Source organism: Gymnodraco acuticeps, unplaced genomic scaffold (genome assembly GCF_902827175.1).
Source record: "Gymnodraco acuticeps unplaced genomic scaffold, fGymAcu1.1, whole genome shotgun sequence".
NCBI classification, from domain to species: Eukaryota; Metazoa; Chordata; class Actinopteri; order Perciformes; family Bathydraconidae; genus Gymnodraco; species Gymnodraco acuticeps.
The window spans coordinates 876,754-948,842 of NW_022990590.1; the positions used below are offsets into that span (position 1 = coordinate 876,754).

The following is a 72,089-nucleotide window of genomic DNA, read 5'->3' on the forward strand; positions in this document are numbered from 1 at the left end:
GAGCACCTGGAGATATTCCTTAAAATGAAATAAACCGGACCTTTTGAGGGGTACTACTTGACTTTATGAACGGGGGGGGGGGGAAGGTGCGCTAGTGAGCACGCTCATGAACTGTTCGCTGGAGCCTCATTGTGCGGAGCGCATAAAGCAGATCCTTCACGCGATAGCTATCTTACTGCAAAAAACAGTGCAGTAAGAAGAGTAGAATAAAATAGTGCAGATTATGTTGCAAGAACAATGTGCAAGTAATGCAGATGAAGCGAAATTATATGTATGTCAGAAAATAAATCAATACAATAACTAAATAAGTGACCAAACAATGCAATAGACAAGAACATAATGTAAAATTGAATATTGTATGTTTATTGTATTGTAGTAATACATATCAAGATAAATCAAAAGATGAATGCTTTAGGTTCAGGAGGCACTAAACAGAGATCAGGTGTTAAGTAGTCTTATGGCCAGGAGGAGCATAATTTTTTCACTTAGTTTCAAGTTGTATCTTATGATCGTTCTTAATTTACAGCTAAACAATACACTATGATGTGTTTTTGAGCCAACATATTTGATCAGCTGTGCTAGTTTAAGGTAGACAGTTTAATCTGCAAGCAGTGATTGAAACATCGCTCATTGTTGAGCCAGAGAGCATCATGGTGGGCAACTATGTTAAACAAAAGACTAATAATGTGTCGGCTAGAGTAATTGCGAGTAAAAAAGGAAGAATAGTTATATTGATTTAAATTGAATACAGTTAAACTCAGAATAGTCTCTCAAACCAGGGCATGACAGGATATTATTAACCCTCCAGTTTGTAAAATGAAACCTCCCAAAATTCAGATTTTTTTGGTTCGAATTTAATATTTGACATCAAAGACAGACAGAAAAATCATAAAAGAAAGGGGCAAACACTCATACAAAGGTCAGAGGGAGGAAGCAGACTGAAAGGCTTTTGAAGTGACAAAAGCAGGACACGCTGCAATATCTGGGGAGCGCCCTGAAATGTTTGTCGACAACTTTAGGGGAAGAAGCCATTTTATCACAACTAAACTGAAAGATTCTCACCTAAACTCTACCTTCAGATCCTGATTTTGATGTTAAAGCTGAATACAAATCGGACATTATGTTAATCCTTTTCAAGTTGCTTTTAGGATTACATAACATGAGGTGCATTAAACAAATTGAATAATTATAACAACAAAGCCCCTGCTAATATTAAATGCTAATCCGTAACTGCAACGTTGGGTTTTTGCCAACCACGCAGTACCTACTAATTGCATGAACAATTATTTCACAATTGAAAACTGTGACAGTTGCTGAGTAGGTTATTTTCACAAATAATAGTCAAAATCTTATTTTTTTATTCAGCAACAGATATTTTACACCCAGAAAAGACAGGCCTCGTTTGCCAGCTGAATATATTCCCATGATATATTTATGTGTGTTTTTCCACATATAAATATCTTTATGGCACTTGTTACACATGGTGGATTCCCATAAAGGTTTACACACAATTTGCGGCCTTAGGCAAGACTGTAGCTGGCGCCCCCCCCCCCCAAATGCAGACACTCATGACTCGCACATGCATGCACGTGCACGGTTGTGGCATGACCACCACAACAGAAAGACATGGACACAAGATGTGTGCAAATGTATTTAGTTTCCTATCCATATGAACGTTATTTAAGTGGGGGGTGGACCTAACCTCCTCTCAGGGGGTCCGGGGGCATGCTCCCCCGGACTCATGTGGTTTCTAAAGCCTTTTTTAAATATTTATTCAAGAGCAAACTATTAAGTGTCTGTTTTATAGGGAGAAAGTAATAAATGAGTAAAGTACACTGCTGGATTAACCTGCTTGGTAGCCTCGAGGCAAGAAAGAGCTCATCGAAGTTATTGGCTAATATTTTTAAGAAAAGCGCACAAACACTATATTTTGCAACTTGTTTTTGTACTGTGCTCATTTGAAACGTTTTCAACACATTACAACTTAACACAATTGTAAAGCAGTGTAGGTCAATTTCATTCAATTTATAACCAATTTTTAAAAACTACTCTGCTCTGGAATCCTTTTTTTTAAATGTGTTGCCAGTTTTTTTTGTTTAGTGTCAGTGTAGTGTTTAGTGCACACCGCGGTTGAGTGCAATCTTCACACTAACTTTACGATGTCCTAATGACATGTCCTGTTGGTCGAAATATTTCAAATCAATTAAATCAGTAGAGCGATACAATGTGAGACTAAATTACATTACATGTTACTTGTTAGTGTTAGGGAACCTTTGCTCCCCTGATCCGAACACCAACGCACTATTCCACTGCGCCACAGCCTCCGACTCCAATACAACAAATCATTAATAAATGTAGCGCATCATTTCTACTGACGTGTTTACCCTAAAATAGGGTTACATCAGAGGTCCTGAAAAGTGTTTTCCGATCGCTGTTGTTTACTTTTCAGGGTCAGTTCGGGTGAATTGATCGCCCGCTGAGATGACACTGCATGGAAGCCACATCAATAAAGGACATCATCATCAACAAAGGATTTAACACAGGGGTCATTTACCCACTGTTGGCTAAACAAGTCCATTTAGAGGTTCTTTGAGTGGGGAAAGACCAGCTGAGATAATGGGATACCACTGCAAGCCGAGGCATGTTTTCGAGAGCATGTCCTCATTTCACTATGATGACACAGTTTAATGACTCCATTGTAAATATGGGAATTGTTCTGGCAGAAGCAGTGAAATGTGAAACACCCCAGAAAAATACCTCTATAAAACATGCAGAGACATATAGTACATAGACTTTTTCCTTACTATTACATTTAATACCGAATACAACTTTTATGTGTTGCTAATATGTAGAAATGTAGAAGAATCCCCATGAAGCGAGGCAATTGGTTAAGTCATCTGCGGAGCGACAGCCAAGAAGAAAAAAGAGGCAGTTGAGGCAAGGACAGGAACATCCATGGTCCATTACATAATAATGGAGAATGGGACATGAACATAAACACAGACTGTTACAGCTGAACAACAATTAAGATGTCAGCTCACTGTAGATGACCTCAATCGTCTAACGGCTACCTTTTGTTTTGCTTTAACCCTGTTGTTGAAAATGACACAATTAAATCTGTATTCTTCTAGCCAGTGTTTGCAGTTATTGCACAGGGAGGGTTAGCGGTTGGTTGGTGGAGGAGCATGGGTCCTACAGTGTGGGCTGGAGCTCAGGGAATCCATAAAGTTCAAACAAGGTGAGTTTTATAACCAGCAGATGCAAGTGAGCTGAGGTCAAACAGCGATACGTAATAAGCACACGTCTCACATCCTCAGAACCAGGACTGTCTGCTCCAATCAACATCACAACAGAGCGAGGGCAGAGGGTGTTGTAATGTCTGTTGCATACCATGATTAATCTGTAGCCTTGTTCCCATGACACCTTTTGCGCACTGCTGGAAAAGATTGATATCTAACTATTTCGCAATTTAATTAAGTTATGCTGTAAGCATGTTCAGTTATTATGTACCAGTGGTGGACTCAGGCTGTCTGAGAGGAAGGGGCAAAAATATTAAAAATGGAACCAGCACGCAGGAAATGTTCTTAGATGTAGGGCCTGTTTGGCACTGCATGGTGTTTTCTTCAGTTTAAAGGCACACCTTAATGGGCGTTTTATTGCAATTAACTAAATGCACTTATGTTTGAGTTGAGTTTGGATTGTTATTTAAGATATTAACTTTTCTTCAGAATCAGAAATCCTTTATTCGTCCGACAGCAGGAAAATGTAGAATGTTACAGCAAATTGACTTTCCATTAAGAAAGTAACATTAAATAGAGAGGCAAGCGCATGTTAACAAAGAAAATCAAATAAGTGCACATCCATGGAACAGAAAATGGTATCAGCATTCTAAAAGGTATGTGAACATAAAGAGTATTGAGGTAGCAGCAGATGTTAACATAGTGTGTAAGGATTAAAAAGTGTATATGTTGGACAAAGTGCAGTCATCTCTTGAGTAGGCTTACAGGTTAATAGCATGACAACCTGAACACAACCTCTCTGCATAACAACTTTGTCTAGCTTTGAAAAATACGCTGTTAGAACAACCATCAGTAAATATGTCCCTACGTAAGTGATTATGTAACATATAGCTCTGTGTGAATGTAAGGATCCCTTTGCATCCAGGGGAGCCTGTATTCCCGTGGCACAGATCCAGGGAAGAACAAGGATATTCACAGGTTAAAATGTAACCTCAGTTCCTGACTTTAATCTAGAAGATATATAAATATATAAATTCTATAAATATACTGGGTGTTATCTACAGTAGTACATACATGTGACCCAGCGGTTTCTGTTTGTATATGTCTGGCATTGTCCTCTCACCTTATCCCCCATCAAGGGACACTGCTTACACAATTTGTATCCATATTATTTCAGACAGTGAGGCTCATAAGAATCCAGGAGGACAGCTGTTCCCGAGATTTTCAGACATCATGACATTCAGCAGTAAATGTTCATGTCTTGGTTGTTTTCATAAGCACATTAATGTGTCAACCATGTGTACTTGTGCCACGTTGTGTATGTAACTTGCTGACCCCATCATATCCCCATACATGAACATGGTATTTGCAGATACAGTGAGTTAGCTAGACATGTACAATAAACATTTCAGTCATTTCCTGACTTAAGCTAACAGAGCCATGGAGGTAATATGTTTTTGTGCCTGCAGAATGTCTCATGTTGATTTAACATCTTGCAGGGCCACCCACGAACAAATAGTCATGACTGTAATTCCACATTTATGAAATACACTTATTTGCTTTCTAGCAGAGAAGGTCAACACGACTGCTCCATCTGTCTGTCCAAAGCCAAGCTTTTAGATACGTAAACGGGTTGGTGGGGACCTGCGTTATGCCCCTTCTGAACAGTCACCCAGTGTCCCGGCTGCTTGGGAGTTGCCGCGGGACGGCTAGTAGGAGCTACCTCTTGCCGGTCCGCACCGACTAACATGGGCTTTACTGTAGCTGAGTTACTTTCTAAAATGCGGAGCCGGGCTTCTATGGCTATGATTCCTGCCTCCAACCTAACAACTATACTACATTTAACACATGTATCGGTATCAGTAAAGGAGGTAGGGAAGTAACCAAACATGAGACAGGTAGAGCAGGAAATAGCACCCGAAGCTAAATAAGCTACCGTTAGCAAACCCGAAAGGAGTGTAAAGCAACTGTGGAGTTACAGTCGCTAAGAGAAGGAGAGTTATGAATGCTTAAGCTGTAGAAACGTGTGATTACAACGTCAGGTAGCTGCCGTGATCAAGAGTTTTAAAACGATCGATTTAAGTTAAGATAATATAAGCTATCAGCAGCAGAACAGACACACAGGATACCCGGAGGTGACAACAACAACCGGAAGTGACAACACGCTTACCGCAATAGTGAGGGTCCATTGTGTGTACTCTATGTTCTGTTTGATAAGACACATTTTACCCAGTGACACGGTAAAGTTAAGGCAGACTAGGATGTGAGCTTCTCGGTGCATCACATAACATGGGTTATGTAAATTGACCATTACTATTTTTGTATTTACTAAATGGATATTATAATTGTCCGTTACACCCTCCTTTGTTCAAATGGTGAATTAATGTATGCTCCCAACAGACATGCATACCAACAACTAACCCTAAACCTAGCCTCTGGCAGACATACCTTGAAGCGAAACATTTGCATACACAATAAACAACTTCTTAGGTGTCTTTTCATCTCTCTGACATTGCCATATGTTTCATTCAAACCGGGTATCCTGGGGACATGTCACTACTTTCTGAAATGGCAACCTTTGTCCCAATCACTTTTTAAACATAATTTGTCGAAAATGTTCTGAAAAATCGCTTGCACCAAAAATGTTAGATCTGATCATATGGAATGATTAGCTCGCTATTTAGCTAGAAACGTTTCACTGCTGTGCAATTTGTGGTGAAAATCCGTAATGCTTTTCCGGTTATTACCCATCCCCTTGTGTGTTATGAAGGTTTTTCTGCATGTAAACGGTCTGCAGAGTCAAAAACACTCGTCAAATCCACGCAGCACCTCACACACCAGGATCCCTTGGCGTCACTATCTCGTCTACTACAGGGAGTCCCATTGACTTGCATAGAGCTCCCTGAACGCTGGTAATAGACGAGTTGGGATCGCGGATAAATGCTCTCCGCAGACCCATTCTCACAGCGTTTATCAACCTTTTTCTTACTCAATATCAAGCCACACTTATTGTTTTTACTTCGGCTGTGAGTGCTTGTGTGTGCTCAGGATGAGTTTCGCTGTGTCTCGCTGTATCGCCGACCCGGAAAACACACCGCCAGCGAGCTCACACTGCAGCAGCGAGCCTCGCAACGTCCCGACCAATCAGAGCACACTGGGCTCACGGGAGAGGGGAGCAGGAGCTCCAACAAGCCATTTAGGACAGAGAGTGAAATTCAGTGAATACACATACTTTACAGAGATGCTGTATGAGAAACCAATGTGAGTTTTGGAAAATTGCACAATTTAAATATATTCTAGTACCTCAGCAATGGAATTATGATCAGTAGAAATGGCCATGACATGGGACCTTTAAATGAGAGTCGAAAAGTTCATTTAAGGTGCTCTTCAAGGCCGGATGAGAGTTAAAGAAAAAAAGAATAATACAAAAATCAGAGGCTAGTGGAATCAAAAACTCCTTGAAAAAAGAAAAATCTTGAATTTATCTTGAAAACATGTGACATCAGATGTCATGTGGTCAAATGTGGCCTCTGTTCCCATAATGTTACCACACACATGACTCAGATGATGTATATAAAACTTAGACTGTAATTGTGAGAGCATTTCCCATCAGCCTTTGGGACACCTTGTTATGGGACAACACCGTAGTTTGGGCAGACACAAGATGCAGATAGAGGAAGATAATTGAGATGACATTGAATTACTGGTTGATAAAGGTTGCGTAAGGCATAGCAACAAAAACAGAATGTACTCGCTGACGTTGATGATGGATGGGGGGTGCTAAGAATTAGGCAATCACAACAGGCAAAAACAGGCACAGACACACACACACGCACAATGACCTCTCAAAACACTTGCATCAGCTGATGGGACAAGCACACACACACACACACACACACACACACACACACACACACACACACACACACACACACACAGTTAGATTCCAGGTATAGTGCCACACTGAGGCCTGACATGTTGGCAGCATTTCAGAAGGGAGATCCAGGGCATTCTGCTTTTACCATGCCCTCAATAGAAAAGATTCACCTCAGATGAACTGTTTGTATAACCTCCTTTGAAATGTCTCAATGTGTTTTGTCCCATTGTGGAACATACAGTATATGTATATGCCTGACAAGCATATGCATATATGTACAACCCAGTCTCATGGCATTTCGTGTTCACCAACACGATTTTTAATCTATTGATTCGTGTTCACCAACACGATTTCCCCCTTTTTTTCGTGTTGCACAGCACGATTTTAAAAGCAATGTATTTCTACAGGTAATGTGTTTCGTGCCTGCAGCACGTCTTTTTCTCCGGTCGGGTCGTGGAAGACCGGAAGCTGTGTGGTTCATAAAAACATGTTCTTACTCAATATCAAGCCACAATTATTGCTTTTATTTTAAATCGTATAATTTCGGTCTTTTGTTGCCGTCTGTGAGGAAAATAAATGGGGCTCAGAGCCTCAGAATACTGAAATCTGTATTTTTAAATCTTTTTTTCGTTCTAATTTGTTATTCTTTTCAAAATAACACACTGTTATTTACTCACCAATAACACACAATTATCCTTGATTTTATTTATTGGTTTAATTCCATAATCTCTGGCTTTTTTGGCGTCCGTCAGGGACTGAATTTCAAAATAAAATAACCGGAAACAGACGTAGGCCTATAAGGGACATTTCGAGCATTATTAGAACGAAAAAAAGATTTAAAAATACAGATTTCAGTATTCTGAGGCTCTGAGCCCCATTTATTTTCCTCACAGACGGCAACAAAAGACCGAAATTATACGATTTAAAATAAAAGCAATAATTGTGGCTTGATATTGAGTAAGAACATGTTTTTATGAACCACACAGCTTCCGGTCTTCCACGACCCGACCGGAGAAAAAGACGTGCTGCAGGCACGAAACACATTACCAGTAGAAATACATTGCTTTTAAAATCGTGCTGTGCAACACGAAAAAAAGGGGAAAATCGTGTTGGTGAACACGAATCAATAGATTAAAAATCGTGTTGGTGAACACGAAATGCCATGAGACTGGGTTGATATGTAGGGGTTGCAATGAACAATATCATCACACATTGGCATCAATGTCATCGTTGTATATAAAAGCATTTTGCATTAAGGTCACTGAGACCTTTTACCAATGACCAAACACAGTCTATTTTTTTATTACCTAATGGTCAACTAAGTAGCCACCAGAGCAGACCAACCTACCTAAACGCCTCTGAGGTTTACAGGCCTACTTGTTGCTACTTGTTCACTACGATGATCAAAGTAAGACAGGCATGGGATTGGGAGATGAAAGAGTTGTGTTGCAGTGTCCATTATTGGTTCCTTGCTGTCATGTTTCCTCTCCCAATTCATTTGAGTTTATAAAGCCACAGTCCTCCTGAGTTGATTGCAGAATTATTCAGATCACCTGCTGTGCAAGGTGGCGGGACTGAATACTAATTAAAAACTGAGAGGGACCTTGTGAAGGGACTTCACTTCAACTCCATGAAAATGTGTTACCAACCAAGGGAAACTCGATTGATTTCACGTGTCAAAGGATTAACAAGCCAGAAAGACCTGAGCGTTTCCTAAAATAATTGATCATCACTCTCTTTGAATAACCTGCAGCTGTAGTTGAGAAATTGCTGTTATAACAAAACAATTAAATTGGCAAAAGACAATCTAATTGGAAAGAAGCCTATTGCTTCCCAATGGTTCATCACAAAGGCCATCACAAACAAGAGTGAGTAATGGAAAGGAAGTAATAGCTTGGGTGTTTTGAATGAGCAATTCAGGTAAATGTAGTCCTAAAATCTTAGTAAATTCTTAATTCATTCAGCAAAAATTGGGACCGCCTCATACATTTCTGTGGGGTTTCTCTCTCTCTCTCACACATTGAAGTTCCCCTCCAGATGAATTATGATAGCTTTAGAGATCCCTTACCATTAAGTTTAGAACCAATAATAATAATAAATCAATAATATGGCCAATAGCCTTGACTATTTCAATTATCATGCTAACAGGCCAAACTAAGGTGGTAAACATTGTAATTGCTTAGCATTAGCATATTAACATTTTAATTGTGAGCAGGTTAGCGTGACTAAAATACATCCAATCCACCAAAAAACAGATCTGTTTCATGCTAGAAAACGTTCCTCCGCTATTGTCGAAGGCTGGTGGACAGGCACACTAAATTGTGACTGCCTCAACATGTCCAAAGGTACATTTCCACCAAAATTAGCATGTGGATGCAATATGCAAGAAATGAGTGAAGAATCAGAGTAAGTAAACTGTGAAAGTGTACCTCTTTCTAAAGCTTTTCCATCACTCTTTTAAAGTTTGACTAATACCTCTGACTAAAAAACAATTGTAGCTTTGCCCACTTCAGACAAAAGGAGATGTTGGTGTGATTCAGTTTGTTTATTTTTCCAGTGAGAAGGGCTTTACCTAGGTTTTTCAGTGAGTGGACTATGTATGGAATGTGTAAGATAAGATAAGAGATGGTACTTTATTGATCCCACTAGGGGTCACACACAATAGAGATTACAGTTACATATGTGCCCGTGGTTTCCTGAGAAGAGACTAGCTCTTGTCCTCTGGCCACCCTGAGATTTGTTCCATGAAAATGGTGACGTGTTGGGATAAGAAGTACATGTGCGCCCCGAAATATCCTTGTCTTAAAATAATGATGTAGGTCACATGATGTCAGGAGGTCAACCCCCTTATAGCATATGTAACTCGGTGGGCAGGTCGCCACTTCATGCAGAAAATGAAATGAGATGTTTTGATCAGTGTCCTAAAGGTGACCAACTGCTAATCCTGGCCGCATTACGTATTTATAGTAGGAGCAGGCAGGATTGTCAGGCCTAATTCTGCCGCCTTGATCAGGCTTATGGTTGCTGACTGTTTTATACTAAACTCCATGGTGTGTTTACCTTACTTAACTGAATTAGTTTAAGTTACCCTAGGCAGGATTTAACACGATAGGAATTCAGTTGATCTTCAGGAGCAGTTGGTTCCCTACTGTGTTGCACAAAATATACTTTGTGGAACAGTTTGCATCGTGCTTGCATCGTGGTTGTCAGTGATTACAATCACTGACAACCTCCCTTCTGATACCTATTTATATTGGCCTAGTTTCAGGTTATACAGTATGTATTTAGCTTCAAACCATCAACCAACAAAACCAAGTTATTATTCCTGCCTTTGTAGAACTTTGTGTCATTGCCTGCTTTATTTGTCTTCTTGTATAGATGTCCCAGTGGTTTCCTGTTTGTGCGTTTTTCTGGGTTACGGTTACATATTAACAGTTAGCAATGTGACTATTCACACAAGAGGGGATAGGTATGTTTTTGCTGATGTGCTCATAATGCATCACATGCCTCACATGACCCTACAGAGAGAGATAAGGATGTACAGATTTTGCAAGCTTCAGCCCAATTTAAGAACAGAAAACATATTGTAAGAGTTACATAACAAATAATGAGTTATTTAGTCATGGGAATACATCTAATTAACACTCATTTCCATCCTGGTCTTGTTGCAAAAAAAGTCATGTGATGATTATTATAAAAAAGCATGAACAATACCTCATTAATCATCATCAAATAACTCAAGTCACATAGTGAAGACGTAATGCAAGAAAATGACACACAATACATACATTATTACACAAAGTAATATTGTATGGGCTTGCTTCCAAATTCCCCAAACGCCATCATTAGTCAACCATTGTGCAGCCATGACGTTAAATGCCCAAGAGCCGGAAAAAAATATCAAAACGTTTTTTTTGGATCCACTCCCTTTATGCTGTCCAACATATTGAATAATCCATTGCCATATGTGAACTGTATACATCATTGTAACCTAAAAGAAAGTCATTCTCTCTTATTGAACAGTAAACAACAAATATATAGATACAGGTTACCAAAAAGAACACAGTGTCCTGGCTTGAGATTCTGTTTTTCTCCAGTGCATGTCTTTTTCATCTTCCCTGTATCATTCGGATAATGCTATATCTACTATCTTATGTCATTGTTCTAAGCTAATGTAACAACACCATCGTTATGCAATCCCATGCAACAAGACGAATACATTAATCCGTGCCCTGACAAGGCTCTCGTGAGGCTAATTTTGTCAATGCTCATTAATAACCACAACTCATCAAGCTGCGTTGTCGTGCTGCCGCATGTTGCTATGCATATGGAGTGTGTGTGCAAGAGTATGTGTGCAGTCATCACGGCCCTGAGCTCAACACGCTACATGCTCCACAGGGGTATGAACTACGTCACTGCAGCTGGCACGAGGAACTTTCCCTCTGATAAGATCCAGGGCAGAAAGTCACAACTCTCTTTCTGCCCGATGGCGTCTATAACAACCTATGCTGTGACTCATATTGTATCGCCTGCTCCGATCCTGAAATCTGATGCCACCCACACCCTGGTCACTTTTATTTGCACGTCACCCATCCCCTCCACACGCCCGCATTGTGCCTTGTACCCTGCCTCAGTTCCTCTGAGACATCCTGGTCTCATGTGACCCTGTTCCTCCTACACGATTACTGCTTCTATTCCTCTTCCCCCCTGCTGCTTCTGCCGAGTATCAGAGCGGGAGCCTGCTGTGAGACTGGAAAACCTTTAAAAAAAATCTTTCTCCTGTTAACTCCACCTCTGTTTAACACAATTCACAGCTTTGTACAGCGTTGTGATGTAAAGGAAACAACCCGGAGTAGGAAAATCTGAAATATTTTTCCCGTTCTTATTTAATTTCCCTGAAAAGAACATGAATAAATATTTTCTTCCCTCATACTGATGCCTTATACTGTGTTAACCCTACAGGAACTGTTGCTTGGTAGCTTTAAGGGACATGTTACTGTGATAATATGATCATGTGTGTCATAGTACAGTACGTGTGAAAGTCTCTTTCAGTCTTTGGTGTACCACAAGGCCCCCTGATTAGCACTTTTTTCAGGCACTAATGTAAAGCATTCAAATCACTTTAGTTTGTCTAGCAGATTTTGATTCAAAAGGACCTCCAAACAAATGTCAAACAAAACATGAGGCGTAGTTTCTAACTTTTAAATTACATTTTTGATGCACATGTACCCTGTGGAGATTTTGAACTCACCTTCATTAGCTGTACAGTAAGAGATTCAGACTGCTCTGTTCTTGAACACTATGTCTGAGTTTCAGAGTGTCATTAGAACTTTACTGGGGGCCGTTGTGGCATTTCATCCCCCCCCAACCCCTCCTTCTCGCTTCTCCCTAAATTCTCCAAAGACTCCTTCGTATAATCTTCAAAACCCTGTAGGCATCAGAGATGCTTGGCTCTGAAATCTTTCTCTCTGGGCGCACTGTCTAGAGAACCTTCACCAACCCCTCCGATAACATAATCCTTTCTTCAGTATGTTCCGAACACGGAAACAGATGACAAATATGTTAGCTTTTGCGCTTTTTCATACAGATCTATTACCATGTGATTTATTGGAAACACATTAGTGTATTTGACTATGGTGTTGAAACACATTACGTTTTCTAAGAATGCCAAACATGAAGATGAACTAAGAAGGATTTTGGTAATGTAACCAGGGTGTCAGGTGTGTGAAAACTGGACCAATATTCCAGGTTCTTAAAGGATGGGTAATAAATGAAGTCGAACATCACAGTGAATGAAGTGAATACTGAGATTTTATAAAGATAAAATCATATATATTGACACAGGAATAAACAACATTCTTCCAAATAATTCCAACTGTTTTAAAGCGCTTGACACTTGGGTGCACCCCAAATAAAAATACAAATAAACCCCCAAAAGAAAATTGTCCTTTGTTCAGTTCCTGTAAGTTCTTCTCAAAATCCTACCACTGGTAGCTCGCCATCCCCCTCGTCAGGGAGAAAATCCAGAGTCCACAATCCAGAATCCAGAAAATCCGGAATCTCTTTATCCAAGGGCATCATAAAAACCCAGCCGAGGAAAACAAAATAGCAATCAAAACTCCTGCTTTCCAAAGCAGCTCCAACCTCCAACGACAGCCCCAGAGATTGGTCCACCGCCGTCCCGGTAAAACTATTAATTTGCGCTGTTTTGTGCATATAATGCTCACAAGTGTCTCTGTTCTTCCAGCTTGACGCTGCTCCCTCACACACACGTCTTCAACGTGCTCTCACTAACCTGAGTGTGGAGGCGGGACTTGGCAGATTTTTGTCCAACAGCAATCAATGAGCTTAGTTCTTAAAAGTTGACCATTGAACTAAAATATACTATAAAATAACTAGATAAATAATAAATAATTATTAACAAACAAAATACAAGAACCTTGTAACCTTGGTTTATCCAGTGGGTTCCACCCTCCCCCCTTACATATATGCACGCCCCTGTGCATGCTTAAAGGGCTGCTGGGTAACTGGTTCTGTAACCGTATTAGGAATGTCTGTAAACCAATCTGTACTGTTACGATCATTAAGAGAGTTAACAATGGCAGTACTCAATCCTTGAAACAAGGAAGTAACAACAGTAACTAGTGGATTTCCAAGCTCCGGATAATGGAACCGACGTGACGGCTCACGTTGTCTGAGTGATCTCCTGACAGGAGTATTTGCTTCTGTCTGTTCCTCTGTCTTTCCTTGACTTGACTCCATTTCCTCATGAACAGTTGCCTCGTCTGGGTTTGTTACATCTTCCACTGAAGGGAAATCCGCAGCTTCCAGTTCAGCAGGAATTACTTCTACAGGTTCTGAACTGGCTCCAGCTGAAGGAACATCAAGTAGGTCTTCAGGTAAGTTTTGAATTTCCATTTCAGGAATGATTTGTGGATCCAAGTTTTCTGTTTCATTGAGTGTTGGTGTCTTTGGGTGCTCATCTGTTCGTATGACAGATGTTTCATCACAGATGTTACCCTCTTCATCCTCCCTTTCTGGTGAGTCATACACACTCAAACAACTTTCTCTTTCAAAGTGATGACCCTCATTTTGTATCAATGCTTCTGGAACTGAACTCGCATCGACACAGAATGGGTGAGAGTTCGCAGGTCTATTCATGTGTTCGCCTGTGACAGGTACTCGGTTGCGTTTTGGTACTTGATACACGTTGACAAACCTCCTGTCAAGGACATCTGGTATAGTGTACCAGCTGTCATCATTGTCGGTGTCTGAAGAAAATGGTTCCTCATCCTGTTGGATGGCATTTTGCTGTCTTGTTCTGGGTTTCTTGGAACTACTTTTGGTCTTTTCTTCCTCTTTTTCAGTTTAAGGAAGAAATTCACAAGGTAGTAGAAGGTCTCGGTGTAATGTCCGGTTTGCTCCTTCCCCCCTTTCAGGTTTCACAGAGTAAACCGGTAAGTCTCCCATCTGTCTGTTAACTACATAAACTGTAGGCTCCCAACGATCTGCCAATTTATGTTTGTTCCGAAGCCGGAGATTACGAACCAGAACTCTATCTCCAACATCCAGTGTAGATTCTCTGACAACTTTATCAAATCGCTTCTTGTTTTTCTCTGCAGCCTTGTGAGAGTTTTCTTTCGCAACTTGATAGCTTTCTTCAAGGTTAGATTTAAGGTTACTCACATATTGAGAGTGTGAGCGGGACTCTTTGTCTTTTACTGGCAATCCAAAAGCTATGTCTATGGGTAGTCTTGGCTGTCTCCCAAACATTAGCTCATATGGGGAAAAACCAGTGACGTCATTTCTAGGGATGCACCGAATATTCGGCCACCGAAAATTATCGGCCGAAAATGGTTAAAAAGGCCCTTTCGGCTTTCGGCCGAAAGGGTTTTAGCACCGAAAAAATATCACCGAATGTCAGAACAGGCTTACGTTGGTAACCTAACGTGTTGTTGTGATGACGTAATAAAGACGCGGCGACCATGTTCGCGGCTGGCTCACAGGGGGGGGAACATTGACCTTTGTCATCGAGATTGCCCTGAGCCTTTAACAAATCGTATTAAATAATCTGATGACAGAACTGTAAACAGAATAGCTGAAATTTTAACAAACTAAATAACTCAGTTTCCTCTAATCATTAACCCATGTTTGTATAATGTAGTTAACTCCGTGTGTTGCTGCTAGCATACATAACACCTGACGTGGAAACGTTACTCGAGATGGAGCTACAGGGCTGCTAGAAAGACGGTCGAACCCGGTACAGTCCTCCGTCTGCATGCGGTGCACTTTTGCTAAATGTTTAGACAAATTGCTCGTGCTTACATGCTAAACTCTTATTGCACTTATGGTAACAAGTATTCTCCACATCGAGACGGGTAAAGTTTAACCACACCTCGGAGCGCGTTCTCTCCGCCATCTCCGCAGTGTGCTCCGCTGCATGTAGCAGCTGCGTGTGTGTAAACTGCCCCGCCCCCTCGCACACAGACGGGGGAGAGATCTCGTCTGATCGAAAATACATCATAGACGCATTTGTTGTCTTTGCATATTAGAAACGAGTTGGCGACACTAAGACTGCGATATAATGTTTTTTAGCAATAATACATGACATATATAAATGTACTGTATGCATTCAAAAGTGCTGAATAAATGTTTTATGGACCCATAATAGTGATTATTATTTAAGTTAAGTTTTGCCATAATCATGTCTATTTCCATAATCAGGTAGCTGAACAACATTGGTAAAAAATGTATACATTATATATATATATTTCTATTAATCATTTTCGGCCTTTCGGCATTCGGTTTTCGGCCAACTGTTTCCTATTTTCGGTATCGGTTTCGGCCAAGAATTTCCCATTCGGTGCACCCCTAGTCATTTCTGGTACAGTTGTAAGCATGAGTGAGAGGTTTGACATGTTCTCTCCACTGTGCTTTCTCTTTGTCCTTCAAAGTACCCAACATGCTGAGTAGTGTTCGATTGTAGCGTTCAACAGGGTTTCCCCTGGGATGGTAAGGACTTGTTCTCACCTTCCGTATGCCTGCTAATGCACATAGCTCTTTAATGGTATGAGACTCAAAGTCTCGACCCTGATCGCTATGTAGGCGTTCAGGAAAACCATAATGGACCAGGAAGTGTTCCCACAAGGTTTTGGCAACGGTGCTGGCTTTCTGGTCTCTGGTAGGAATAGCGACAGCATATTTGGTGAAGTGATCTGTAATGACAAGTATATCTTTTGTATTTCGACTGTCTGGTTCTAATGATAGAAAATCCATACAGACCAACTCCATTGGTCTGGTGGTCTGGATGTTCACTAATGGAGCAGCCTTTTTCGGCTGGGTCTTCCTTCGAAAACATCGCTCACATGTTTTCACTTTTCTCTCAACATCAGCAGCCATCCTCGGCCAGTAGAATCGTGATCGGGTAAGTTCCAGGGTACGTTCGATCCCTAAATGTCCCATGTTGTCATGGAGATTTTTGAGAACTGTAGTTCTTAGAACTTCAGGAAGTACAAGCTGAAATCGTGTTTCTCTCTCAGATTCACGTGTCCGATACAAAAGGCCTGATTTCATTTGAAACCTTTTCCACTCCCTGAGAATCAGACGCATTTCAGGGAATTCTGGAGTGTAATTTGCAGGTAAGATGTTGCTGCATTCCATCAAGCTTAGGACCTTACTGATGACAGGGTCTTCTCTTTGAAGTTTTGTAAGATCAGACTCACTGTATTTTGGCACTGTAAAGACTCCCTCATTTGACTCATTCTCATCAAAGATAGCAAGAATTTCTTCAGCATTAATGGCAAGTGATTCTACATAGCCAAAGGAGGTGGAGTGCTCCTGACTGAGTCCAACAGTGTGCCTTTGGCAAGTAGCTTTAACAATGTCTGGGGTCAAGGGCTCAAATTCTTTCTTAGATGCCAACAGCTGGGAGGTGAACCTGTCAATCCTTTGGCTTTCCTCTTCTGAAATGGCATCATTTTCCAGCGCACCATGGGGTCGTCTAGACAGACCATCCGCATCCATATTCTGCTTACCAGCCCGATATTTGATATCAAAGGTGAATGTGGATAGTGCAGCTAGCCAACGGTAGCTTGCAGCATCAAGCTTGGCTGTGGTAAGTAGGTAAGTCAACGGATTGTTGTCTGTAACAACAGTAAAAGAGTTGCCGTACAGATAGTCGTGAAACTTTACTGTGACTGCCCACTTAAGGGCTAAGAACTCAAGCTTGTGCGCTGGATACCTCGCCTCACTGCGAGAGAGTCCTCTACTAGCATAAGCAATCGCACGCATTTCTCCGTTCTGCTCTTGATACAAGGCAGCTCCCAATCCTGTTGTGCTGGCATCGGTGTGGAGCACATAAGGACGTTTTGGGTCTGCATAGCCAAGGATAGGAGACGATGTTAGTTTGTGTACTATGTCCTCAAAGGCCTGCTGACACTCTTCATTCCAGCGATCACCAAAGGATTCTTTCGGGTTGAGGTATTTACCATCACCAAAGCTGACTTTGACCCCTTTTCGTCGAGGTGGGTAACCTGTAGTGAGGTCGGTTAAGGGTTTGACTATCTTTGAATAATCTTCAACGAACCTTCGGTAATAACCGGTAAATCCAAGGAAAGATTGGAGTTCTTTGAAGTTCTGTGGTCTCGGCCAGGTTTTTAAGGCTTCAGCCTTTTCAGGATCAGTTTTAACTCCATCGCTGGAAACCATATGCCCCAGATAACAGACGGAATTCTGGAAGAACTTACATTTATCAGGGGAAAGCTTCAAACCATACTCCCTGAGACGGTTGACTACATGAGTGAGCCTTCTCTCATGCTCTTCCAATGTGTCTGAAAAGACGATTATGTCATCCAGGAAAACCAGAACTTCCTTAAGGTTGATGTCACTCATGCACTTCTCCATTAGCCGTTGGAACGTGCTTGGAGCATTGGTGATCCCTTGGGGCATCCGGTTAAACTCCCAGAAACCAAAGGGACACACAAAGGCAGTTTTTTGCTTGTCACTTTCGCTCATCTCGATCTGATAATATCCAGCCTTCAAGTCCATTACTGAGAACCACTTGGAACCTGTGAGAGCAGAAAATGACTCCTCAAGGTTTGGCAATGCGTCTTTGATCGTCTGCAGGTTCAGTTTCCTATAGTCAATACATAAACGTATATCACCATTTTTCTTTCTTACCACAACTATTGGTGATGAAAATGGGGATTCAGATTCTCGGATTACACCTGCATCAAGGAGAGTTTTGAGATGTTTTTTTACTGCCTCATAATCATGTGGATGAATTGGGCGGGCTCTGTTTGAATGTTGTCTCATCCTTCAGTTTGATGTGGTGTTGAACTTTGTTTGTATGGCCAAAGTCAAGATCGTGCTGAGCGAAGACATCAGAGAATGTGCTCAGCTTCTGAGTGACTCTTTCTTTCCACTCCTCATGAAGAGAAGGGCCAAAGGAAAATGCCTCTTTTGAGATGTTCTCTTGTGTCTGATGACTAGAGCTGTCAACATGAGTCTTCTGACCATCTTTCTCAAATGATTGCTGACCCTCCAGGACAGAATCTACAACTGTTAATTCTGCAATAACACAGTTGTTGGGTAGAATTATGTCATGTTCAGTGTCATTTCTCAAGAGAACAGGTAACTTCTTTGCTCCATGCTTTGGTAAAGAAATGAAAGCACATTCCACAAAAATGCCACCTGGCAAGATTGAGTTGGAGGGTTTCTCTACCAGTGCATACTTTTCTGTGCTGATTGAATTGACACACATGTGACCATCAAGAATAACTTTTTGCTTTGCAGGAAGGACTACTTGCTTTCCTCCCTTGAGTTTCACAAAACCAAGTTCTCCACTTGTTGCTTGGTTTCTCCTGAGTCGCAGTGTGTGAAGAACCTGTTGGTAGCCATAGCAAGGTGAGGTAAGTGAATGATCTGTGCAATACCTTTCATACAGTGGGTCCAAAATGTTGGTGCCAATTAGCAATGGAACACCTTGGTTTGACCGCCTATCAAGGACAACTAAAGCCAAGGTTGAAATTTCAGGCTCTGATTCAAGAAATGCTTTAGGGAACTTCAAGTTGATTTCTACATAGCCCAAGTAAGGAACTTGTTGTCCATTAGCTCCCTCTACCTCAAGTATGTCACTTATTGGTTTGACGGGATGCTCAGATAAATGAGCTTGATAAAAGGACTCGGTTATGGTGGTGACCTGTGATCCTGTGTCTAGTAAACAACTACAGTCCACCCCACCCACATTAACTTCGCCTGTACATTTGCTTCCTACTAGACGTTTTGGCAATTTACTCTTCTTTGTGACTCCGTGGTTGTGAATCACTATTTTTCCTGTAGATGGGGAACATGTTGTTTTCTTGGCTTCCATTTGCCCTTCAACAGAAGCCTGTTCTAGTTTAAAGGAGTTGTGGCAGGACGGTTTTGGCTGTCCCAGGCACACTGCTTCTCTCGAAGTACTGTTTTCTTGGTTTCTACAAGTGTGGGATTTGGCGAGTTACTGCACACGGATAGTATGTGGCCATCCTCACCACATTTGAAGCAATACCATGGCCTCGGCCTCAACCTTGTAGTAACTTGCTGCATTTGATTTTCTGCTTGTTTGTCTTTATTATTGCATTTCTCTTTTGCACTCACCATTTTTTTCTTCACAGGATTCTCTGAACTGCATGCCCTGAGTGTCGCCATCTGAACCTGAAGTTCTGCAATTTGCTTCTTTAAGTCTTTGGTTATGTCTAAGAATACGTCATCAGTTTCATTCGACACGCTTTCAACATCATCCATCCAGGGCAAGTTTACAGCTTGCATGTTCGAGATGGCTTTAGACTTTGTGAAGCCAAAATGTTGTTTCATTCTACTGGCTTTGTTAGCCTGTTTATCTTCCTCAATACGCAGTATGAGAAGAATCTCTGCAAATGGTGGTGGATTACTCTTGCGCTGTTCAAGCTGAAAACTAGTGATCAGTGTGCTGTCCCAACACCCACGGCAGAACTGCTTGAGAAGCTGCTTGTCAGAATCGTTTGCAGTGATGCCTCCTCTGCTGACCACGTGACTCAATGCTGTATGCAGGCGCTGCAAATAATCCGATGCTTTCTCTCCAGAATTCTGATTGTTGTTCAAGAATTTAGCGAAAAGCTCGTCTCCATCCTCTACAGTTGCATAGGCAGAATCAAGTAAATTCAAGTACTCTTTTGGTGAGGCATGTGGGCCTAAACATTTTACTATGTTTGCAGCTGGAGCTGAAAGGCTTTCCATGATTTTCCTCACCATCTGGGAGTTAGAGATTGATGGATCGTTCAAGTAAAATTGCACATTGCTGCGCCATGTGTCATAGTCGACCTCGAAGTTGGGATGTGGAATTCTCCCAGAGAATGGTTTCAGTCTGTAAGGAGAATAATAATAATAATAATGCATTACATTTTTTATTAGAACGCTTTTACAGGTGCTCAAAGCGCTTTACAATTACACATTACACATATTAGACATGTAAGAGTCATTACTGCGGACATTACCCACAGGAGCAAATGCGGGTAAAGTGTCTTGCCCAAGGAATGGACTTGTGATGCAGCTTCACTCTTGACAATGTGCTCAACTACAACACGCTGCACTTCAGGCGTGCTGAGTTGATCTGAAGGTAAGTGAAAAGAGCTGATTCTACTTCCTCTCAGAGGGGAAAAACCTCTGCCCTTTGCTCCATTAAGGGGCTCAGAAGGGGCTTGATGTGCCTCAATGTGAATAGCGTCAGAGATATGCTCCGAGAGGTTGATATCAGTTTTTGCAATGTGTGGCTCAGGATCTCCATGTTCATTGTTCTCAAGTGGAGTTTCGTGTGCAACAGATTCACTGATCCTGGCCAACTCATCACGTAGGATATCTTCAAACTGTCTGCCGCTCAGCTTAGCTAAGTTTTTCAAACCAGAGAGATAGGTATCTGTTGCAGTGGCACCTGCATCACTTGTGTAAACACTGGAAAGACTGAATGAAGTGAGAGACTTGAGAATCGGCAGAACATGGTCTTCTGTAAGGTAAGAAGTTTTCTTCTAGTGCTTTCACAGCAGCACCAGACATATATTCTACAATTACCTGGGTTACAGGATCTGTGGTTGGTACTTCACTTACTCTAGAGAAAGACCCATACTGCTTGAGAAAAATAAAAACCTCCTCATCTACGTCAGTGTTGGTATAGCCACTGACTAACACAGAATTTAAGATTTTCACATTTTCTTTCACAATAATATCCATTTTTGTGGTGCAAACACTGTAAATCCTCTTCTCACTGAAGGAATGCAATACAAATTATCACTGAAATCTCACATACAAATTATGTCACACTTCAGTCACTCAAGGTGTCCCTTTAACTATGTCTAAAACCCATCCTGGCTAGCTCGCCACTTTGTGTAACCAGGGTGTCAGGTGTGTGTAAACTGGACCAGTATTCCAGGTTCTTAAAGGATGGGGTAATAAATGAAGTCGAACACCAGAGTGAATGAAGTGAATACTGAGATTTTATAAAGATAAAATTATATATATTGGCACAGGAATAAACAACATTCTTCCAAATAATTCCAACTGTTTTAAAGCGCTTGACACTTGGGTGCACCCCAAATAAAAATAAAACCCAAAAGAAAATTGTCCTTTGTTCAGTTCCTGTTAGAGATGTTAAGATTCACCGATTCGCATCGGTGCACCGGCATAAACGTTCAAGATGCGAGTGCACCGGTTGAAAGAGTGCACATCGGCTACAGTTTGGGTTGAACCGGGTTGAACTCGCGATGCATCGATTGCGTAGCGTCTTTGCATCGGTAAAAAACCGATTCATTCATATAAAATCCCCTCATCTTGTCAACGCTCAGCGCTCAGATCTTTGATATTTGCTTCGCCACTACGGAGGCCGAGAGTCAGCTATCAACACACACGGAAGTTGAGGAGAAAGAGAAACACAGCGCACCGAAAAATACCTACAAATCAAACGTTTGCCAACACTTCGGATTGTTTAAGAAAGACGGTGTAATAGTCCTTTATGCTAGGCTATATAGTTGACCGCAGGTCATGGAGAGTAATAAGGTATCCGTAGACCTTTGTATGAGGTATCTTTATTACTTAACAGGTCTACAGCCATGATACATAGATCCGTTCTAGATGCGGGCTTGCATACACACAGTATCACTCCGCAGCCGCACCCCATCAGTAACGTCCTGATGGTATATGTGCGCGGCCCTATATACTAGAGACGGTCAACTTGAAAAATCTCTCGCAAATTGTTAACGATGCCGAGCCGCTTTAAAGTACACAAGTAGTACGAGGAACTTAGCGACGCACATAAAGAGGCGACATGGGGTCTGCGGCTGAAAAGAGAAACCTGAAAGTTAGACATATGAGTTAAATCACTCAGTGAGGTGTTCTGTCAGAGAGAGTGGTGTTTAGTTTACAGCAGCCTGTGACGGCCAATAATAATTTAAATGTCTTCCTTACTGTAAGCAGTTATGAAATACCTGTTTGTGAAAGATTATTTGAATTCTTTATTGTTCATATAGAACCCACTGCTTTCTGCTCACTGGTGAGTTAGCCTATGAATGAGTGTTAAGCACATCAGGCTGGCAGCTGTATGGGCATTGCACTATGGTAGCTGTTATTTGCATATTGTTAATCATGAGCAATGCATCCTTACATTGTTTTGAGGTGTTATACAATTGTACTCTGGAGAGCTTTTAAAGGTAAAAAAATAAACGGCATGATGGGATGTGCAGTACCAAATATGTAAAGCACTTTTTTGTTAATGTATGATTTGCTGCTGCGGAATAAAACAAAAATCCTCTGTCGTACCATATTGAAGTATCATTATTTTTGCATCGTGTTGAATCGCATCGTATCGCACCGAATCGCATAATGTTGAATCAAATCGTATCGAACTGTATCGCAACAGGGGTAAATCGTATCGTATCGCATCGCCTGGTGTTTCAAATGTATCGTTAATGTATTGTATCGTGGCAACGTATCGAGATGCGCATCGCATCGGCCTCAGATGGAGATGCACATCCCTAGTTCCTGTAAGTTCTTCTCAAAATCCTACCACTGGTAGCGGAAAGATGAGGTGTTCAGGTTATCAATGGTAGCTCGCCATCCCCCTCGTCAGGGAGAAAATCCAGAGTCCACAATCCAGAATCCAGAATCTCTTTATCCAAGGGTATCATAAAAACCCAGCCGAGGAAAACAAAATAGCAATCAAAACTCCCGCTTTCCAAAGCAGCTCCAACCTCCAACGACAGCCCCAGAGATTGGTCCACCGCCGTCCCGGTAAAACTATTAATTTGCGCTGTTTTGTGCATATAATGCTCACAAGTGTCTCTGTTCTTCCAGCTTGACGCTGCTCCCTCACACACACGTCTTCAACGTGCTCTCACTAACCTGAGTGAGGAGGCGGGACTTGGCGGATTTTTGTCCAACAGCAATCAATGTGCTTAGTTCTTAAAAGTTGACCATTGAACTAAAATATACTATAAAATAACTAGATAAATAATAAATAATTATTAACAAACAAAATACAAGAACCTTGTAACCTTGGTTTATCCAGTGGGTTACAGTAAGTACTTCATCAAATGACGCATGTGATATATTCCTTCAACTAGAAAAGAACGGGACACTTTTGTTGGTCCTAATTTCCTTGCAGCAACTGAATGTATTACCTTCATTTGTCATTCTTTCTGCAGAACTTTTCACTGTGCTAAGTCAAAGCATAGCTGTGAGTCATTGTTACATCAATGAACTGTAAAACAACAAATTAATTCATAAATTCCTAAGCGAGATGTATGGCGATAATGAACTTCAAAGCAAGTTATAAGAATCCTCAAGGTGGTTTAGATCATAAACAACCTTGATGGTTGCAAGAACAATGTTGTTAACACCCCCTCTAAATCTTCAAGGGGTTAAGGCTCACTCTTCTTTCATCCTCTGAAAAATGAATTTGAAAACTTTATTACATAACAGAGAGTGGAGAGCCATATCTCCATAGTAACAGCGGTATAAACACCTCTGGCTCTATGTTGTAACCGAGGCTGTTTAGCATTCAGACCTCTTCCTCTTCTCATTTAATAAAGGTGCTGATAATCTGAAGAGCTGTCCTGTACCCCCATGAGGGTCAGAAAAATAAGATGAAACATAAGATGATCACACACAGACTGAAGCCAAAGACTTTCTGATGAAAATAAATGAAAACAAAAAGAGATACTGCTTCAAAAGCAAACACAGATGCAACCCTGTCTTTTTTTTTAGTAAAAGATGTACCTATGTTGCTGCAGTGTTCCTTAAAGCACAATTTAGCAAACTGCTGAATAAAGAAAGAAAAATAGGACCATTGAGAGTGTTTTTCGCACTGCATAAATCTATTTCAACTTCAAAAAGAAAAGAAACCCCAGGAAGTGTACTTAAAAAAATAGAAGTGAAACCAATTTCCCTCATAGCTGGAATTGAATACAACAAAGGGAGCGAGGCTAGAGTAAAGAAAAGGAAAGGTCACACTATAACCAACGATTTCATAACTCATGACATATCAACTACGCATGACTCGTCGAGACATTTTAGGCTGTTATGTTGTATTCAAATTGTAATCCTATAATTTCAAGCATCTGGGCAAACTCGTAACTTTGTCACATTCATTATAACAGCATTATTAACCATTATGCCAGTGATTTACTATAGTATAACATGAGCATGTAAAAGTTTCTATATACTGATAATAACACCATTGAAATTGTATCCATAGTTTCTAATTTAGAATATTTTATTGGATACTGCAGACACATCTTTTTTTAGAGAGTATGCCACCTCTGCAATTTACTACACATATTGTGTGAGCATGTGACAAGTGGGACCTATGACTCGTGAATGGTACAGTATGCTATGTTCATATTTTCACAAACCAGAAATAGAAAGTAAGGGCTTCACATGTACTGTATGTGATTTGATGTATATGCCCTTAAGGTTATTCTAAAGCAGAAACATGAACACTGAAGAGAAAAAAAATGGTCTGTTTGTCTTTAAAGAGAAAAATGGTCACGGTGTTGCTAAGACACATACCTTAAAGGGGACCTATCATGCAAAATGCACTTTGTGATGTCTTTTATACATACATATGTGTCCCCGGTGCGTCGGGGAACTCACGCAGCATCAGAAAATAAAACCCTCTCTCTTTTTCTCCGTACCCAAATCTTTTAAAAACGGGTGTACAACGAGCGGATACAGATTTTCTGACGTCAACTCGGCAGCGGACCCACAGAAAGTTGCTATCAGAAACAATGCCTGATGTGTTTTAGACATAATCTCGTCTTTGTTTACATTAGCAAGCCTCGCTAACACTCAGAGCTAACCTGTACTGTGTAGAGCACATGTGTTTAAAAAGCAGGAAATAAAAAAAGAACTCACCTTGGGATAAACCTGCAAGAGAAAAAGCATTTGAGCTCCATACTATTTCAGAAATAATCTTTGATGTGGTTCAGAACAGGATGGCGTTTTATCACAGCAGAATTTAACTTTATCTCCGGTAGAATTCTGATCAGGCATTAGCTCCGCCTCCTCTTCTTTCTTTTTTTCAAGCTAAGGACCCAAGATCCGCGTTTCTCTAACAGGGCTTCAAAAGAGGGGTTTGAGCAGTATGAGGGATGGCTACAATGGGTGAACTGTTAGGTATTTTGAAAAAAATCCTTCACAGACATGTTTTGTATAGGTATGGCCCAACAATATATGTTTCAAATATAGCATGATAGTTCCACTTTAAACTAGGGCTGTCAAGTTAACGCGTTAATAATGCGTTAACGCAAACAAAAATTAACGCCACTAATTATTTTAACGCGATTAACGCATGTGTATTTTTTTTCCTCGGCCGCCCCGTAGTTTCAGAGCGCATCGAGTTTAAAATACCATCTACAAGCTGATAGTGACAGCCCCTCTCCTGCCGCCCGCTTGTGGCAGACCACACTTCCACGCTCACCGGCAGGCACCGACTGGCTGTTGGGAGGACCGGGAGGGTGTGTGTATGTGTGGCCCGAGCGAGCGAGAGAGAGACCTTACGTGCATTGTTGTTGTTAGCATCTGGTGCTAGCTAGGTGCGCTAACGGATATGGAGCTGTTTAAATGAAACAGAGGAGCGACATTTCGCCACAACTGCGCCGAGCACTTGACTTTATGCAGGAAGCCAGACAGTGGGACATTGTACGAAAAGTCAGCACACTCAGCACGGATAGTGCGCAACATGATTGCAGCGTCCAGGCAGCTCCCGTTCGAGCATATGCCTTGAGTTGCACATAGCTCCAACGATCCATCACACACACACACACACACACACACACACACACACGCACACGCACACGCACACACGCACACACACACACTGTATGAGAGAGGTTCCAGGTTGAATTGAGGCGAATATTTGTAATGTTCAGAGGTTGTTGTGTTTAATATTCATGAGAATATTTGTCATTGTTCAAATGATAATAAACATTAGCATAAAGCATATTTGTCCACTCATATGTTGATAAGAGTATTAAAAACTTGAAAAATATTCCTCTAAGGTACATTTAGAACAGATCAAAAATGTGCGATTAATTTGTGATTAATCGCGATTAACTATGGACAATCATGCGATTAATCGCAATTAAATATTTTAATCGACTGACAGCCCTACTTTAAACATGTGAAACTGTCAAAGGAGGGCGTGACCCTGGGGCCCTTGTTAACTTTATGGGGGCCTACTTGGGTATTTTTCTTGGCCTAGACATTTTGGTTAATTGCGCTGTTACTGCTTTGCATCGAATATAACATGAAATAACCAATAAATATGTCACTTACCATTCGTGAAGGGTCGTCTGTTTACTCATTGACATAAAATTGATCCCTTAGGAAAAAAGGTTTGGAACATGTGAAGCATGTCGATCATTCATTGTATAGAAATATTAACCTTGGAGAGACTCGAGTGCTGGTGTTGCATTGAATTCAATGGCTGAGACAAATGACTCCTCCCTGTACTTGTTCCCCTGTGTCCATGGGCCCCTAGTTATACATTCAAGTGGGGGTCCAAGATGAGTGAAAGACAAGTGAAAATATGGCATGGGACTATAAATCATTAAACACCTTAAAGCTGCCATAACCTGGAGAACATTGTGTACATTTTAAAGGCAAATACATAAATCCATTGCACTTTGAGATATCTTGAGTAATTTTTGCTCTCAAAAAACAATGTTGTGCTCTTATTAATAATGTATGAATAGTATACTGGTATAGATATGAGGCCATTGCTTGGAGGCTCAATTCCTTCATGGTTATGGCAGCCTTGGACCCGCATCGTTCAAAAAATTGTTTTAGAATGTTTGTAGTGTCATCCTGAATTTCCGCAGCCTTCGGAAGAGATAAAGGCACTGCTTTGCCTTTTTGATCAGGATGTTTGTGTGAACAGATGCAGCTGATAAATTACGATATCTTTCTCTTTTCTGTTTTCCCTTTAAAGGGCTGTCAACACGACTTGGACTTGCATTTGTTCAATAGCGCAAATTCACCAGTCAAAGTTCACCGAGGTCAAACACTAGGTGAAACACAAGCAAAACAACTGATCAATGATCTCTTCAATTCATTTGGCCATTCATTTTGCTGATTTTAAAGCTGTCCATTGTTCCAGGTGGCCTGCAAATGTCTCTTTGCTTTGCCCCAGACTTTTCTCTTATGTATGTTGTTTTCTGTACACAGGATTAGTGAGAGCTCGACCCATAAAGTATCGTCAAGAAGACCAAGACCAACGGTGCATAAGACAGTTTCTATCAGGGTCTGTCACGATGCGATAATACTTTATTGTCAGATCAAGTCTGAAGTCTGATCAGCCTCAAGCATGTCTGTTTGTGCTGAATCTTTAAAAACACATTACAAATAAATCTAGTTTTTAGCAAATATTACTAACAGAAGAACATATCATATTTCTGAGGGACTGTTTAAAGTACTTGTTGCTCTAGCAGCAAATATGTGGGATTGCCCCCCTCATACACCTTAACATTAGTGTGTCTCATGTGTTTACAATAAACAATGACTCCTCACAGTACTTCCCATGGTTTTTCAAACACGTGCTAGCAGGCGGTCATTAGCATGATCATACCCGTTTCAATAATCACCTCACAGACTCTTTTGTATCTTGTATCCGGACCAGCCCCTTAAATATTATATTTCTGTAAAACCAACTGACTGCTGGAAACCCCCTTGCTTCGGTCTATTGGCATTTAACAGTATTTAAGACTGTATTATTTGGTGGAAAGTCCCAAAGTGGTCTTCTTCTATTTGGCCTTAAACAAGATATAATTAAGTCTTAATCAGTGAATTTGATAGCAAAAAAAGAGCATAAGCTAAGGTTTGTGCTCAAAAGCTCTTACAGAGAAGCAGCTGGGATTATATATCCTATTTTAAATATTTGATGAAAACACATTGTTGTATTACGCATTTAATACAAATCTATATTGACGTGTACTGAGCGTGCTGTGTGTGAAAGATGCCGAGCGTGTCTTCTTTTAAATCTTCATTAATATGTAATGTCTCTAAAACAGAGAATTAACATGGCGTTAGAAAGACCAAAGCATCAGATTGATATTATCGCCTATATACCTTTTTGTTTTATTGTAAATAGTTTTGAACAGCCATGCCTAATAAACCATTATAGGCAAATAAGTAAATAAACTTATTTTTGAAATACAAGCACTGCGAACAACATTCGTGCTAGAGGCCAGGTTTGTGACCCAGCAGCCACGCACACGGGCAGGTCATGAGAAGTGAAGGGAACAGTAAAGTGGTCTCTAAATTATGCAAAAACTCTGCTGAGCTCCACTCCTTAAATAACTTTATATGGAAGCATTTAAAGTGCAAAGGTTTGAGCAAGAAGCCTTAACTATAGGCCCTATCTTTCTTGTTCTATATTGATCGGTTAGGGTTGCATAACATGTTATTGTAAGCACTTTAGGTTAAGCTGATACTGAATAAGCAATTTGCACAGACATTTTAAAGGTATGGTATTGAAATATGGATTTAAAAGTGTTTTTAGAACATACTTTTTTAGGGAATGTGCAGCATTGATGGGAAATGGTTAACATACAATCAGTAACTTCCTAAGGTTAAAGGCAAACCAATGTTCTGTTTAAATCAGTGTAATAAAGTATGAGAATACCTAGATTCCCCCATCATTACACAGACTGCAGAAACATAGTTCCATATCGTAAATACCCAGTGTTTACCTCTTCAGTGCCCAACGCTGTACATATCCGGCATGAATCGCTGAAAGGTTTTGGGAAGCTTTGTTTCGTGAAAGGCTGGCAGAGGGTGCGGCCATAGCTCTGGGCGTGGCTACTGTGTATCTCTACATAGCGATACCCAGGAAGTAAATGAGAAATCTCCAACGAGGCGTTTTGGGGAGGTATTTTCTGTGTTAGAGTTTTACTCGCTACAGGGTGTACTTTCAGAGTTTTTGACTCTGCAGACCGTTTTCATGCATAAAAACCTTCATAACACACAAGGGGACGGGTAATAACCGGAAAAGCATGACATGGGACCTTTAATATCCACGTGTTTACATCTTTGTCTACACACAGGATTTTTAGCAAGGGCTATTGTCCCCTGATTGTCCTCGTTAACAACTGTTTCCTTTTACACGTATGTATCTACCTTCCAGTAGCTGCTCCAAATAAATACACTCCTGTATAGTTAGAGCTAGAGCCATATACTCAGCTTCACATGTGGAAAGCGCTACTGTAGGCTGTTTCTTGGTTTTCCAAGAGACTAGTGAGCTGTCCTTACCCGTGCTCACACAATACCCTGTCGTACTGCGTCTATCGGTTTTATCTTCAGCCCAATCAGCGTCACTATAAGCCTGTAGGCCTAGTTTCTCGCTGCTCTTTCTGAAACAAAGCTGTTTGTCTGCAGTACCCCTGAGATAACGCAAAACAGGTTTTACTGTAATCCAATGCAAAATATTGTGATAACTTGCTTACCACGAAACATAGGTCTGGACGTGTACAGGTAGTCAAATAAATAAGGCTGCCGACAGCCTCTCTGTATTTCTTAACATCCACCATTTTAGGTGCATCTTCAGTGTAGTCTAACTTTTGGTCACATGGTGTTTCTCTTACCCTACACTCCTGCATGTCAAAACGTTCCATTATCTTTTCAACATACCTCTTTTGTGACACTTTCACACAGCCGTCAGACTGACTGAAATCCATGCCCAGAAAATGATTTAACCTCCCCAAATCCTTCATCTTAAATTTTGTGGAAAGCATGTTTTTCACTTTCTCTAGAATCTTGGTGTTGCTGGTCTGCCGAGTTATGTGTGAAATTGTCACCTGTTAAGCATTCATGCAACATCGTATTCCAATTTCGACCTGACTGCTTCAGGCCGTAAATTGACTTATCTAGCTTACACACTAGCTGTTCTCCCTCCTTTACATAACCCTCAGGTTGTTCCATGTAAATGTCGTGATCGATGGGAGCATGCAGGTAGGCCGTCTTTACATCCATCTGGTGTAAAATCAAATCTTCTTGGGCTGCCTTCTGCATTAATACACGTACACTTGTCAGGTTGGCTGTTGGTGAGAACATCTCCCCATAATCTATCCCCGCCCTCTGACTGTATCCTTTTGCTACGAACCTAGCTTTGTCCTTGTCGTGTCTGTCAACGTCTCCTTTAACTGAATAGACCCATTTACCTCCCACTGTTTTCCTGCCCTCAGGCAATTTTGTCAGGGTAAACGTCTGATTGTGTTCTAGAGACTTAATTTCCTCATCCATGGCTTTTCCCCAGTTTTCTGACTCAGTCGATGTCATGGCCTCTTTAAAGGTCAGAGGTACACCGCAAACTGCTCTGTAACAACAATCTACACTAGTGAGTGTTTTATCATCCTCATCACTATCTTCCTGAGTATAATCTCTCAAGTACTCTGGGGGTTTGCGCTACCTACTGGGATATCTCCCACTGTCTGAGGCATGTGACGCCACCCTAGGGTGCTGTTCGCCATCATCCTCTGGTGCTGTCTGTGGACCGTTAGTCTGTACATCTGTGCTCAGTACACTAGGCTGTGGGGCCTTTACTCCCTCTTCACAGCCTTCCTCCAAATCCTGTTCTAGCCTCTGTGTCTGAGTCTCGCGATCACAAGTTGTGCTGGTGACAAACTTTACTAGTCTGTGCTTCTGCACCTTCTCTTTGTCGGGGTAGTAAACTAGATAGGCGGGGCTTCCCTTGTCATGCCCTACAAAATGTCCTTTCAAAAAGAGTGTGCCCTTCTCTTTCTGCTGTCCCGTTTTGATGTGGGGAATAAAGACAAGAAGTCTCATGTCTCTGCCCTTATTTGGAGCAGGCTGGAACAGGCGGGAGTTGAACTCTGACGTCACTGTCGAGCCGTTAGTGGCCGACTCCGCCTACTAAGGGCTTCTCGGCAACTCTGCAGAATCCTATGGGTGACGTCACGGACCCTACGTCCATTTGTATATACAGTCTATGTATAATACACATCTCTGCTTCTCCTCTGCCTTGCGCCACCCCGAAGGTACGCCTCCCGTCTGCCAATTCCATGCTGTGTCTCTCCGGCTTGAAGGTGCTGTCAAAAATCTTGAATTTGTTCTTATCGTTGATGATGTGGGACGACACTCCCGTGTCCACAATTAATCCTTTTCTGTGGGTCTGTAGTTGCTGTATCTGTAGGCGGGTCTCTTCAGCTTGCACTTTGAGGGTGTATTCATCTTTTCCCGCAGCTTCTCCGGTACCATCTGGCATGCTCGCGCACCGAACGGCATCACCGCGGTCCTTCTTTGCACGCTTTGTCTGTGTGCCCTTTGTTTTTACAAAAGCTACACCAGACTTTCTTGTTGCAGTCATCCATTTCGGTGTCCCTTCTCTCTGCATCGCCAACACGTGCCAACGCGTTCTCCGTCGCCATCGGGATTAATCGTTTGGCAGGCTTTCTCTTTGTCGCTGCTCTGACCCTCAGCACCCTCTCGCTCGTCTCGTCTGAGGCTGGGGCTGAATGTTCTGAGGCCTCGAAGTTCCTCAACTTCGCCTTGAACTGTTACTTCAGTGTCACCGTGTGTCACCATTAGTGTGAACGGCATGTATTTTTCGGGTAATCCCCGCATTACCATCGCCATCATTAGTCCCTCACTCGGTGCTTCTCCCGCGCTCCTGAGTGCCGTAATGATCTGCTCAGCTCGGATAATGTACTCTGTCACCGTCTCATTATCAGCTTTCTTCTGCGCAGTCATGGTTATGTGGTGACAATCCGGGGCCTGTCTTTTCCAATGTCTTGCTCCCGTAATACTCTGAGACTTTCTCGGCCCTTGTCCTTCGTGTCTCAGTCCTAAACTGGTATTGTCGAGTGGCGGCGCTAACTCACAATTGAGCCCTCAGTGCCGCGGTCAGCTCTCCAGTGGGTGCTCGAAGGATGGTCTCCTTCAAATCCCACTCCGTGCATGCAACACATCCCCTCTTCCCAGAGCTCATGCATTTGTAGCTTCAGTAGCTTAGCTTAGTTCCTTGTTAGCATAGCTTTAGCTTCCCTCGGTTCTCCCAATTATAAACTAGCTCAACACGTGGCTAACTAGCTACTCTTATGCTAACCGTGCTAACAGGCAATCTTCTCGCCTCGTTATCGCACGCGTGCTACGAGCTGTAGAATAATTCATCGTATCTGGGCCCATAACCTGTTAGCAGATTTAGACTTATACCTTGTGTCTCTCTGCAGCAGAAAGGTGACTATTCTCACAGTTCAAGTTTAGCCATTGATCTCGGCGTTATTTATTAGATGGTCAAGAGACTTGAGGACTGAAAAATAAGGGGCGTGACTCCAACTGTCATATACCCCAGGTAGTGACATCACAATCATGTGCTACAGCGCTACCCAATGAACACAGTAGTTCAATCAGGAGAGACGTGATGTATGGAATACATATTTATTATCGGTCACATTATATAAATGAAACATAATGATGACAGTTGACAAGTGAATGAAATGGTGTTTTGGCGATTGGGCCCAGGTTTTGTAGGATATCAATCGGGAAGGGAAGAACCGTTTCCGATTAACCCCCCTGGGTCTAGACACTGGTGGTGGTGATAAGTGTTTAGGTCTGGTTGGAAGGGAGAAGGTTAAGCTTGGCCCTGAGTTGAAAGCAGAAGGTGAAGGGGTGGAGGAGGGTTGCGCGTTGACACCTGGAAGACAGCTGATAGGAAAGGGGAGAGCATATATAGAGGGATTAACAGGTGCGATAATTAGGCTTGTAAATGGAGGGGAGTGATAGGTTAGCTGAGGAGTGGCGCTCCCTGTCATTTAGTGCAGGGAGCGAGTATTGCCATGACGTGCAATACGGAGTGATAGGTCTTCCTGTCTGAACTTGCACTAAGCTTCATTTCAATCAGGAGAGACGTGATGTATGGAATACATATTTATTATCGGTCACATTATATAAATGAAACATAATGATGACAAGTGAATGAAATGGTGTTTTGGCGATTAGGCCCAGGTTTTGTAGGATATCAATCGGGAAGGGAAGAACCGTTTCCGATGAACCCCCAAAAGAATGAAGTATGAAGTACTGAACGTGAAGAATCTTACCTTGTGGGATGCAGTGGAAATCTATGGATGGAAATGAGAGGTTAATACATGTGAGAATTTAAACATCTGATGCCTCCCGGGCATCCTTCCTGGACATACAGGGCTTCCCAAAAGGACGGGGCATCCCGGACGTACGGGGCATCCCGGACGTACGGGGCTTCCCGGACGTACGGGGCATCCTGGACGTACAGGGCGTCCCGGACATACGGGGCATCCTGGACATACAGGGCATCCTGGACATACAGGGCATCCTGGACTTACAGGGCGTCCCGGACGTACGGGGCATCCTGGACATACAGGGCATCCTGGACATACAGGGCGTCCCGGACGTACGGGGCATCCCGGGCGAACGGGGCATCCCGGACGCACCGGGCGACTCGACGTGCGGGGCGCCCGGAACGTGCAGGGCTTCCCGAACGAGCGGGGCAACCTGCGTTAGCAGGGACACATTTATACAGACCCGAAGGTTTTACAACCTGGACATACAGGGTTAGATATGCAGGAATAAACATGAGCCGCGGGGCGACATACGTGCTGACATGCTAGGAACCACCACCAGTTATATGCATACGTACCAATTTTAAGGTTGGAGAGACCTTTGGATAGCCAGCACGGCATTGAGGTCAGGGCGAATGTAGGATGAGAAAGCGGAGGAGGACCACCGTCCGAGTTGTTGCAGGGATAAGGATGAGACACCTTGATTAGCAGCGGAAGTAGCTGCGCATATTCTAAAGGAATGCCCCGTGTATAGAAGGGGTGATAACCCGGATTTAATGAGGACTTGTTTTAAATAGATATTGAACTGTCGTTGAGTTAAAGGAAAATTCCCTGAGATAAGGAATAATGGTGAGAGAGGATTAGAGGTAGGTCTAAGCTGTAGGAATTTGATCATGGATTTATAAGGGCAGAACTGGGAGTCGATGCGGGCGGCGATGACGGAGCAGGCGCCGCCGCATTTGGAGTGTTTAAGATATAAGCTAAAGTGGCTAGCGTGAAAGGATATGTCAGAAAAGCTGACGTCCCGATTGGAATCAAATGTAAGGGAAGCTGTGGTAAATTCACCTGGTCTGAGAAAGGCATAAAAAGCTAGGAGAAATAGAGCATCGAGTAGCGCATCGATATAAGGGGAGAATAACCCACTTCTAAGTTTGGAGAGCATGAGGCTTAAAGTGGAGAGTGTAATAGGGCGTCTCCGGTCTAAGACGGGGGGAAAAGTTTTAATGAGACCTTTGAGGATGAGTTTGACTGACTGGTTTGCGAACAGGCTGGGAAAGCCGGGATCGGAACAGCGAACGTTAAACTGCACTCCTGCTAAGAGGCCCCGGATGTATTGGGGTTTGAGGTGGCGATCAGTGGCGCAGTAGCACATGAAGGCACACACGTTGGAGATGAGAACAGGTTTAAGTGTGATGCCTACGGAAAAGCAAAACATCGCGAACGTTCTCCAAGCGAAATCATATGTTTTGAGGGTGGACGCGGCTAAGCCCTTCCTCATAAAAAACCTGGCTGATTCGAGGTGCCTTTCTAGGGGGCTTCTATTTAGGAGAGAGAGAGGAGATGCAGGGGAGGAATCCTGACGGGTTGAGCGCTGGCTCCTGGGCAGAGGTTCCGGAACGTCTGGAAATGGAAGCGAGAGAGGTAATCAGCCACTGAGTTAAGGTGGCCGGGAACGTGACGAGCGGAGATGAGGAAGTTGTGGGTGATGGAAGACCACGTGATGCTTCTCGGCATGATGTCACGGCACGGGGAGCGTGCTTTGTTAATAATCCCGACCACTGATTGGTTGTCACAGAGTACTGAGATCCGCTTCCGGGGCCAGAGGTGACCCCACACGTGGCAGGCAACAGCGATCGGAAAGATCTCATGCAGAGCGGAGGAAGAGGCATGGCTGGGGAATGACGGAGGCGTTGACACCTGGAAGACAGCTGATAGGAAAGGGGAGACCATATATAGAGGGATTAACAGGTGCGATAATTAGGCTTGTAAATGGAGGGGAGTGATAGGTTAGCTGAGGAGTGGCACTCCCTGTCATTTAGTGCAGGGAGCGAGTATTGCCATGACGTGCAATACGGAGTGATAGGTCTTCCTGTCTGAACTTGCGCTAAGCTTCATTAGTCGCAGCTACTTATACAAACAATATGGTACACAGTATTACATGGAGTCATACAATATACATGTCTCTGTATGTTATACCTCAACAGTAATGATAATAAAATGCTTAGTAAATATTGGTCATAATATTAATAAAAACAACAACGTTTGGGTTTGTTCGTTTATTATGATGGTAAAGTTAACCAGTAAGCTTCAATAATCAACTCCAGCTCAACAAACCATATTGCAATATCTACGTTAACGTTATTTCTGGGACCATCTGGAAATGTGAGATTCATATTTTTTAGATACACAGATCTTATAGTGAGGTTAATCTCATGTAGCCTACAGCAGCGGTTCCCAAACGGTGTGCCGCGGCACACTGGTGTGCCGTGAGGCAAGTCCGGGTGTGCCGTGGGATTTTGTGACAACCATACGTTATTATTGCAAAAATAATTACTTTTTAATTTACTATATCAATATATATCACGTAATCTGCGCGACTTGTGCGTCCACATCTCCACGTGCAGTGCTGCATAAACATGGCTGAGTCAGCGATAACTTTCGAGGGGTGGAGGTATGCCCATTATTTTGAGTTCGTCCGAAGAATAGACAGGAATGTGACGGTGAGGTGCAAACTGTGTCCAGGCCAGAAGCTGTTATCCATTGCTGTAAACACTAGTGATGGCAGTTTGACACTGAAGCTTCGAACGGAGCTTCAACCCTGGACTTCCTATTCCATAGAAGCAGTGCTTCGAAGCTTGCTTCAAATCACGTGACATATGACGTCCGAAGCAGCAACTGCTTCAAATCACGTGACATGTGACGTCCGAAGCAGCAACTGCTTCATTTCCTGAATGAATCACTTGACTGGTTCGCGGTCCATTCACGCGATTCAATGCACTGCCTCGTCTCGATTCTGACAGGTGACAGGTTGAAACAGTTTAAAATGTGAGCGCTTCAACACTTTATGACCGCTCTGAACAATGCGCAATGTGTGGGTTGTTGTCTTAGTTTGCGTTGTTGCTGTTGAGTTGTTGTTGGTATTGCATTTGAATTGTAGTATCATTATAGAGAGCAAGCCAGGAAGAAAGATAGGTCGTTTTGGCTCGGGAAACACTTCGAAATGTGGAGAAGTTGTGAACAAAAAGACAATTATGAGTAATATAAAAACAGTTCAATATTTTAAGGAATAGATAGCCCAGTGGATTGAGCCGGCGGCCCGAATGCAGCGATGTCCTCCGCGCAGCTGGTTCAAAGCCCGGAATGGATGTATCTTAATCATTGCTTTTCAACTTTAATAACTGATAAAAGGCCCTCTCCTCCCAAAAAAATTTCCAGCACTCTCTAGTCTCTTCTCAATAACCCAATACACACAATTATCAATCTTTAATTGCAAATAGAACATGATATTCAATTCAGTCTTAGTGTGTGTGTGTGCATCGAATATTTTTCAAGGCAAAGATACGTTAAACCCACTGCAGCCTTGCACTTCGCCAGGAGAGGGCGCTGTAACTGAAGCTTCGAGAAATGAACCTATTTCCGACACAATTGTCCAAGTGGTTCGATGCTCCATTCAAAGCTTCATTTTGCCATCACTAGTAAACACCACGTCAAACCTCAACAAAGACCTGCAAAGAACACATGCTAAGGTGAAGCTACCGCACACGTTATTTGTTGTTTGTTTATATCACGTAGTCTGTTCTTCTTCTCTGTTTTCCGGTTGTTGTCTGTTTTGAATGACAAATACACACTACCGCCGCCTGCTGGTAAGGAAAGTTATTGCCACTCACGCATGCGCAGTTCGTACGTGCTCGGCGAGTAAAGTAACGAGTAAAGTAACAAATTACTTTATGTAGATAGTAACGAAGTAGTGTAATATATTACTTTTTTTAAAGTAATATGTAATATATTACTTTTTTTAAAGTAATATGTAATATATTACATTTTTTAGTAACGACCCCATCTCTGGAGTTGGCGTTCTCTACTCTGATTTACATGAAGAACAACAGGAGGTCACGGCTCTCTGTTGAACAGGACTTGCGAGTGGCCCTCTCCTCAGTGCCACCAAGGATTAAAAAATTCTGCGTGCCCCGACAGGCACATGTATCTCACTAATTTGTAAGTCGGCAAAATATTTACAATAGCACATGTTTCAATGCTGATTGCTGAAATGTTACATTTATAATTTGTAGTTCAGGATCATGGACAATGCAGCTTCCTTGCATTGACAGTTCTCTGTGCTGAATTTCTGCTGAGTTTCCTTTGCCTCATTTTTAATGTTGTGACCTGTCTGGTTTAAATGAGTGTGTTGCTGCTTTGATGAAGCCTAATTTGATAAAGTTTCAAATTAATTTCTGAAATATTTCGTTAATAAATATTTCATGAGTAATATAGTTGTCTTTGTCACATTTTATTTGGCATTAGTAAATAATTATGCACATTTACAGATATTTTACATGATATGAGTGATAACACGTGTTATAAGGGCTATTTTGCACAATAGGTGTGCCTTGAGATTTTTACTTGTCCTTTGGTGTGCCGTGGGCACAAAAAGTTTGGGAACCACTGGCCTACAGTACGCTGCTCTTCAACACTAATGTGACGTTAGCTGTCTGCATCGTCGAGCATAGCGAATTTAAATCAACAATATCAATGCATACAGTTACCTAACTAGCAAACTAACTAATGTACGAGGATGACCTTAGTATACCAACCTCACACAGAAGCTGTTTGTTCTACAGAATAATCGTTCTTAATGTTTTACACTTCTCTAATGGCGCGTTTCCACTGCAGCGGGTAGCTCGCTTTAAGCGTGCCGAGCCGTGTGGGGCCCGTTTTTGGTTGCGTTTTCACTTGGCCTAGTACCGGCTAGCGGGTCCTAATTCACAGTTTTTCTGGCCCCATAAAATCGTGGTTCTAGGGCCAGGAACAACCAGGCTGAGTCGGGCTGAGTATGCTAAACTAGAGAGAGAATCGCTGGCAAGGGGGCTACAACTACAACAAGATGAACATATTTGACCGTGATTTAATTGTAATACACGTTTCAAAATTATACCGAAGTAACAACATACTGATACCGGTTAGTAAAAACCATGAATTAATGCTTTGACAAGTCTGCAGACAGACGGCAGGCGAAAAACCCTTTTAAAATGCGTGTTTTCTAAATGGAGCTTGGCTAAGCTAACGTTATATGTGCTCCGACCGTCCACACTCACAACAACGGCCTATACATATATAAATAAACCAGCGACTGTATTCGCCATGACACAGGCAGTCTGTGGTTTGTACTTGTTTAACTTTTGTCTAGTTTCTGAACAGATATGAAGAGCTGTGAGCTCTGAGTGCTAAGAGCTAACGGCTGTGTTGTTTTTCTGGGGCGCTCATTGAAGATGATGTCACGGCTCCGCCTACACTGCATTACTATAGTAACTACCCCAGTTCCTAAACTGTAATGGAAGCACAGCATTAAAGTGAGCCGGGCCTAATAAGGCCTAACCAAACCGTGCGAGGCCGAGCGAGGCCTGCAGTGGAAACGCGCCATAATATGTTTGAACTTGTATGCTACGGATAGCATCATTAGCACAGATATAGCTTAGCTGAATAAAAAGACCAGTAAGAAATAAAGTTCTTGAATTTCACTTACCGAAGAAACTGCATTCAGGGACGGCCTATTTTAACCGCAGAGCCATAAGATAAGTCCAATATTTAAATGAAGAATACTCCACCAGGCGCCAACACAGCAAACACATCAACGAGTTCAAGTTGTGTTCCCTGCATCAGCCTCACAGCTGAGCGCTGCCCTGTAGCATCCTGGAGCTTACTGAGCTAACGGAGCTACTAGCAGAGAGACAGAAAGGTAGAAGCAGGACTCACTGCAGAGACCTGTCACTCAAGGTGACTACGCCCTAATTTATGCAAACACTGTAAGACCTAATATAACTAAAAGAGTTGTGTTATAAAACAATTCACCCCCACAAAGTTGTCATGAAGGGGGAATCTAACTATACAGAGAATATGGTTTTTTGAACCACAATGTAAACATGATTATTTCTGCTGTAAAATCGGTCATTTTAACATGGGGGTCTATGGAAATTACTCCCTTCTGCAGACTGCTCCTACTGGTCACTAGATGAACTGCAGTTTAAGGCACTTCCTTATTGGCCTCCCGGCTCTGCCCAAGAGTTTGCCGCTTGGTTCTATCAGGTAAAGCACTTTGGTACCCAGTTATTTATGGTATTGAGTTTGAATTTAGCCCTTGGAATGTAATTTCCAACAGTGCATTGTAATGACTGAAAAAACAGGCTCGGGGCTTAATAGGTTAAAGCTTGACTTGATTTGGTCTTTTACTTAAGAGGATGTTTGTCATCCTGTCTTCTCTTATTTCCTTATCTTTCTTTCAGGTGTAACATCTACCAATGGTTGTACATGACATAGACCTCCTGCACCTATTTGCTGTCCTACTAGTCAACCCTTCTGATCAGAGCCTTTCCTAAATAGTGGTAAGTTGTTTTACAGTTCAGTGTACGTTAATTTAGCAATTTAAATGCTTTACTGCTGTTGAATAAACCCTATATTGCTAGAGATTTTATTAAAACTATGATTTGCAATCTTTTTGATTCCAATTACAATAATCTTTTTTGTTATAATTGTAAAACACATCTTAAAGGTGGGGTAGGTAAGTTTGAGAACCGGCTCGAGATAGACTTTTTGTTATATTCCATGGAATGCTCTTAACATCCCGATAGCAATGAATATCTTAAGTGCCTTGACAAAAAATCCATTAAAAAATGTCATCTGTGGAAGCCGTAGTACTGTAAAAAGCACGACCAATCATCTGAGCCGGCCCGGCTAAAATAACTGGATGGCCTACCTGCCTGTCAGCCTTCCATCTGTGCACAAACTTATCTTGTGCCCTCATTGGTCATGTGCGCGTTTGTGTGTGTTGTAGGAGGGGCTCTGTAAGGAAGTGGCAGATTTTTTCCGGTTGTGTATTTTCAAATTCTAGCGCACTCAAGCTGGTTTCTCCAAAATGACCTACCCCACCTTTAACATCCATCAGCAATCAATAAAACAAATCGTCCAACACAAAATAGAAGAAATCTGGAACTATTCTATTTCTTTTTATACAACAGCATCTATTGGGACTGCTCATTGATGTCATCAAGAGCAGTCTACCTTTTGTAGTCGGCCTCTCAGAATGTTTAGCATTTATTTGTCTCTTAACATTCCTATAATATTTATTTTTTTATTGTTAATATTGTTTTGTTCTTTATTTTTGTTGTGAGAATCACTTTGCAATTGTGTTATATAAATAGTTATACTAATATTATTGTTGTTACCATCATTACTATTATTAATAATGTTTTCTTTGTTTTCTTTATTCATCACTGAAGAAAGGATCATGCCAGCCCACATCAAACACCTGATCAAGAACTTGTGAATCTTCAGGCATAAAAGATGAAAACATCTGTTCAAAGTTCCAGTTTCCTGTACATGGAACCATGCCTGTCCTCTGTTCCACATGTCTTCAGTCAGTTAATCGACCCAATGACTCGGACACTAGTTCTACCAAGGCTTATTAGAGGTAAGAGTGGTAGGAGAGGAGTGGAGTTATCTTTGTATTTAGGCTGCAAGTCGACAAAGGTGATCAAGTGCTGATGCTAATAATGATCCTATTCATTTGATATTGAATACCGAATCCTGATCCGATTCTTCTATTTCCCAGATAATACAGCTGCACCGTGTACACTAGCTCTACTTGTTTTTGCCATTGTAACCATAAGCAATTGTTGACTGTAACGTCTATGCCAACCAACTGTAATTTGTAATGTATTTTACCATACTTTAACGGTCAAGTTCTGGCAACCACAGCAGCCCAAATGTTAACGTAAATGTCAAGTTTTCTTTTTACAGTGTACTTATATCTGTACATTTATTTTCAGTTTGCTTCAAGAAGTGGCTTCAACAGACAGAAATGCAGGCCAGATTGGGAAAGGCTGGACGCTAAACAACGGGAAACATTATGGACATGAACAAGGAAAAACATAAAACACTTTATTTGTTTCCTTTTTCTTATCATACATACATAGTGTTACTGTTTTTGTTTCCATTTAAATATTGAATTATATTTATTACTTTTATTTTAAATCAAATGCACCTGTTTTAGATAATATATTTATATTTGATGTATAGGTTGATTTGCAGGTTGGTTGTTATTTGTATAATTATTGTATTGTTACTGTGTATTGTATTATATTAACTAGCTATTTATTCAATTAAAATACTGTTATGAATACTACACAATGCCTTTATGTCTAAATTACCATGACTTCACTTCTAAAAGGGGTAAATTAATAATCTTTTTTCTCAAAGCAATGATAAACCTGTGAGTTGGATGTAGAAAAGTCAGAATCAATATAGAATTGTTTCATTTTAAAGTAAATTCAGATTGAACATGTAAATTATAGTGTCCGTCCAAAAAAAAACATTACTTATAGTGAAAACCACCCTTGAATTATGGGATAGTAGACTAAAAGCTTTAGGAATCCAAGCTATAACATGTAATAAGTACCCTAGAGGCTTCTCAATCCTTAAATTTCCCCTCCTCGACTCCTATCCTCGTGAGTTAGTCCTGCCCACAGGAGATACGAGCGGAGGACTGAGGAGGGGAACCGAGGAGAGAGGAGGGGAAGCAGCAGGCGGTTAGAGAAATGAGAACTCCTCTCCTCTGAGCGGTCATTTTAAAGAGACGTCCATTAATGATGACAGGAGGCACAGCAGCCCTCTGTCTGATGGACAGATGTGTTCATGACGACTTATATATTTACTTTTAATTCATTGACAGTGCGGTATAATGAGACAATAACAGGCTACAGATGGGGACATATACACACACATATATTTATATAAATATATACAATTTCAGAGAGCACTCTCATAATAACACAATCAGAGACTGGGTATATCCCCCCCCTCTCTCTGGTTGCTGAAATGGGGAATTGAAATTACGGGCCAAAAGTTGTATTTACAAGTATTAAAAGTAAGCATACACCAAACCAACTGAGACCCGTCTGTCCGCCGCATCTACGCACTGTACAACACACACACCTACACACTGTACCACACACCTACAGCTCCTAAAGCACGCAGTCGAAACCTATGTTATGCTCTGAAAACTGAAACCTAGGCTCAAACTAGTAATTATGAAGATGGATTATCAGTAATCATTTCAAAGTGACACAGACACATTGGATTAACCATTGGATTAACCTCCAGCTGCGTTTTTATCGTTTTGATGCCATTAAACACGACTTTTGATCAGAACCACAGCTGAGGTAAGAATCTCTCTGTGTTTCCTCCGTGAAGCTACGTGTTGTGATGTCTGTTTTAGCTTCCCCGGTCGCGAGTTTGGATCGCTCAGTGATGATACTAATATTTCTGGAATCTGTGGAATCTCAGCTTGCTAATCGATATCTTGTTTGTGCAGATACGATAAGTAATAAGGGTATTTATACCTAGAGTCAGGGGCGCCGTAAGGGGGTGAAAAGTTAGGACGATTCTAAGGGCCTGTGACTGACAGGGGCCCCAAACATTTTTAGAACATTAAGAAAAAATGTCTAAGTAACCTTTCATCAATCATCAATAATTAACATTAATATAACGTTATATTGATAATGTACTCACTAAACTTACGATTCATTTCACTTTTTTTCTTCCAAAAGTTAATTATCCAAAGCCTCTGTACACCCCCCTCTATTTACATGTAATGGTTCATTCCTGCCTCCAAACGCTGTGTGGCACCGCTCTTTCTAGCAGCAGAGAGTGAGAGCATGTGAGGAGTAGGGATGCTAGTAGTTACATGTGTACGATGTCTCAACGACTAACAAAGTCAGGCTTTCAAAAAAGAAAAGAAAGGAGAGGGACTAAAGGTTTTTCAAAAGAAGAGGTGGGTGTGGTGGAAATTAGTCTGTTAGCTAAGCTTAGTCCATTGTAAATAATAATTGTAATGTTTTGCTGACATTAAGTTCTGTCAATATCTTCGCAGAAAATTCAGAGGTTTTTAATTTCACTCCTCTTTTAGCTGACATTTAATAAATGCAGGTACATTTTTAGCAGCTATTCATACTAAATCAGTTGTCCCTCCCCCTGGTGCCAGGACCAACAGATCCATCTTTAGGCTCCGCAGCCCTGACCCCCCATAGGGCTTTGCAGTCTTGCCATGCTGTCCATTGAAAGCCAGTTGGCTAGAAAGATGGACTTCAACGACTTGATCAGTGACTTTGCCTGTAAGAAGGCTAGGCGCTGGGCTCTTGGTGAGTAAGGCTGAGCAAGGGCTCGTAATAACTGTTAAAGGGCAAGGCTATGGTAACGATATTGGATCACTACACACAAGATGCATGATGAGAAAAAGACTGAGAACAGGTAATAGGCTCTGATTTAGCACCACCATCAGGCCTTTTCACTTCCATTTCCGTTTTGTTGTCCGTTTACACTTTAATACCCGCTTATTTTGTAGTTGGTATGTATATTTAATTAAAACATCTGCTGCTTATGTTATTTTTTTTTGTTATAGCATTTTTTAAATGATAATATTGGTGTTAAAGGTGGGGTAGGTAATTTTGGAGAAACCAGCTTGAGTGCGCTAGAATTTGAAAATACACAGCCGGGAAAAATCTGCCACTTCCTTACAGAGCCCCTTCTCCAACACGCACAAACGCGCACGAACGCGCACATGACCAATGAGGGCACGAGATACGTTTGTGCACAGATGGAAGGCTGACAGGCAGGTAGGCCATCCAGTTATTTTAGCCGGGCCGGCTCAGATGATTGGTCGTGCTTTTTACAGTACTACGGCTTCCACAGATGACATTTCTTTATGGATTTTTTGTCAAAGCACTTAAGATATTCATTGCTATCGGGATGTTAAGAGCATTCCATGGAATATAACAAAAAGTGTATCTTGAGCCGGTTTCTCAAACTTACCTACCCCACCTTTAATGTTCACTTTATTTTAATTTAAGAAGTCATGTATATTTAAGTTATATTTATTTTGATTTATGAATGTTCCATTCAAAAATGTTATTAAAAAGGCATGTACACCATAAAAGATTACTATTAAGGTCTATTGTCAGGAATGTTAGTCTTATATAAAATAGTGAATTCTGCAGCAGAATGTTGCAGTAGAATTTGCAGTCTGCACAGTGTTATATTTTCACCGCTCAGTATCAGTAAATATTGTGCAGTTAGTATTGGACTACAAGATAGATTTAAGTTTAAGAGTTATTTAAAGCATAAATGAGTGGGTTGGGTTCTGGAGGTGTGGTTACAACAATTGTGCTTGGTTGGCGTGGCCTATGCCTGGTGGTGGGGCCCAATGTGATATATTTTCATGGGGCCCAAAATCCCTGGTGGCGCCCCTGCCTAGAGTTCTGTGCTAAGTGCAATAGCATTTTTTCGCTCAGGGCTCATTTAGACGCTTCTTGTGAGACTTGTGTTTTGTTTCGGTAAAAATGATTCGTATCGTCAGTTAGTTGAGTTTCTTCCCGTTAAGTGAGTATGGAACATTAATAGTTTCATAAATGTTAAGAAGCCCTGAGACACAGTTTTGTGAAAAAAAAGCCCTGTGTCCCCGCCCGCCGGGGCATGGGGCTCAACAGGTTAACTGGTTATTGGCTAATGGTTACACAACCCAAACAATCGTTATGACATCATAAAGTAGCCAAACTCTGATCAGCTCATTTTCCGGTTTTTATATAAATGGATCAGGAAAAAAAGAGAGCAAATCTTTTTTCCTGAAACTTTCAGAATATCTTTACACAGAGGGGACACATGTGTATGTATAAAATACATGAAAAAGTGGATTTTGCATAATAGGTGACCCTTTAGTAAAGTTGGCCAAACAGTCTTACATCGAAAATATAAACCAACATGACACATGGGGTTTGCTTTTATTAAGACCTGTTGACTGCCCGCCATAAAATGAATAACATGAAATCTGTTTGGGGATTATGTTCTCCTTAATTGTTTTAACTTTTCTAAATGGGTCAAATAAACACTCAATCTCTGGAAGACCTATTCCAGGAGAGCCTCTGTAGTCATGCCTCAATAACAAGCCATTTTGAGGAACACACAAAAGACCATCTTGGGGAATGGGTTGGCAATGGACGAAACATGATTGAAATCCCTATTCAAATCAAAATCACATTAGTGACTCTTCTGGATAATAACTTCACATTCAGAAATAACAGTGTTTCCTTTCACAACATTATAATATCAGACCTCAGCTGACCAATTTGTCGCCAGCTTTGTGTACGTGGTGTTCCTGGCTGGAAAGTCAAAAGAGGCAGGGTGATGTTTAACACCGTATATGTGAGAGACATACGGTGTTAAACATTCGTGTTGTTACATGTGTTTTGTGGGACGTAACACCTATCTGCCCGGCTCTGTCTCTTTTATCAATACAACAGATTAGCTGTTTTTTCAGGTCTAAATGACCAGGCTGTCTGATGCGATAAAGAATACAAAAATATGTGCAGTTTGGTGTATCAGTGCTGTGGACAAAAGACGCTGGTGAACCAAGGTGATGTGTCAGTGTGCATCGAAGGCTCCATGCAGCCACAGCGGCCTAGACGGATTAGCCTGAGAGGGACTACATGCCGGTTGCTTAGTAACTACAAACCTACTCAAATGCTTGACGGACATACAGCGACGGGGCTGTATTGTGACCATGAATAGTCAAAAGTGCTTTTTTTTGCAACCTCATCTTACCTTGAAATACATACAACACGACAGACAAATTCATAAAGCCCTAAAACTATGTGTTTTAATTATTTGTGTGTGTGTGTGTGTGTGTGTGTGTGTGTGTGTGTGTGTGTGTGTGTGTGTGTGTGTGTGTGTGTGTGTGTGTGTGTGTGTGTGTGTGTGTGTGTGTGTGTGTGTGTGTGTGTGTGTGTGTGTGTGTGTGTGTGTGTGTGTGTGTGTGTGTGTGTGTGTGTGTGTGTGTGTGTGTGTGTGTGTGTGTGTGTGTGTGTGTGTGTGTGTGTGTGTGTGTGTGTGTGTGTGTGTGTGTCCTACCTGACTCAATGACTCTCCAATGGCCAGTGCACCGATAGTGGTTTTGCTGGATACCTGCCACTCTTAGTGCTTTGCTGCAGGCTCTGTCCTGGCTGTTTTTCCTATTCTGGGATGTCCTTGTATGACCTGCGCTCCCATACCAAGATCCAAGCTGTGTCTAATGAAAGTAACGTTCCAGGAGTTTGTTTCAGAATAAATAAATCAAGGCTCAGGTCGCCAGTGTTTCATTAAGCCATACTTGTAAAGCTGGCGGTTGATAAGCTAAAAGTAGCAGTAGTTGTGGGATTGTGGCCTCAGACTGGGAGGTTTAGGTATTTACACCAAGAAAATGATTTTCTAAGAAAAACAGACTGATACTTTGCTCATTCTAGACTTAACAGTAATCACAAATGTAAGCTGTGTGGTTTATTTGTTAGGTTCATTGCATATGGTATTGTCGGTAGCTAAGATCACATTGTAAATATTGGACAACCTAACACTTTTCTGGTTGGACAATTGGCAAGACTTCCCTGATGAACTGCTAAAACGGACTAAATCAAAGCATGCCATGCCAGTTTAATCTAGACAGTGAAGTTAAGCCAGTGTCCCAATCATCCAATCACATCCATGTGTGATTATGTGCTTAAAAAGTATTTGAGGGTGAAAGGTTGTGTATTATTATGTGAGCGAGGACGACTCATGTCTTTAGTGTGTGTATGTTAATAAGCTTAGGAGACTTATTTCTGTGGTGACCTATAGCTTCGTGTCACACAAGGCTGATCGGTACCACTTTACAATAAGACTACCCTTATAAAGGGTTTACGAATTGTTTGTAATTCATTTATTAATTAGGTTGTGAACGCTTTATAAATCATTAATAAGCTTTTATAAGACATGAGATAAACAGGGCAACTGTGACCGGTTGCTTGCCAAATAGTGAGCCCATGTTTATCTGTACTGCTAAGCCTTATATTGGCTACTTAGCTTACTTCGTCTTCTTCATCAGCCAGCATCCTTGGTATCTGTTGCTCACCGAGTTGATTCCCCCCCATCCATCTTGATGTGTCTTGGCATCTCTTATGATCATCTATGAATGAGTTACTAACATTTATAACTGGCAAAAGGGAGCCTTATTGTAAAGTGTGAAACACATCACCATCTATTGATGAGTCACTAACATTTATAACTACTGAAAGGGTGCATTGTTTTTAAATGTAATACACATGTCCATTTATGAATGAGTTATAACATTCACGCTTACCTAATACACATTTTTCCCATGAAATGCAAAGAAAGATGCAAAAGAGCCAAGCAAAACATTTTATTCACACATGAAGAAAATCAGGACTCAAAATAATGACTGTTTAGTATGACTGATACACATATATAAAACATAAAAGCTTTTCTCAGACATAAATTAAAGACGTGGTAAGGAATAATGGTATTCAGACTGGAAAGGCTTTGTGTATATCCTTGAACAAGCGTCCAAGCAGTCCATCAGGGTGAGCAGAGCCAAGATGACCATTCAAGAACCTTGAGGTGTTCCTCCAACAAGTTTCCTCTCAGTCTACGGACATGTCCTTTGACGGTCGACCAAGCTCTTTCATTATGTTGGGTATGACTTGTAGTGGACATTTTTATTATATCCTGATGTGTTTAAACCAAATGCTTCTCATTTCCTGAGATGTGCTGTTTTCCTCTATCTACTCTACTTCAAGGCCACAGAGCTGTTTTGGCTACTGGGTTGAGACTCACACAAAGTCACACGAGAACTTCTACAGCTCAAGGCCAGGTGTCTAAAATATGACCGTGTGAAGACAGATTTCTGCACTTCCCACTCTTTCCTGTATATATGCCTTGCTACCATATTGAACTGTGCACACTCCTGCAGACTATCATATACTCTGTGGAACCTGTGTCTTTATATTTTTATTATATCTTATGTATTTGAAGCTTCAAATAAATAACCAGAAAGACAACTCTGTCTGATTCACCATGTATTTGTTTTTGATCACTCTGACTTGTACTCTCCACAGTATTGGGTCTTAGATGTCCATAACAATTGGCGCTGCGAGCAGGGTCTCTGCAAGTTCGATTGGGAACACCTACGGACGCTGGTGGTGGCCGGATCCTCCTCTACCTCAACAGAAACCGTACGGGACGAGAGGACCAGCGCCGGGGGTGGAACCGATTGACTTCACGAGATCCAACAAACTCAAAAGGCTTTCAATACTCGGTGAGATGTACAGTGTCTAAATTGTTTAAAGTTAAACGTAATTAAACTCCATGACATTTATGAGAGGGACTGCTCGAAAGGATATTTGGGATATCCAATATATCGTAGCCTGGGTTTACGATCAGTGTTTGTGTGATTTGTACTGAGAAACAAATATCACATCATTGACGGATGAAAAAATAGTGTTTTGGTAACACGGGGTGTTTTGGTAACACTTAAAGACTTTGTTTTGGGAGCAAAGCAGGTAGGGGACTTGTACACTCTCCTGAGGGTCCGATTGTGGATGTCATGCGAGCAGAAATGGTGAAAACAGTCTGTCTAAATTAAATATCTGGACGGAAATGTTCGGATTTCCAAAGGGAGGGTTTTTGAGTAAATTAAAAATCAAGAACCTAAAGAATAAATTACAAGAACATGAAGATGGAATGAAGGGTAAAAATAAAGTTAAAATAAAAGACTTATAGAAAACTGGACACTCACAGAAAGTGTTTATAATACTGGGGAGTAAAAAAAAAGACAGTTGGCCTTGGGCATTAAAGAAAATATTAAGGTTGAAGATGAATGTGAAGAAAAGAAGGAAAATAAATTATTTCCAAAACCATGTAAACCCCAGACATCTCTGTATCCTTCCATTGCAGGCCTGAATGACCTCTCCTCGACTGGGTATCCTTTCCCTCCCCCGGGGTACAACCCTGGCAATCCGGCTGGCCCACCTCAACCACCTCCACCGCCACTACAAGTCCCAGCCATGCAGTCAACAGACTCCCCGTAAGCTCGTCCACCCCCATCAGCCCCAAGTAGATGGGGACAACAGCGGGATAAACAAACCCAAGCCCAAGCAGGTGTTTGGGCAACACACCTCAGTAATGCCTTTCTCAACGGACTCACAGACACAGCGCAAGCTACGCAGAATGCTGGCCGGTCACAATACCGAGGGAGAGGCAGAAGAGGTTTTCCGAGGCAGAAGACGAGAAGCAAGACCTTCATTTGACGAAAGATGTTTCAAGTGTGGCAGTGTTGAACATTGGATTATGGGACTGCTGACAGAACACTGGCAGTGGAGGCAGAGGGGGACAGCAAGGACGGGGCCATTCACAATCAGACTGACCTACACCAGATGGGGAGGAAGGGGCCCGATCGAGCGAGACGGAAATTCAGCCAGCAGCATCGAACCAGGGAAGTGACACACACACACACACACATCATGCTATTGAGTAATTGGAAAATGTAGAAGACATGTCTATGGGTAAAGAGGGTACATATTTGAAATATGACAGTGAAACAGCATTTGAGAAATGTCCCACACTGACTTTGGCTGTCATGGGTGTTGATGTTCCATTTTTTTTGGTTGATTATGGGGCTACACATTCTGTAGTAAAAAGGGCAGATTTGCCTGATTGCAAATGTAGTGGTAGATTTATGCACTCAATAGGAGCGGCTGGGGTGACTGTAAAGGAGAAGTTTTTGTATCACTTCACAGTAGAGATAACGGTGATGATAGTCATTCATTTCCCACATCAGTAAAAAACAGTTTTCTTTTATCATCTGTCTGCCCAATAAATTTTCTGGGCAAAGATCTGATGCTCCGGTTCGGTTTAGACCTCATTTTTCCACAAATGAGGGTCTTAAAGTCCGACAGCCATCTCCTACGATTGTTCAAAAACTGGCATTTGATGATAAAGAACTGGTGAATGTGTATCAAATGGCTGCTGACATATCCTGATTCTCAGGCGTTGTTGCGTTTGACTGATCAACGTGTTTTTCCACCTGCTGTGTTCATGGAGGCTTCTCATTTGCATTATACGTGCTAACGTTGTTGATGATCCGTGTAAATGCTATGATGAGAGTTTTTCTGTTAGAATGTGTGAATGATGAGCTCATGTTTAAAACCATGTATTGGAGTTTGCTGCGCAGCTGGTTCCTGTTGCACTCACACCCACACAACACAAACTGTGTCAAATCCCAGGGGCGGTCCACACATTTCACTAGCCAGGGGCCCCACTGATAGATAGAGGGATTTGGGTCCAATCGTTAAAGATTGGGAGTCAGTCACTGATTGGGCACCTACACACACAGAATATGTCATGTACATGTGTCACGTGACGTGTATCAAATGAAAATGTGCACGAACGTAGCCGTTCTGCGCACATTGCTGTTGGTTGAGGATGATGGGGTAATTCTCATATCTCTGAGCTTCCTGCCACGCTTTCAGATGTGCCATACTCACTCTGGGCAGTTCACAGATATGACGTAGGGTTAATGTCCACGTTCCGTTCAAATCAACCCCCGTACCCATTGAAACGTGAAGCTGTTGATGGCATTCGGCCAGTGTTTACCTCTCTGCTTAAACAAGGGGTCATTATTCCGTGTAACGATTCCGGTATGCACTCCAGTGTTTCCTGTCAAAAAGATTAGAGACAAAACCTCCTGACGAGTGGAGATTTGTCCAGGATTTACAGTAAATGCAGCTGTGCATGCCCGCTCGTCCCAAATCCTTATCTGATTCTTTCCCAAGTTCCAGCATTTTTTTACTGTCATAAGATCTCTCAAATGCATTTTTCAGTGTTCCTGTACACAAAGACAGTCAATTTTGTTCACATTTGAATATAATTCACACGTTTGTGTCAAGGCTACTGTGTACAACCAGGCATTGTGTGAAAGGTTGGCCTCTCTCCAGAACAGTGTGGAGCTGATACCATTTCCTCGCGGCCGAAGGCCAGAAGGCCAGTTTGTCAAAACTATATATGTACTATATATGTACAAAGAACAGTTACATTTTTGAGTCATGTCATTTCAGGAGAGGGGAAAAGCGCTTTTAGATAAGCGTATTGCATCATTGGCTGCTCTGCCAAAACCTGTCACTAAGCGACAGATGATGTCATTCTTGCGTATGTGTTCATAACACACGGCTGTTGTTATGCTTGCTGTGATGTTACATTAGTCCATTCTCTGCTTGTAATTATGCCGTTACAAGTTTAATATTCTGAAAGCCAATACTTTGTTTATTCGAAAACAGATGAAAACAAACTGTCTTTCATACAAAATGGAAGTATTATACAAGTAAAACTACATGTTGCTTTAATCCCATGTAATTGTAGAATGAACACAGTCTTCCTTTGTATAAGTCAGGTGTCTTGAGTAGTCAAAATTACCTACAAATCATTGTACACATTGGTAAATATTATTTTCCACTTGTTACCATTGTGAGTCTATTTTTATGCAGCGCTGCGTGATTTTGTAAGGCAAGGCAACGCAAGTTTATTTATATAGCACTTTTTCAACACAAGGCAATTCAAAGTGCTTTAAAAAAAAGAAAGCTAATAAAATAAACATTAAAAGAAAAATACATGGATAAAAGTTACAGTGCAGTTTAAGATATGAATAGTTCAATTAAAAGCAGCGACAAAAAGAAAAGTCTTCAGCCTGGATTTAAAAGTACTCAGATCTTGTACTTGAGTCAAAATAGAAGTACTCAGGTCTTGCACGATAATCACCTGTCAGCACGTGAGAGGACGCTGGCGTTGCTTGTTCGCCGCTTCTCCGTCTGCGTTTTAACTTCTCTTGCCTTGAAAAAAAGTGTTCGTTTTGACTGCTGGATCATATATAGCCTACTGTTCTGTCATAACTGTGTGATGATCGCGTTGTTCAGTTTTTCATCCGGCTACTCACCATTTATGTGGATCAGCTGTCTGGGGCTAGCTACCTGTCAGCTGTTAGCATCGACAGCCGCCGAATCCCGTTTTCCCCTGGGTTTTTGGCTCGGACTTCCACCTCTCTCGCCACCTGGATTATCCCTAAACCGGATTGACTGTTGCCTCGAGGGCCGAACTGTCCGTGAGTTAGCTCCGACCATTGCACCGCGGAGTGCTGTTGCCCGAGGCTCGGTAGCTAGCCGGTTAGCTGCTAGCCGGTTAGCTGCTGTGGATATGGTGCTTCAATACTCCACTCTCCAACTTCGGAGTTTTTTCAGCTCTGCTGCACCAGTCTGCCTGGATGCCATCAGATCATCAGGACTCTTGCAGCGCCCCCGCTACATACACAGATCATCCCGCTACAAATTTATTCACACAAATTCTAGTATTCCCGTGGTACAATCGGCTCTGCACTTCCGTGTTGCTTGTCGACGTCATCTAAACACACGTCATGTGCGCACCAGCTGTTTGAAGCCCCTGGCCTGCTCTGACAGTAGCACTCCTCCTGTCTCCTCTGCAGCCACCTTCATGCTGCTCAATACCCGCTCCCTCAATAATAAAGCATTACTCATCCATGACATCATCATTGATAAGAAACTTGATTTCTTATGTTTAACGGAGACATGGCAGAACCAGCAGGATTTCTTCGCTCTCAACCAAGCTACTCCCCCAGGCTATGTTTACCTCCATAAACCTCGCTCCACGGGCCACGGCGGCGGGCTGGCTGTTATCCACCGAGCAGGTATCCGGGTCAGGGAGATTCCCTCTCCCAATATCACATCATTTGAGTGTAGTACATTCTCGCTCTCCGGATCACCTCTACTCCAGGTTGCCCTGATTTACCGCCCCCCCCAAAGCTTCCACCACCTTCATGTCCGAGCTGAGTGAGCTTCTGTCCTCTCTCTGCTCTAAATCACCTTCCACCTATCTGCTGGGAGATTTTAACATCCACATCGACTCCACCAGCTGTAGCTTTGCCGCAGAATTTCTGTCATTTCTGGACTGCCTCAACATAACACAGCATGTCCAGGGCCCCACCCACTCCAAAGGTCACACGCTGGATCTAGTCTGCTCCACTGGTGCCCCCCCCTCTCAACTCTGCAGCGCCTAGACCTGGCAGTATCAGACCACCATGCCATCATCTTCACCATCCCCATCCCCCTGCCCAAGCAGCGCCCCAGGCGCACAATCACCTTCAGAGACACCAAATCAGTGAGTGCATCAGCCCTATCAGACCTCCTCATAACCCACATGGCCCCGGCTCTCTCCGACACCTCGCCGGACGTGTTGGTGGCCCGCTACAACACTGCCCTCTCTCTCAGCCTGGACTCTCTGGCTCCCCTCAGAAGCCGGACGGTGTCTTTTCTCCGCCCGGCACCATGGTTCACCTCTGATCTTCGCACAATGAAGCAAACTGGTCGTCGGTTGGAGCGGCTTTCCAGACGAACTGGCCTCACCGTCCACTGTATGGCCCTGGTGGACCATGTAAGGTCCTACAAGGAGGCTCTCTCCAAGACCAAGACCGCCTACTACTCCTCCCTCATCACCTCACACCAAAATCACCCCAGATCCTTGTTCTCCACCATCAACCGACTGCTCCGCCCCCTCCCTGCCACGCACACTGCTGAAGCTCCTGACCTCTGCTCCAAATTCCTCAACTTTTTTCAGGCTAAGGTGATCTCCATTCATCAACAACTCCTGGTGCCCGCCCCCTCCTCCTATCTGCACTGGCCCCTGACACAGAAATGCACACTCCCAGCTCAACCCCTCAATCCCCAATGCTCTCTCTCCTCCTTCTCCCCAGTGGATGTTCCACTGGTCTCGAAGCTGGTGACCAATGCTAAGGCCTCCACCTGCTCCCTTGACCCCATGCCCACGGTGCTGGTCAAGGCCTGCCTTCCCACCCTCTGCCCCATCATAACAGACATCATCAACTCCTCTCTGTCATCTGGAATAGTTCCCTCCTGCTTCAAAACCGCCTCCATCACTCCCATCCTCAAGAAGCCTGGTTTGGACCCTGAGGAGCTGAACAACTACCGACCGATCTCCAACCTTCCTTTCCTTAGCAAAACCTTGGAAAGAGCAGTCGCCGCCCAGCTTCATCAACATCTGTCCAACCATGAGCTCTACGAACCCCTACAGTCAGCCTACAGAGCACATCACAGCACAGAGACCGCCCTCCTCAAGATCACTAATGACCTCCTTCTCGCTGCTGACTCCGGACAAATCAGTATTCTCATCCTCCTCGACCTCTCTGCTGCTTTTGACACTGTTTCTCATACAGTCCTCCTGAAATGCCTCTCTGACAACCTTGGCATCACTGGCACAGCTCTGTCATGGTTTCAGTCCTATCTATCAACCAGGTCTCAGTTTTTTAGCATCAGCGGCTCATCCTCCCCCTCGGCCCCAGTCAACCATGGTGTCCCCCAAGGCTCCGTGCTTGGTCCCCTACTTTTCACCATTTACATGCTCCCCCTTGGCCAGATCATAAGTCAATTCGGTCTCAATTTTCACTGCTACGCTGACGACACTCAGCTCTATCTCAGCACCTCACCATCCGCCCAGCTCCCTCCACAGTCTTTGGTCAACTGTCTCCATGCCATAAAAACCTGGATGACAGCAAATCTACTCAAACTCAACAGTAAGAAGACTGAGCTCATGGTTGTGGCCCCCAAAGCACTGCTCCGGAAGGTTGGGGATCTCCTCCTCCACATTGACGGCTGTTCCATCTCCCCGTCTCCCGAAGTCCGTAACCTGGGTGTCATCCTTGACTCCACTCTCTCATTTCAGTCACACATCAAATCCGTCACTAAGTCTGCCTTCTATCACCTCAGGAACATCTCCCGTTTACGACCATCACTCTCTGATTCCGTGGCCGAGACCCTCATTCATGCATTTGTCTCCTCCCGGTTGGATTACTGCAACGGAGTCCTGTTCGGGGTTCCCAGTAAAGCCCTGGACAGGCTCCAGTATGTGCAGAACTCGGCTGCCAGGGTGCTCACTCACACCAAGCCCTGGCAGCACATCACCCCCACCCTGATCCACCTCCACTGGCTCCCAGTCAAGCACCGTATCACCTATAAACTCCTTCTTCTGACTTACAAATCCCTCAATGCCCTCGCCCCCCAATACCTGTCTGACCTTCTCCGCTACCACACTCCATCCCGGAAGCTAAGATCATCTGGACAGGATCTCCTCTCCAACCCAGCACCAGGTTGCAGACTTTTGGTGACAGAGCCTTCAGTGTGGCATCCCCCACCCTCTGGAACTCTCTCTCCCCCCCGAAATCTGCAGCGCCCCAACCCTGGACATTTTCAAAAAAGCCCTCAAAACGCACCTTTTTACCAAGGCTTTCGCCACTGTATAGTTAGTTTAATAGGTTTATTTTTCCCCTACTCCCCCCCCCTACCCGACTTGTAAAGCGACCTTGGGTTTCCTGAAAGGCGCTATAAAAATATTATATATTATTATTATTATTAAAAGTAGAAGTACCAGAGTGTAGGAATACTCTGTTACAGTAAAAGTCCTGCATTCAAAATGTTCCTCAAGTAAAAGTAGAAAAGTATTCTCATCAAAATATAGTTAAAATATAATACAGTAAAAGTATTCGTTGTGCAGATTGGTCCATTTCAGAATAATATATATGATATGTTTTATAATGATTGATCATGAAAGTGTTCTCAAAGCTGGTAAAGGTGCAGCTAGTTTGAATGACTTTGTATACTGCAGGGTAGCTTGTGGATTTACTCCAGGTGGAACTAAAATCTGATTATATCACTTGATTATATTTCACATCATTCATCCACATCTGTGAAGTAACTAAAGGTATTAAATACATGTAGTGAAGGAAAAGTACACCATGTACCTCTGACTTATGTTCACTGCCAACCTAAAATTACCTCAAAAATAGTAATCAATGATGTTTTGAAAAGTTATTTGGCTGATTGTTTTTATATCGGCTCAGCCAGGTTATATGGGAGGCCCAGTCTACGTACACTCTAAAAACAAATGCTTGGCTTAACAAAGAAAGTCAAGGCAATAGGTTGCATCGATGGTTATTGAGTTAAGACAACTTCTAATGACATTTTGTTAAAGCAACAAAGTTATTTGAGTTAGGGGAAAAGGCGTTTCCTCTACAATCAGAGGTGTTTTCAATTACCACTTACTTAATAATTGGTAGCATAAACACAAGTTTTTAAGTTGATTACTCCAAAAGTTCCAACTTGTTTTACCGTATGATTTAAATGTAATCTTAAGTTGTGTATACTTAATTACCACATGTTGAACATGGACAGATGTTTTTAAGTTGACAGCCATTTGTAAATTAAGTTGCTCCAAATAATATTGTATTCAATAGGGGGTTTTTTTCTTAGCTTTTCCATGTTTTGCCTTTAAAGAAATAAATTAATTGATTCCACAACAAAAATATTAGGCACTTCACTTTTTATTTTTGAACTGCAGTTGTTTATTTCAACACATGATGTTTCAATCAGGAGAGTTTGAATTTCAAGTTGTATTTGAATGACAAAAGATGACACTCACCTTAAAATGTCCTTTGTATATTTCTATTTGTCTTAACTGTGGGAACTTGTCCAGGCATCTTAAGTGGGAGTGGACTTGAAATCCTTAACTCTATGGAGGACGGAACATGACTTAAGTATAAATAAATAAATGTATGAAGAAATACAGGAATAAATAAATAAATACGTAAATAAATAAATAAATACAGGAATAAATAAATACAGGAATAAATAAATGACGAAATAAATACAGAAATAAATAAATGTTGAAATGAATACACAAATAAATAAATAAAAGAATAAATGCATAAATAAATGCATAAATAAATATGGAAATAAATACATCAATGTATAAATAAATAAATAAAAGTCGAAAATAAAACAGAACACACGTTATTATATATCTTTCATTTATTTCTACATTTACGCAACATACATTTATTTATTTATGTATTTATGTGTCCGTATGCTAATGAGGTGGGCGGTCCTAACCTCAGTCTGAAGCAGGATTGGTTACAGGAGTGTGTGATCATTTCTGGCAGAGGGCTCTACTACTAACGCCTGGATAACCGCGCTGATTCGAATGCAGGAGCTTTACTGTTTAGCCCTTATCTTTATACATCCATGGTTTATCCACAGTTGTAAGGTTTATTTATGGATATTGATTTAAGAGCCATTGGAGATCATTTACGATCATTAGCGGACCATTTAGAGAACGGAGAACCAAAAGATTATGTCCAGTTTCGTGTGGAACGATGTATAGAGGACTTGGCTCAGCTCGACATGATGTGACTTGCCACAAATCTATTGCTTCTGCCTGGCTCCAACAATTGGCGAATCCTGCTTCAGACTGAGGTTAGGACCGCCCACCTCATTAGCATACGGACACATAAATACATAAATAAATAAATGTATGTCGCGTAAATGTAGAAATAAATGAAAGATATATAATAATAACGTGTGTTCTGTTTTATTTTCGACATTTATTTATTTATACATTGATGTATTTATTTCCATATTTATTTATGCATTTATTCTTTTATTTATTTATTTGTGTATTCATTTCAACATTTATTTATTTCTGTATTTATTTCGTCATTTATTTATTCCTGTATTTATTTATTTATTTACGTATTTATTTATTTATTCCTGTATTTATGTACGTAATTTATTTATTCCTGTATTTCTTCATACATTTATTTATTTATACTTAAGTCATGTTCCGTCCTCCATATAACTCAAGGTGTAGAACAATTAAGTTATCAAGCCAATTGCATTACTTACTTCAACTTGAATTTAGTTTGAAGTCAATTAATGCAGAAATCAGAGTTCAAATGACACACAATATTAAGTTGATGTAATTACCAACATTATTACGTCAACACAACTTATAAATTAATGTTTGCAACTTAAAATATTTATCTAAAATCAATTAACTCACATTTTTATCTTGCAACCAGTGCATTTAATTAAGTGGAGATGAAAGGTCGCCTGAATTCCTTTTTAGACGTACTTATCACTCATTTTGAAATATTAAACTTAGTTTTCTTTTCTTTAATTTTTCATCCTCGTGTAGAATGCTATCACGAAACACACATTTGGTTGTTTATAGCATAAAAAACATCTGAGTGAGTTAATGTGAGGTGACCAACACGACTGTGTTGCCGAACTTCTCATGGTGTGCACACCTAGACCGGACTTAAAAGACGTTCCTCTGACCAACGCAGACCTCATTTTGTATGTTGATGGGTCTGTCTCTCGCGACCAAGGGGGCACTAATCGGGTGGGTTTTTCTGTTGTTTCAGATTCTGCTGTACTCCGTTCTGGACCGCTTCCATGTCACATCAGCACAAGCAGCAGAGCACTAACTGAAGCCTGAGCGTGCACTGCACGTTTGCAGAAGGCAAAACCGTGACTATTTACACTGACTCACGCTATGCTTTTGGGGTAGTACACGATTTTGGGGCTATTTGGAAGTGTAGACAAATTTCTGAAATCTGATGGCAAACCAGTACTTAACCATGTACTGGTTGCAGGCTTACTACACGCCATTCTGCTCCCATCTGAAGTTGCAGTCTGTAAACGTGCCGCACACGCAAGCAGTACAGACCCAGTTTCCCTAAGTAATTGGGTCCGCTAATTTACCTGCTGACTCAGCCGCAAAGGCAGCTGCTCTGATTCCTCTCGCACCTCACGCACAATCATTTGTTAAAATCCCTGTCTCCTCCTTCACTGACAAAATGTCATCACTGACTTCCATGCAGCAGCTAGCTACACCAGTTGAGAAGGCTCAGTGGAAGGCTGCTGGGGCTGCTTTTGACCCAACCTCCAGCATCTGGGTTGGTCCAAATTCCAATCCATGTCTCCCAAGACATTTCTTCCCTCATTTTGCTAAGTTGACACATGGGTTGGACCATGTGTCAAAAGGGGGGATGTTAGAGGCTATAAATCAGGAGTGGTTCACAAGGGGGTTCACAGTAACAGCTCAAAAGCACTGTGAAGCATGCCTAATTTGCATTATGCAAAATTCTGGTAGACCAGTAAAGGTTACAGGACCCGGAGCACATCCACCTCCCACCAGGCCATTTGAGCACCTAATGCTGGATTTCATTGAGGGTAAGAAGCACTGTCTGGTGGTGGTTGACATGTGGTCCAAATGGGTTGAAGCTTTCCCAGTAAAAGCACAGACAGCAAATGCTGTGGCAAAGGCACTACTGAGGGAAATCATTCCTAGATGGGGACTACCAGACAACATTTCTAGAACAACGGTTCACATTTTGCTAATGAGGCCATTACGCAGATAGGAGAATACATGGGCATGAACATCAGAAAGCATTGTGCTTACCATCCACAGAGTGGGGGTGGGGTGGAAAGAGAGAACGGCACAATCAAAAACAAACTAGCAAAATGCCGTCTAGACACAGGTCTGTCATGGACACAAGCTCTGCCCATTGTGCTGATGTACATGCGGATGCGGAAAAGAACACGGAGTCAACTCAGCCCATTTGAAATCCTTTTTGGGGCTCCTCCACAGATTGGACTCAAGGCTCCAGGATGTCCTCTTCCCTCCACAACTTTGTGTGAGGATGCTATGTTGTCCTATTGTGTTAACCTGTCATCCACTTCACCATCTCCAACCCGGCAACTTCGTGCTGGTCAAGGATAAAGAGCTGGAAATCCAATCGTTGGCAAGGTCCCTACCAGGTGCTTCTCGTCACCCAGACAGCAGTCAAGGTCGCCGAGAGAGCTACGTGGGTCCACGCCAGCCACTGCAAGGTCGTAGTCACAGGAAAGGAGAAACGGAAGCAGACGACAACAAGTGACGTGTCCTAGTCACCAACGGAAAACGACAACAAGTGACGTGTCCTAGTCACCAACGGAAGACGACAACAAGTGACGTGTCCTAGTCACCAACGGAAGACGACAACAAGTGACGTGTCCTAGTCACCAACGGAAGACGACTACAAGTGACGTGTCCAAGTCACCACCAGCACCACACTTGCACTACATACACCAAAACACACTACACACAAGGTGTCACGAGCGAGTGCCAGCTGAGCGGTTCCATATGCTCTCTGGTTCCTCGTTTGTGTTACCGGTGTGCGGAGTCTGACTGTCCGTGTCACAACATCGACCGAGGGAATACACACACACACCCCATGGAGCATTTCCCCCTCGTGATGAGGGCTCGCCTGGAAAGGCGACAACGCAACCGTGAGCAATGTGGATACTACTGGAGAGCCTGGACAATCATAAAATGGTTCCTCTGCATACTTGTCATGATAGTTGTGTTAGGACTAGTCCTATATTTTATGTATCCATGGTCAGCACACAGCTTGTCAGCCATGTGCACCCCAGCCATTTGAGAGGGATGAAACACAGCCTCTGCATCCAGAGAGTGTACCACAAAACGTCTCTTACACCACCTTATTTTTTCCTAGGCACTACTACTGGTTGTACTCGTATCCTATGGAACACGTGCAGTTACGGTGCTTACAATATCTCGTATTGTCGCATAGTCGGTGCCCCTGGAAGAATCCTTTCTAACGTAGCATTCCCTGCTCTATCAAGTTCTGGCTCCCCTCTGGATAGGTACATGCACTCTAGTGGATTTGAATCCAGCAGTCACTGTCCTCACGTCCTTAATGTACACGACACATCATTACCCAGAGTTCCAACACCACGAACACCACAAGGTAAAAAGAGATCTGACGTCCGCTGGAGCTAAATTCTTTGGCGGCCTGTTCCCATGGTGGGGTACAGTAAACAATGCCCATAACATAGATACCTTACACGTTCAGCTAGAGAACCTCACTTACGAGACGACGCAAGGCTTCCAGGCATTGCCCCCATTCATAATAGCCTCTAGGAACATGCTCATGCAGCACCAATTTGCTCTTGACCTGTGTCATATGATCGGTGACTCCTGTTGCACTTACATTCCCGACGCCACCAAGAACATCACTGACAACGTGCTGCATCTTAACAACCTGTTGACATATCCAACGCAGGTGGCTGGGACTGGTGGTCCTGGCTTACATCGGGCGGGTGGGAAGCATGGATGGCCAGGATAGTTACACCCCTGGCGATCATTTTCGGCCTATTAATCAGTTGTACCTGTTTGATTATCCCAATACTGAAGAAGTGCGTTTCCAGCATAGTATCCTCAGCTTTCGTTCAGTATACTGCTATTCCATTACACGAAAATCCTTTGCACCACAGTGAGATAGACCAGCTAGAATCAGAAGAGTCTGATTCCGACACTACAATATAATCAATATAATCATGTGAATCGAGTGTACCCTCCTCTTATGCTTACATTATATTGGAGTCTGTCCTCCACAAAAACAGCCAGTTTTCTATGATATATTTGGGATGTGTTTACTTAAACCAGCGATGGAGTGTATTCATTGATGTGTTATATCAGTCTATCCTGTCATTTGTTTTTTTTTATTGATCAAGTATGATCAAAAGGGGGGAATGTAGTGGACATTTTTATTATATCCTGATATGTTTAAACCAAATGCTTCTCATTTCCTGAGATGTGCTGTTTTCCTCTATCTACTCTACTTCAAGGCCACAGAGCTGTTTTGGCTACTGGGTTGAGACTCACACAAAGTCACACGAGAACTTCTACAGCTCAAGGCCAGGTGTCTAATAACAATATGACCGTGTGAAGACAGATTTCTGCACTTCCCACTCTTTCCTGTATATATGCCTTGCTACCATATTTAACTGCGCACACTCCTGCAGACTATCATATACTCTGTGGAACCTGTGTCTTTATATTTTTATTATATCTTATGTATTTGAAGCTTCAAATAAATAACCAGAAAGACAACTCTGTCTGATTCACCATTTATTTGTTTTTGATCACTCTGACTTGTACTCTCCACAGTATTGGGTCTTAGATTTCCATAACAGACTGCCGTCTGGGGGTTCACAAACCACCTGCTGTGGTGTATGGTGTAGTGGTTGTACCCCATGTTACTCAGCCCTCTCCTGTATGCCCTCCACTCATCACTCATGATGCTACTTCCTGACTTAAAGGAGACCTATCATGCTATATTTAAATTATATAGTGTATGACCATACCTATATAAGGTATATTTATACATTTTTATTTTTCAAAATACCAAACAGATCATTTTTTAGCCATGCCTCGTTTCGCTCATTTTCGCTCTATTCCAAGCCTGTCTTTGAAAATTCTGAGCAGCAGCTGACCACGCCCCCCTGCAGAAGAGGGGGGCATGAGCCGGCGAGAGTCACGTTACCATGCTTGCTGTGATTACGAGTGTGGAATAAACATTTCATCTCAGAGCAATGCATGTGTTCAAGCATATTATCAATTTGATCCAGAGACTGACCCTGAAGCAGCGGAGGTTTTGGTGGAGGTGCAAACATCTCGGTTGCAGCAGGACGTTTCTGAATGGTTAGTTGACAAGCTGTTGTCCCTATTTATTTTACTCTGTTACGATGCGTGCTACTTATTCCGTTCATATTTTGGCTAATTAGCAAGAATGCAATGTGTACAGTTTATAACTTAGAGCTTGTAACGCAAAAACAGCGTTACATATATATATTTATAAAGGGAGACATTCATATTTTCAGCATATATACAATGGCCTCATTGCGTGTATTAACAGTTTACAGTCCTTTTCTTCGAACATCGTGCAACAACCGTTGGAAAGTTCAATAACTTAGGGTGATAAAAAGTATAACTCCAACAACACCTCAGTTGTCAGCAATGTGTGTAGTTTCATGTGTTTTTAAAAGCTCATTTATTTACTTCTTTCTACAGGTGTACATGTGCAAATTGCGCCACGATGCCTTCTGAACCGGAGAATGTGTGCTGCATGGAGATACCACAGGTAAAAATGTTGATAGCTTCACTAAGTTGTCTGTTTAGAGAATACATTTTTCACATGTCATTCAATATATGTTTATCACACTAGGTGTCAAGACGGATGCAGGAACTTGAGGACTCTGTAACTTGTATGGTGGAGCATCCTGGATTGGAGCCTGTGTGCCTGAATGTGTTCTCCCTGCAGAATGCATTGAATATTTACAGAGCTGAACATGGTGGACTACAGTTGAGGCAAATAAAGCAGTGAGTGGTTTGTTTGTTTTGACTGAAATTGTAAAACGAATGCTAATATTGTTCATGGAAATAAATACTGGTGTATATGGCTTTATGCAATCTTTCATTCTGTCATTGTACATGTACTATTATCTTATATACTACACAGCAATGGCATAACACACCCATGTGTACGACAAAAAAAGTCCACACACAACCTTATGCTTTTGAAATCAGAATATTCTTTACCCATCCAAACATGAATAATCACGACACATTTGATATCAACTCGGAACTTTATTGTCAAAATCAACGGTTCTTTGAACCCATAAAAAAAAACTAAATGTACTTGTATTTTGTATAAATGACAATAAATATTTTTTTAATGATTTCAGGCATCACAGGTATCTAGCCTACAGAAGCTTTGTGAGCTGGTGCTGGGGCTTCCTTGGACGCAGGATCAGAGTGGTGATTCCGGCCTGCGTTGTCCTCAGGATTCACAGGGAGTTTCCTGATCCGCGAAATGTCTATGTTGGGTTCAGACAGCAGCCAAATTGAACCGTGTAGCATACCCGGCGATGACCTCCTCCCTGTCAGGTCGCTCATAATGGTGCAGGGTCCACAAAGACTTGGTCGAAGATGAGGTCCATCAAGTTGGCCACGTAGCCTGTGCAATGTTCAAAAAAGCACAACAAAAAATGTGGTTTAGATTAGTATATGCATGTAAAAAACTAAAAGTTCTTCCTAATTTTTTTATTTTATATTTGTAAATAGTTGTATAATAAATATTTTAAACACTTACGGAATGTGGGGTCAGTCTTTACTGGTTTTGCTCTGCATTCTCCCTTCCTGGCCTTTGGGAACTGCAGTTTATACAGAGGGTTTCCATTGGATGTAGTGGCTTGTGCACGCTCAGCGTTTTCATTGTAGTGCAGGGCTGCCAGGTACAGTCTTTCATTTCCGCCATGATACAAAAAAAATGTAAATAATAGCAAAGGATGTACAAATTGTCACTAATTAGTAAGTATGTGAGGTGCTGGCCTGTAAAGAAGAAAACATAGTTAGAACAAAATCATCTCAACTTAGTATTCAGGATGAGAAATACTATTTGGATAAATATAGTCTGAAATCCAAAAGATGGGGGCTAAAACTCTCTATTTAGCAAAGCTCTTTGCTTAGCCTTTTCCAATCTGAGTTAGTTTTGAACCGTAACGTGCATGCTGTGTTTCTGACTCAATACAGATGATGTGTTGGAGAGGGGCTGAGCTCAGTAGACTGACTGTAATGAGTGCTAGCCACTAATTAGCCTGTTGCTAGAGGTAAGGCCTCGTCAACAACAACAGACCAACGGGGCTTTAGCTCCGTTTTACTCGTGGTGTGTGTGTCCCCTCGCATACATACACACAGTGTTGTATCCTAACACACCCCCATTTATATTCATGTGCGCAAACAAGTAAACACACAAAAGCTTTTACATATAACGCTGCAAAAAACGGCATGTCTCATTAGCGTAGCGTAGCTTAGCTTACAGATCAATGATATCTGATCGTTCTTACAGACTACAATCACAAAAGCTTTTACATATAACGCTGGAAAAAACGGCACTTACCTACAGAAGATTACGTTTGTTATTATAACTTACTCAATATGATTTTAGAGGATACAAAATACTAATAAATAGGAGAATAAATAATTGTGTTATCGGCTAGGGCGTGGCTTTACAGCCTTCACACAGATCGCCATTACGGCAGTATGTCGAACATGTTAGCAAATGCCTGATAATTAAAAAAAAGACAAAGCAAAGACTGCGGAGAGTACAAAATACAATTTTACAAAAACATATAAACACCTAACCGATTACTATTTGGGTTTGAGGCGACATTGATACGGCGAAGCTACATACTACAAGCTAGAGATAGCTTTATCAGGAAAAACACCGCTAAATAAAAACTTACAGCTTCAAAATTGGATGTGTCCTCACTGGCCTGGTCCCGGATGGTTGGCACAGCCCCACCTAGTGTCAGTAGAAAGTATTACAAATAATGATTACAAAAAAATGGAAAAAAAAAATGAAAAAAAATATAAAATATATTTTAAGATCATGTTTAATCATCTGATTCGTCTGTACATTGCTGTTTTAGTCTGTGTTCTTCAAATTAGTGTCTATGTGTGCCTATTGAGCTGTTTAGAGCCATGTGGGACAAAACCCGATCCTGCCCCTCCCTCTCCCTGTTAGTCAATGGTGACTGTAAAAACTACACTGCGCATGCTCAGAGTATTGTCCTATTTAATGTGTGTTGCAAAAAAATAATGACCATTGCTGCCATCCCCACCATACGTCATCTCACATAATTCAGAGCTGATTGGCTGTAAATACGTGTGCAGCGAAAAGTGTGGTGTGTGAAGAGGAGACGAGAGAGCTGCAGTGACGCGTCCTAAAACCCGGAAGTAAACTGCGCATGGCTTACCTCGACAAAAAAGCAATGATATTTCTCCATAGGATTTTAGAAAATAGCTCAAAATAAGATCTGTGGGAAACAAACCTGTTAGATAAATGCACGTTTTGTTCAGCCGGATAATATCCACATGTCTACCCTACTTTTATAATTTTCGAATCATAAATCTATTGATTAGATTAGATTTATGATAGACTTTTGAAACTACAAGAAGATAAGGAGGACTTTTACAAAAAAGTAATAGAGATTTTTGTCCAGAAGGATAGGCAAATGGACTTCATCTTCATGTCAAGGTAAGACTGCAATGTTATTGAAAATGGGATCTTACTAAGAGAACAATTCAATATTTAAATGATAACATTACATTTTTGGGGTATCCTTTTGTTGAACTGTCTGTTTAAAATTAATTGAAGCATCAGACAAAAAAAGCTTTTGAAAATAATATTATATTTTGATTTAGGTCAAAATATAATATTTGTAAACCTGAAGAGTCAGTGCCAGTGCCTCACCAGCCATGAACCTCACTGCAGAAGCGTATAGACATCTACGTTTTTTGTGCCCCACCACTTTTGTACATATAAAAACGCCACTGGACTTGAGACAAGTTCATAAACATGTCCGTCATAAAATGTTTGGAACACACCAACAGAAATCTGCCGTGGTCTTCTGGCACATGTCCCTTGAAAATGAAGTCTAGCCACAGATTATTTTCTTTTTCCACTGATGGCATTGCATGCAGTCCCCTGTCTCGAGTCTTGCAGCCAACAACAGCACAACGTTTAACTGGCTTAGACATCCTGGCAAGAGCAGACAAAAACACAGATGTGACTGGGGTTGATTTAGCCTGCCGATAGCCTATATCAGAGCCATATAATAGAAGAGTTACGACATCTCCGTTCACTCCAATGGACCACTTTTTTACAGCAATGGCGGATCGTGGAGCCTCTCAATCGTTCCCCGGAAGTTAGCGCCAAGGCTAGCAGAGCTGTAGAGTTGCAGCATAATAGACCGTTCGTGACAGACTTTTAAAGGTAAGAAGAAATTTAAAGATTTATATTGCGGATATTATCAGTACATCTGATTCAAATTAACATGTGTATTAAAGGATGTCAGTGGATTATCCCTAAATTAGTAGATTTAGGGAACGTTTACAGATAACAGATTAAGCTAGGATACCGAAGCAAGTTAGCAACAGACGTTGAACAGCCTTTTAATTGTAAATTCCGTTCTCTTAATGTCATTTCGTCCAACGTTGTTGAATTAGAGAAGAGGGGCTTCTAAACGGGATTGTATGCGGGGGTGGAGGGAGTTAAATATTAGATAAATATAACTTTGGTGCGTGTAAGAGTGAGTGTTTTTAGCAGAGCCATATTGTGTCCTTGTGATTATGTTGATTATTACCTGTCTGTATAATGTTGCAGCTCAGCTGATTTTGGATTGATGGCAAAGGGAGAGGGACTTAAAGAGCCTGTGACACGAGTTTCCCCCATCATCCAAACCCATCAATTTGAGTAAATATTGTCCCCTTGAAAACCGTTACTGAACTGATTTTGGATATTTGTACTTTGATAACCATTAATCTGCCCTTCAATGTTGACCATATCCTGGATCTGCTTGGGGATTCTTCAAGTCCCGCCAAATGATGTGTGACGTCATTGCGGGCACAGCGCTCCAGCTGCACCGTTCAGGATCCCAGCATCTGCATGTAAACGCACGATGGCGCACACAGCAGCAAGCTCAGACAGCGATGACAGTTTAATTTTGAACGTGTCTGAGAGCTCATATGAGGCTGAAGGATCGGTTTATGTTGTATGTTAGAAGTTTAGGAATTAGGTGCGTCAATATGGGTGATCATACGGTCATGTAGCCAGCAGAGTTGGGTGTAACGCGTTACAAAGTAATATTATTACAGTAACGCGTTACAAAGTAACGCGTTACTGTAATAATATTACTTTTGTCGGTAACGGAGTAGTGTAACGCGTTACTTTTATAATTTTGTAATCACACTACAGTTACTAACATTGCCCCGACACGCGTTACTTCGTTACTTTTATAAAATAATCCCACTCACTGACAGACAAGAGGGGGTTTCCGCCGCAGGTTTATTTACATGTAGGCCTATGTAATCTGCGCGACTTGTGAGATCACATCTCCACGTGCAGTGCTGCATAAACATGGCTGAGTCTTTTCATCTGTAAACTCCCTCAACGGGGCCGCTCGCTCTCTTTTGTTGATCGCCCTCTCACGGGTGAACAGTTCAATGTCCCGCTTCATTGTAGGAATTCTGCCATGTCTCTACCACTTTAGTTTGACCATCTCTGTTACTAAGTTATGGAATACTAAATAAATAAGTAATTAGATACCTTACCGTTATGCGCTCATAAAGAATGATAAGAATAATGCGTCTTGAACTGGTTTCATGAATTAGTGTCTTGACGTTTCACAGACTGTTAGCTTGTTGTGGTAGGCTGGTAGCCTATTTTAGAGCATATCAAAAGAAAGACTTGTGTTTTCTTCCTTAATGCAATAGTAATTGGGGGTGCAAGTGGAGTCTCGCAGAGGCAAAACTGTGGCGCGCACACTGTAGGTGCACCGCAGTCTGCGTGATCTGCCTGTAGGGAGGGGCGGGTCGGCCCTGCGAGTAAAGTAACGAGTAAAGTAACGAGTTACTTTATGTAGAAAGTAACGAAGTAGTGTAATATATTACTTTTTTAAAAAGTAATATGTAATATATTACTTTTTTTTAGTAACGACCCCATCTCTGGTAGCCAGTGGTGGAATGGGACTAAAAATCATCCCGGGACTCTCGACCGGCCCACTTCGGTATCGCTAGTAAATTGTCAACGGGGGGAGTGGGGGATGTCAGGGGCGGCGGGTGCTGTAGGTAGTAAATATGTAAATATTTGTGTCACTGCATCCTGGTAAAATACAAATATAATGCAATGTCTGTGTCTTTGACATTAGCGCTGCTAGCCACCTGTGCCCTGTACTACGAAGCCAGTTCAACATACCCTGGATATGTTTGAGTAACAAACAAACTAACAACAACAACAAACTAACAAACGAGGTCTCGCTAAGCGGTCCTACGACGCTGGTTATCAACTCGGTAAATCAAGCCAGGGTTTCTCTCACCAGCTGAGAGCGCGTTCACGTCTAAGACACGAGTGGATCTGACTTTAATTACATTTGACTCGAGTGTTTCGTCAACATAATGTGTTGCTTAAAATAATACTTCTGCATACAGTATGTGACACTGTAAGTGTTGCACGGCCAGATACGGCAGATAAGGAAATCTATGATATATTATGATATTATATGATCGATGATCTGATTGATGATGTAATATGAATGATAAGTGCGACACGTCGGCGTCTTCTCTGCATAGGCCTACGGCAGTTTAAACTGTATTTCCTTTATCCTGTAATATGACTTGAGAGATTTAAACTCCGCACACTGAGTTGATCTCTTTTCTATAGACGCCGGAGGCGGGCAGCGTCAGGTAAAACAAGTTATTTAGCCTTCCCAAACCTGAGCCTCACGCGCCGCCTATGGGGGATGTGCTAGTGACTTATCCGACCGGCCCACTTCGGTACCAGCCCATCGGGATTCGTCCCGATGGCCAGTCCGCCACTGCACCCAGCCCACGTAAACTGTCAACGGGGGGAGCCTCGCTGCGGGGAAACGGTGGACCTAGTGTCCCGATCGGAGTGGGAATAATAATAATAATAATCCGTGCATTTTATCCATTAATTTCCCCAACATTTTGGTAAAAAAAACACACGTTTAATCCATGTTGGTGTACTACTACAAAAAGCATCGGTTTGTTTTCTCATCAGGAAATGCAGAAACAAACGATTTTTAATCATCATTCTCCCGATCATTTAATGTATCATATGTTCGCCGAATTGACATGAAAGCACTAATACATGTAGTTTCATCCACTTGAGTTTACAACTACAAAAATAATCGATTTGTTTTTATATCACATCCGACGGGAGGAAATTCAGCAGCTCTCACTACCGATGTTTAATCCTAATGTAATCATCATCTTCACCACGATCATCTATGTTTATGTTCGCCGAATTGACATGAAAGCACTGACAAATATGAATATACTGTAGTCAACTTCATTAAAACGTTATTAACGTGCCTAAACTCAGTAATTCACCATTTCTACGCATGACAACACACTTTGTCCGTGTTTGGCTCTCTCGCCGCACAGTGAAGCGTTCCCGCATTGACGTCACTTCCGGCTTCCCCCAAAACTTCAAAATGAGTCGAAGGAATTTCCCCGCGATGTTCGAAATTATTGATATTTAACGGAACGGTATCGCTTTTTCTTTTTTAACTGACGGTTCGAGATTACTAGTAGCCCAATATTTCATTGCACAACAGTTGTTGGGATGCTGTCACAGGCTCTTTAAGTGAGAGTGAAAACACAAGGTAAGTTTAATACTACTGTTTTATATAAGTAAGCATACTAAACATGTATTCTATCACTGTATTATATAAGTAATCTTGTTAGTAACCTACTGTATGGCAGGTGGAGGGGCAGTGATGTTACAGGTGGAGGAGCAAAACTGCAAGACTGCAAACTCACAAGACAGAGAAATCAAAGTTTGTTCTCCAGAGAAGAGGTTGATTTCACTTCAATTTTTTATTTCATATTTTCTAAAGATGTGGAAATGGCAACAAAAAAAAACTTGAGAGCTGTAACCAAGACAACTGTAACAACATGAGTAGAGAGCCACCAAGGTTTTTCAAGTCCCTCTCTTACTCCATTTTGCCAACCCAAACTTCCAGGTACATGACGGGACACCTTGCTTGTTTTTGTTGTTTGCGCTCCTCTGGCTGGGTGCTGGCAGGTGGAGGGCAGTGATGTGATGTTGGCAGGTGGAGGGGCAGTGATGTTACGGGTGGAGGGGCAGTGATGTTAGCTGGGTGCTGGCAGGTGGAAGAGCAATGTTTAGTCCAAATATTTCCATTGCAACGACTAATGGAAATGATTGCAGCTGTGGAACTGTTTGGGGGTTGCTGGATGTGGTAGCTTGGCTGCTGTTGTTCCTTTTCACCTTTTTGGATTGGCTCTTGCTTCCAAAATGGCCATCTTTTAATTTTATTTTTTTTCTGTCATTTCTGATTTGTTTGGCCTCAATTCTCAGCCTCAGCCGTATGAATCTTTTTGCGAGTTTTTGTTGTACTCCACAGCATGACGGAAGCCTGCTGGAGAGGGCCTGAGCTTCTTTCTCCAAGACACCCACTGCGTTGGGGAGCTGCATGAGGGAGGAACCAGTCTTGGTCCTAAATAGTTCCTCAATTTGGTGAATTAAGTCAAAGGCTTCTTGGGAGGGATGACAAAGAGCACCTGCCTTGAAGTCTTTCAAGTCCACTAACAAGCTGTTGTCACCAGAAGGACTCTCATCATGGTGCTCTGTTGCAATTTTGCATTTTTCACAGATGCTGGCAAACTTGATGATTTTGTGGACGATGTAGCCTGCAAGATGGAAGAGAATACATTTCTCAGTTTTTGTGAGGTCAGGTGCTGCTGCTCTGTTCACCGCCATCAGCTGTTCCACTCTGACTGATGGAGTGATTTTTGGCTCCCCTGTGTCCAGGAAGTCTGCCAAAAAGCTACTGTGGTCTTCCTGGTAGCTCCCAGAGCCGATGGTGGTGAGGAACTGCCCCACAGATATGATTCTCAGTGCATGATGGAATTCCACTGGAGTTG

The 72,089-nt window shown here is 42.0% G+C and overlaps 1 long non-coding RNA gene across 1 annotated transcript; it reads right to left on the bottom strand.

Moving 5' to 3' along the window:
• Positions 1-33,206: 33,206 nt before the first annotated feature.
• On the bottom strand, positions 33,207-34,404 carry LOC117554274. The gene is made up of 3 exons (XR_004570251.1): positions 34,307-34,404; positions 33,732-33,752; positions 33,207-33,339 (listed from the first exon to the last, which is right to left on the bottom strand). It is a non-coding gene; the product is annotated as an uncharacterized LOC117554274 (long non-coding RNA).
• Positions 34,405-72,089: the final 37,685 nt, after the last annotated feature.